Source organism: Anser anser (genome assembly GCF_964211835.1).
Source record: "Anser anser genome assembly, chromosome: 1".
Classification (NCBI taxonomy): domain Eukaryota; kingdom Metazoa; phylum Chordata; class Aves; order Anseriformes; family Anatidae; genus Anser; species Anser anser.
Window position 1 is genome coordinate 58,704,671 of NC_139720.1, and position 72,089 is coordinate 58,776,759.

Below are 72,089 nucleotides of genomic sequence, written 5' to 3' on the forward strand. Positions count from 1 at the left end.
GAGAACAAAAAGATGCATTTGGAAAATTCCCTCTTCCCCTTAGATGCTCAAATTGTCAAGTGACCAACTGATGAAATCCCTTGAATCTGCTTTGACAGTGAAGGCGACAAGTGATTCCCCATACAGCACAACCATGTGTCCTATTTCTCCAGCATGTTTGGCTGAGGACTTCTTGAGTCTTCTGATAACTTCCTAAAATGAATTATGACTGTGGTCTTAAAAAAAAAAAAGACCCTCTTGCATTGTACCACACAGGTATGTGGCACATAGTTGCCGACGAGCAATAACCCTTGTGTCATGGCAGGGGGGAAGAAACAAACTGATTTCCACTTAAATTAAATATCAGGGATGATAACAACAAATAATGTTGTACTTGAAGTGTAAGTCACATCTGTGTGTGATGTGAAAGATCTGCAGAGCTGCTTTCATTGGGAGTGTTTTCCTTAGGGCTCTGGGCACTTCAGTGTAACTTTTTTAACCTTTTGGTACAGACTGATAGCAGAAAAAAGCCAGTCACAGATGATACTTTGTAGGGTGGTGTGGAAGATGATATGATTTAGGTCAGAAGGGAAATTAATGCAGTCTTCTGGCTGTGTCACTCGATAGCTCTAAAGGCTTGTTTCTGAGGACAGGTTATGCCTGAGATGTCTATATGGAAACTGAAAAGTGAAAGCCTTTCAGCACAGTAAAGATTCACAGAGAAAGGTGATAGTTTTCTTATACCAGTTAATAATGTCCCTATCTACAAACTTTTCCATATTTATATACATATTTATATACATCATGGCTCCAACATCATTACTACCATATCAAAATATTTAAATATTTCAAGATATAGAAACCATCTCTGTACTTCAAATAAGGTAACACACTAGAAAAATAGTGTCCCAAATGAATGCATCTGCTGGATCTGAGGGATTCCCGCATGGATTTCAGGGAACCTGACAGAAGGAAGTGGTTTTAACCTTCTTTGTCCAAAAGGAGCATAAAAATTATTTCTTGACTTATTCAGAGCATTTTCATGAGTACCAGTGAATGGAAAGTTCTCCAGCAGGCATGTTTTTCCTAACCAGGTTTTCAGATGATTTTGCATATGTCTGTGAGATTTATTGCTGACTGATTCATTAAGCATCCTTGGACACATCACTTCAGACCTCTCTGATCTTGTTTCATACAAAACCATACTCACAGTTACAGGAGGCCGGCATTTTTCCTCCCGTGATCTACCCTTACCTCAGACCAACACCTCTTTGAAATGGCCACTGCCAGTCCTTGATACAGAGCCAGTACTTTGAAAAGAGATATTGTAGATATTTTCTGGTTATTTCCTGCTCCTTACTGTTTGGCTGGTTTAATCTGGCAGGGTGAGAATGGACTTGGTTAAACATCTTGTCCTGTAGTTATATTCACCCTGGTCCATTTTTTCCTTTCACTTTGTTTTTATGCTGTTGTAGGACAACTGCCTTCTACTAACTGTTTCCTGGCTAGTAATGTTGTGAATTAATCTAGCAAACTGTCAAAGTCTAGTAGTTTCCTCTGTGTGCCAAGGACACCAAACCAGATTGTGTCCAGTTGTCCCTCTGCAGGAATATTCATGATGTATACAACCTCCTCCACAGGAGCAGCTGAGCTATCTTGAAGCTCTCCTTCTGCCCTGCTTCACAATTGCATTTTTCATAGAAGAAAAATGAAATTATCTGGTAACTGAATAAGGAGCTTGTGTTGAAAGCTCTGATACAAAATACCAGCCAGGAGAGTGAGGCTGGCCTGGACACCATATGCAGGTAGCTACTTATACTCACCCCCAGCCCATGGATCCTACTGTAGCTGCATGTTTACACACTGTACAGCAATGCCCCCAGGCATTATTGGGACAAAGCACAAAGTTTCTGTAGAAGCTTAAATTAAAAAAAAAAAATCTTATTTTTTACTTGCATCGGTGCAATCCAAAGGTAACTAGTAAATCTTATTGACTACAATTCCAAACTCACATCAGGGAGAGAAGTTAGTTCTCATTTTTGTGTCTGTTTCAGACTAATGCGGCAGTGTAATTCAAAGAAATATTCAACCCATAGCTGCTTTTAAATAGTTTACAGAGGACTGTATCATTTGCAATGACAAGGTTAAACCACTGGCACATGCAGTCACTGCTTTATCACTAACATGGGTCCTTTTTTTAGCACATTCCGGCCCACAGCCCTAGGGGAGCATATAGTAACTTGTGGCACTGTTTTAAAAAAAAAAGTTTTTGTAAATGCCAACCACAATAACCTTAAGGCCTGCAGTAACTATTCTGAGAAAAAACACCTTGTTATGTCAGAGACATCTCATAATACTTCAGCCAGGAAAGACTGGCCTGAGCAGGCTGTCCTGTCACGGCTGTCCTGTTTTGAATTTTCCTCAAAATTCCTCTGCTGACAAATAGGCTTAGCTAGTTCATCTTTTTTAAAGGTACACTCAATAGGGAAAAACTATATGAACCTACACCCTACTTTCTGAAGTTCTGAATCCAAGGCGAGACTTCCCTTCCGTGGTAAAATGTTCAGAAACACCTATGATTTCAATTCTAAAGCAGTAATATAAGTGTTCTAAGATGCCTTCTTCATACTACCAATTTACCAAATTTTTATTTAACTGGTTTTGTAATTGAAACACAGGATCAATAGCAAGGTTGGATGTACCAGTTGTGATTGTGAAGTTTCCTTAAAAGTGTATTTTGAAAAATAATTTCTGCAAAATAAAATGCAGTAAACATGCAACATTTCCATGTCATTACTAGGGTAAAGCTGGAGCTAAGGATGTACTAAAATGGAGATTAATGTAACAGTTGCACTGACTGCCAAATACAGCCAAGCTACCGATTACTGGCGACAACTCAGCAAGCTAGAAGTTATCTTTATCTCTTTTGGCTTGACAGAAGGATTAAGCTTTAACTGTTTTGAGAGCTGGGAAGGGTGTAAAGGAGGTGTCTGTCTTCCATAAATCATGATGAAATAGGACATATGATCAGTATGAAAGAGCACCTAAAAGCAAAGATATTATATTTATTTATATTTAATTGGTGATATTGTATCTGATTGTGAATATTTCAGTCCTCTGCCTCCTATAAATGCTACGTTGTTTTTATGTTGTCTTGAATTTGTTTGGAACCAACTCAACTTTTTTTTTTTTTTTCAGAATTCCTTATATACACAAAACGCTCTAGTGACCTGGAGTTACTTACTGTTTATCCATAGACTGCACTAGATGAGCCAGATCAGGAGCAGGACTGAAACAGATGCAGCCGTCCCACTGACAGTCATCACAGCTGGACTTAGGTTAAATCATTATTTAACTATTGCAGAGGATGTTCTTGATACAAACTGGAGAAAGTAGCACTCACAGGTGGACTCCGCCAGTGCTGAACAGGGGGTGTAGGATTGAAGTTCCAGTGTGGACAGCCTTACCACTAGATACCAGGGCGACGCTGGTCTCACCAGCTTTAGATTGATGCCTACCTCGCTACTTCTAATATATGTTAGTGGTCTGGTCAGTGTAGATATTTGTCCTGCATTAAGGACATTGTCAACATCTTAGGCACTCAAATTCCTTTTAAAATCTGACCCAGTCATCAATAGTGTGTGTGCTTATGAACATATATGAACAAGTGTGTGTTGATATTTATGGCCTTTTACAAGGTGTTATACATTCTAACAAAGAGGATAGCCATAATTATGTAATAAATTGAGTTTAGTTAAGGCCTCTTAGTCACTATGTTGTCCATGCAAATTGCAGACTTCTAAAAAAAACCATCTAAAAAATTAAGTACGGCCTACAAGTTACTAACCCCAATAAACTCTTTAAATGACCACAAATTATTTTCTGCCAAGCATTAGCAATTACACATTAATCTTCCAACCTCTTCCCCGCTCCTATAATTTCTTGTGCTCAGACATTATTTAATTCAGTTATTTCTTTTGTTTCATCATTTCCTTCACATATTACCATGTTTTTATGATTGTTATCCTACCTGCATAAATATTTGTAGGCTACAATTAGCACCTTTTATGACACTGTAGTTGTTATAAACAATGAACTTGGTCTTTTCCATTATGCTGTCATGATACACAAAGGTAAGCAGAAGAGTATATTAAAAATGTTTAGAAATGTTCAAAAACTCTCTTGCTTGTTCAGCTCAGCAAGAAAGATAGCTACTATTGGACTCTTCCCTACCGAATTTAGAAAAATAGAAGAAAAAATGTTTATTTCTGAATACAATATTCCTAACTGTAATTCCAAAAATTCATAGAATAATAAAGCTTTAATCAAGTTCAGCATTAGGAAGGCATTTTCCCTTCTCAGCTATTTCTTCTCTAAGTGAGTCTAACCCTCCCAGCATACACATGAGATGACTAATAAACCATTTGGTGTGAGCACAGAGCTGTACAAGGGAAGGGTAAGCCATAACACAAAGAAACTGAGTGAACTGCTCAAACTGAAATGCTCCCGGTGTCAGATGAATGACTAGAGGCCAAGAGGTCTTGGCTGCCAACTCCTATGTTGAGACTGCTAGACAAAACTTATTAATCACTCACTTGCACAACCAAACTAGGAAAAAAAAAAAAAAAAGAAAAAAAAAGGAAAAGAAAAGAAAAAAAAATCACGGGAAAGGACAATAAATTGAGCTGATGAATAGTGGAGCACAGACATCTCTTCTAGGTGACTAGTTCTGATCTGATGATGGCAGCTAGCAGGCATCCCTTTCTAACAAGGGTCTGATTGCTATTCAACAAAGTTCAGTAGGAGATTTCAGGGTATTTTGAGCTTGCATCACTAAAGTAATGCTAGAGGTAATATACTCATTACCAGGAAAATCAAATAACTTCACACTCTTACTGGATACAGAAACTGAACTTCTCAGAATATTTCCATCCAAACTCACCGATCATGGTGGCACTCCCAAGCCAGTTGAAGTAGTAGAGCTGTCTTTACTTCCATAAATCTCAACTCCAGAACTAGAAGTAGTACTTCAAACATGATTTCACATAAATTTTTCATAGATAATGCTACATCTGTAAGCAGACTGAATGGAAGCTGCTTCAAATTCAATTTAGAGATGATACTCCAAATGTAAACAACAGAATAATTATGTGTGAGAATCAAATATTCCTTAAAAATATGATCACAACTTCTAGGATCTATTCAAATAATCCTAGAAAAAGTCTGAATGCTGTAAAAAACAATGCACACATGAATATAAGCAGCAACCAAACAACAGCCAATATAAAGAGCATGGCCACCAGAGATCAGTGAAAGTAAAGAAGGATTAATCACCTGAGACTCTTTCAGGTGGATGACAACTTTTATCAAACTTTTTATCTGAGTAGCAGGTTAAACTGACTTCTCAAATAGGGTAACATTAATAATCCATTCAAAGATATGCTAATGGTTTTTGAATAAAAATTCAATCCAGAACCCCAAAAGAGCTTTGCCTTTGAAAGTCTTCCCTGTGATTTTTTGATTATTTTTTTTTCCAACAGACCTGTATTTTCTGACACAAGTATACAGGCTGGAGACAACAACTCAACAACTTGCTTTGTAAAGCACTGCAAAAAGAGCGCATAGAGCAGGGCTACAGCCTGACTGGACTCAGTGAATGATCTCTGTTCTCCCTGAGTGCCCCAGGCAGTCTGATGGATGCTCATAGCAATATATCCAGCCAGAAAACAGAATGCATTAAATTCAGAAGCCGACTCCACACACGTGTATGAGTGCATGACTCCCTGTCAACTTGCAAAACCAGGGCTGTATAAGCAAGAACTGCATTCCTCAAGACAGGGAGTCATTTTTATGCCTTCTGCCAAAGGAAAAATCTACAAAATGTGTGTGGAACCCACCTAACCAATGTTATTGCCTTTTTCCAACAAGCCTGACTTCTCAACCCACAGCCTATTCTAGAGACAGAGCACTACACACAATGCTGAAGGAACCAATTCTGTGTTCTTATGACCACAATCCAAAGCCTAGCCAGGCTGCAGAGGTGCCCTAGGAGATTAAATTGATCTCGAAGGCATGCCAGACCTGTGATATCTGTGAGCTGGTTATCTGCATAGACTTCTCCCTAGAATTCAATGTGGAATACTCTAAACTGTGTGAAACTCCATACTCTAAACTGTGTGAAACATGCACCAGTTGAAGAGATCTGTCAAGGATTTTTTGACTTGCTAGGTTTGAACATCCTTGCTATTTCACTTATTTTTACTGGAGACAAATGAAAAAGCTAGATTAATTATACCATGCAGTGAAAGTAGACAATGTAAAGGGCCATCAAAGGGTAGAAATCCTATAAATCTTTATGATGTACTGAAAGTATGCAAGGCACAATATGACAGCATTTCACTGGTGGTAACAGAGGTACTTTGATGGAAACTTTTCTCTCAAAGGGAGGGTTTTCCAAGGCTCATTAATTTAATGCACTCTGATCTTTCAGGTACGCAGCACTGGACAAGAGGAGAGTTGGAAAAGAAGGCATCTTTTGGACAAAGAAAAGTTGGCTCCTTTTTTCTTTATCTTTCGTGATCCCAGTAACCCGTTCATGGCATCACCTTTTCTAAACATCTGGAGGTTAAGATAAACCAGTTATTTTCTCCAAAAGTATAGCTTTCCAAACCCAGCAGGTATTATCTCACAGTTTTTAGCTCAGTGTTTACTGGGGTAAAGCAGGACACTGCTCAAACTAGGCACACTGCCCATAGCCCACCCACCGTTAACTTTCACCTCTCAGGAGCAATGCTTGAGCCATGCTTCTCTCCACAGGCAACAGACTCTGCCTAAAGAACTGCAAACAAATGACAGCCCCAAATCTTCCATGCAAGGCATGGGACTGTCTCTATGTGTGCAATATATTTCAAACCCACTCTTCCTAAACTCTAAAGTGGAACAGGACTGATGCATATGTTTACTACACAGGCAGGCTGCTCACCAGGAGGCTGTGAGATTGCTTGTGGATCAAAGGAGCATTCCCTTGGCTCCAGAAGCCCCAGGTTGCTCTGGGCAGTGCAGCGATGTGCGTTGCAGCAGCTTCCTAGCCCCAGCTAGAGCAAGTGAGACCTTAATCTGCAGCTCCCAGAGCTCATCCTAAACTCTACAACCATACTGACTTTATCCCCTCTCACGTTGGATGTAGAGTTACATAAAACTGATGAAGAGAAAAAAGATTAGGAAAATGTGTGAGGTGGAAGAGAAAATACCCCAGTATGCTAATGCCCTGCTTCATCCTCAACAGCCAGATTTTGCCTTAAACTTCAGTCTATGAAATGAGTGCCACCAGACTGTTCCTCTCCCCTTGCAGCCACCTGAACTCTGCCAAGAGGGGAGACTGACAGCCCTTATATAAAAACAAGAGTGAATCCCTGTTTCTGGGAAAGTAATAGAAGACATCCCTTGAATATGAATGCTTGTGAGTTTTTTCTACGCACTAGTGCATTCCCATGGAGGCTATCTCCCCCAGTTTCTGCTATAAGTTTATGCTGTTTGAACTGCTCCGGATTTCCCATGCCAAAGTGGCAAGATCAGGGAGAGTTTTCTCTAAAGACCCACTATATCAACTCTCCTAAGTTCCTCATTATTATGGTTATATAAACTCTTGAAAAATATAAATTAATCTCTTCGGCAACTCACAGCCACTCAGAATTTGACAGAAGTGGGAAATCACGGTTAGAAAAACTAAATCCTGCCTTTGTTTCCTGAACTTTAAACTACAGATTAATTTGACAGATGTCTGAGCCTCATTAATATTGCTATTGTCTGTCTCTGAATAATAACTCTGATTATCATTATGCTGTTCTGAGACATACATATTTTAATAGTATGCTCATTACTATAAAAAATGTAAACCACATTAACTGGATTTTTTTTCACACTGTCATGAAAAACGCATTTGAAAGGGGGGGTTGTAGTGTTTCCAATTCTATGAAAAACTGTAGAAAGAATTAGAAAACACTTGAAATTTGTTGGTATGGAACTGCCATCACTGAGAACATTTTCACCTTATTCTACAGGCTCTCTGCATAGCAAAGCTGGTTCAACTTCACAAGGGCCCACTGACACTGAGACTATACCAGGATGGCTGAGCAAGAGGAATTCCTGGAGGAACGTGACCACAGCCAGCTCAATTCCATGTTCTGGTGATATCTGGCTCCTACAATGGCTTTGCAATACCACAAGCTCTTAGGCACAATCTCAAGCATCCCTAAGACCTCTCTTAAATGCTCTGAGAGCCTTGCTGGTCCTATGGCACTTTTTTCTTGGAAGAGCTATCATTTTGGCCCTACAGTTCAAGTGCAGCCTAATTCAGACCCAGAGTTCTGGCCTGCATAGGGTCACTTTCAGAAGCAGTTGAGCAAATCGTCTCCTCTTCGCAAAATGTATTTGTACATCACATAAGGCAGCATTTCACCTTGAGAAATTTATACTTATTTGTGTCTTGAATCCAAATGATCCATAGCTTGGGGAGGAGGCAAAAATGAAGCTCTTCAGGTAGGCCTTTCAGGATGAAAAATGAACTGTAGAATTCCATCCAGATTCACTGTCTAAGTCTAACCTTCAAACATATGCCATTAGCTCTACGTGCAATATATTTGCATCCCAGACTGGGATGGCAGTCCTCTCTTCAAATCCAGCCCTTTGTACAGAATGGCACCTGTCTCCCTGATCTGGGCATAGAGACCAACATCACCCACCCTCCTACATCTTCCTGCACACAACCCTCTACTTTCTATTCATCCCAGATAGACAGAATCAGAAGTGTGTCTGGATCTAGTAGATCTTTAGTCTCCTTCATTTGGCTGAAACTCAACAGTTTTGACTTTCTAATCTCACAGCGTGGGAAATGAAAAAAAATATATATTTTTTTTTTTAATGCAAGAGGTAAAGGAGACCTGGCTGGAAGAAATATGGGAGAATTAATGTACCCACGTTTATATGCAATCTTTTCAGAGACTCCATTTTGGTTTGGGAATATGTGCAGTTCACTTAGTCTACTTCAAATCCCTAAAAGATCTCAGGAGGACAAATAAAAGATGACAGATTTAAGGCTTTCAAGGTTTTCTGTGTGGAAGGAAAGATTCCAAGGGACAGCCTCTGCTTTCCCAGCATTACCTTTTCCTCCATGTTTGGAGGAGGTGACAAGAATCGTTCTAAGAAATGTATGAGCAAGAAAAAAAAGAAATCATCTCTCAGGCCCAATTAAATATGTTTGTCTAGTTTTTCATTCCAATCAAGTCTTATAGGAATTTGCTGGGATGAGATTACTACTCCTACCACCCAAGCTAACCATGAGCATTACTGACTGACGTTCCTTTATTCAGATTTGCCAAAATTCTCACTCTGATTAAGTTTTCTCCATTTTTGTCCTGAAGAGGATTAGAGGGTTCTATTAATACCTCCCCCCTCTTTTTTTTTTTTTTTCTTTTTTTGGCAGTCTGTTCTAAAATGCTAAATCCTTATTTCCTCAGCAGGGGTATAATATCTTCTCTTATTAAAAATACTGAAACACAAGCTTACCCAGAGGTGTGTTTTATTTGACATGAAGAGATTCAGTAAAAATGCTTCCCTGGGAGAGCTAGTGTTTCAGCCATCCTGCAAGGATTTGGCAAGTGTTTCAAATGTTCTGCTGGACTCTCTGTTTGAGATTTTATTAACCCCTTTCAAAAATGGTAATTTCCACCATTTCCAAGTGCAGATGGATGGAAATTTCCAAGTCTATTGTCTGGAACTATGGCACAGGCAAAGAGAAAGACTGAATTGCTTGATTAATCACTGGGGAATGGAATAGAATATGGATGATAAAAAAAATCTTTCTAAAACTGGCTACAGCAGCATTTTACAAACAGGCAGTGAATTTGGCCTCCTAAGACAGTGACCACCAAAGTGTTCCCATCATCAGCCTGTAATACTGCAGTGTCTCACTGTGAAGGGGCAGGAGAGAGCTGGGAGTCCCTCTGTAAGAGGTCAAGAGGGTAAGAAAGGAACAGTCAAGGGACAAATTTCAGTAAAGTGACAACAGAGCCCCTAAAGTTCTCACACTTAGCAAGTATAAGGTCATGTGTACAGAAGGACAAAGGAATAAGGAGATCTCCCACACTGTGTGACAGAAGAGATCTCTGCACCACAACGTGGATATCCCAAAGGGCAGATGTTAGCAATGTGCTAGAGAAGTCAGCCCCAAAGCCAAGGTTATCCGTTGAGAGCCCTTGATCATGCTTAAATAGTTTGGACACTTGCCATCTCTCAGCAAAGGCAATGCAAGTCTTTCAATTGACTTAAATGGAAATTGGAATGAATCTCTAGGCCTAATCTCTTTCAGTTACTTTCTGTTTATATCATTTCAGATCTCTGTGACAGTTGTCTCTCAGATGTATTTCATTAGGTATTTAGCATTCTACTGAGAAGTTTCCCAATACATGCTTCTTCTCAAATCTTCCTTTGCAAATCCCAATGAACAAAAATCTTCTCACTTTCCATCTCTGGTTGATTTTTCATTCATCCATCTCTTCCTGCCAGAATCCTGGCTGATGCACTGTCTTTGGATTGTTTAATCAAACTGATAGCTAATAAAATGGATGTCTCATCATCAAATAAATTCTTCCAACCCAACTTTAAAGCCCCAAAGTGTTCTAGATTCTCATCTGGAGTAAATCAATTTTTGCTGATATCAGCAAAGCCTTGCTGGCTTACAGCATTTGAGAATCTAATCTTCTAATCTTGATCAAAGTAGAAAGTGTCTTACTATGATTGCCTACATTTTGTACTAAATGATCACTCTTTTGGCAAGCAAAAAAACCATCAGAATGTGTGTTCAAACTCTTCCCCAAAGGCATAAATCCCCCTGCTGCTTTTCATCTCAGCCTCCAGAATAGAACACACTCCTGTCATTTATCAAGAAGACAGAAGTAGTATCGCATATGCTAACACAATGAACATGCCTTTTTTCCCATACTATTGCAACTACCTTAACTGTTCATGCATGGTTTCCTGAAGTTATTTTATTGCTGAATATACAGATACACCATGAAGAAAACAGTTACTCTAAAAGTATTGTAGTTATAACTCAATTCAATGTCATATGATAGATCGTCTACGACTGCGTTCATGTGATCTTTTTTTTGTAACATGGTATTGAGCTATAACTCAATAACCAATACCTACAGTACTTTCAACCAGTGGCCAACCATACCAACACATACGGAATGAACCAACTGCACAGACAAAAATTCATTCCTATGACACCAATGGAGATTTAATGTTTTAAAATTCAGTCCTTTGAAAAACAAATATTGTTTCTCTAAACTACATGATACACAGACTAGAAAGCCAAACTGTAGCCAGTTTTGCCTATGGTACAAGAAAAAATGCTTCTTCCAGTTAATAGAACTGTACCTCCACTCTGTGGTGAAATTCGGTCTTCTCATGAAATGCACATTTTACCACATTCACCAAACAAGGAGAAAGAGCAGAATTTAACCAGTGGATTGAACTTAACTTCTCTAAATCCATCTCAGAAATCTTCCCTTCACTGTAGATTACTGAAGGCTACAGAGATGTAGCAGTCCAGAAGGGCTGAATATAAGTATCATATGAATACCGTTTTATTTCAAGGGTAAGAATCTGCCTTGAAGAACTAGTTGTGCTTCCTTTTAGTTGATCCAACAGATTCAAATAAAGGTGATATTTATGCAAACACTTTATTATAACTTCTTTTTTTTCCTTCGGCAAATGGCAAGGTACTCTAAATCCCTGCATCAATGCATTATTAGTAGACCTAAATTCTAATAATCTCAGTTCGTACTTTTCCAGACAACTGAGCTTGAATATTTCTATTGCACAACCTGCTCCAGCTGCTTGCTGATCAGTTGTTTGGATACTTACCTCTTCCATTGTGCTAATAAAGACTGTCCCTCTAGCTGAAGACTAACCAATAGGTTATCTCTTGCTGCCATACAGTTTATCCCGCAAAAGAAACGGGGAAAAGGCCCTACAGCCTGAAAGCAAAGACAGAATAAGAGCACCATGCCATAATCACTCTGATTTTTGACCTGCTAGGAACACTCCACACTGACCATGCTGAAATCTGTTTTAAATCCATTTAGGTTGTTTTGAGAGAAAGGCCAAGGGGCCATGCCTGCTGCTTCAGGAGACAGAGGAAATGACAAGAACTCCAAGGATATGGCCTCTCCTAGCATGCCTGATTGACAGATCTGTTTTCTGCATTTAATACACTGTAAAAACATTGTAGCAGACTTGGGACTTATTCTTACAGAGAAAAATAATTATGAACAGCATACTATTTGTGTGGATTTTAAAAGGCACAACTGGGACCCTATTAGCTGCGCTAGACTCTCTTTATCTTTACAGAAATGTTCAGTAATTAAATCTTAAAAATAGGGATCAGAGCAAACACAGTCGAAAATCTAAACACAATCTGAAATGCTGATTTGAGTTGGTCAAGTAATTTTCTAAATCCATGGCAACTTCATTAGCTTGTTTTGACTGGAGAAAAACAGTAGGAAAACATTCTACTTCTTTTAAAAACAACATACTGTACTACTTTGAAACAGTGTGTCATTGCTAAATTAATTTGAATTTGGCAAATAAAGGCAAAAGTACCAAAAATGAAATAAAACACTTCTCTTGGGCCAAGGTAAGATTTTTTATCTTTTTTTTTTATCCTCCCCCCCTCCTTTTTTTTTTCTTTTTATGATGAAAATGACATAGGATTTACCCCACAACTCCTCTTAAGCCTCCTACTGCAGTTAGAATATTTTGCAAGTCTCCATTCTGCATTGTGGGAGAATGAATCACTGACGGATTTTGACCTTTTATAGCCTGGATGGCTGCAAAGGACCCTACAGGAAAGGCCTCATGTCCCATCAAGGGGAGAGGCCACCCTCAACAGGATGCTCAAAACATCTCTTGTCCTACTTAATTCTGATCAAAAGACATAGCTGAAATACTCCTGTGTTCCCCTGTCAATACCACCAACAAAATATTCTCCAATGGCATAAAGTTTTGTAAAGTCATGTAAAGTTTGTAAAGGTCATGAAGAAGTGAGGAAAAGAGTTGCTGAAACTGTAGAGAAGCTGAGGAATACAGTCTAATGAGAAAACACATAATGCTTTACTGCAGAAATTATAGCTGAACCTGTAAAGAAATGACCCCACATGCCCACAATCACAGAAGTGACCATACAAAAGTAAAGCTGAAAAAACTCCCATTCCTGGACATTTTGGTATTATGGTATACGCTGCTCAAACTGATCTCACAGGATCTCTAACCTGCAAATACAGTGTATTTTCTCACCCACTCACATTCTTATACTTCTTATTATCATGGAATAAAGTTGTGCTTTCCTTCTCAAGCCTGGGTTGATCAAGAGCACATACAAAGAAGTATTGAAAATGAGAAATACCTTGTAATGTGAATTTACAAAGTTGTAGCAGCAAACAGGCTTGCAAATGAATGAAGGTAGCGATTACTCCAGGGCTGCATTAAATAACAGGTGGCCAAGTAAAGAGCAGCAGGCTGAGGTAATGGGTTGTCTTAACTGGTGGAGAGGATTAACAGTCCCAGGACACACGAAGCCATGATCTCCATCTGTGATCCTTGTGCTGCTCACATCTTTGGAAGGCTGACCACCCTTGAGCTACCTTAAGACTGCACTGGTGTTTGCATGCGGTCCTCTGGGCACGTCACTGGACTTATAAAGTCAGAACACATAATTATAAAGCACGATGAAAGACAGTTTACTTAGGGCTTGTCTCCTTAGCTTGAGTATGATTTTCTTTCATAAGTAAACAAACTGTAAATTAAGAACTCGTATAAAATGCTCTGGTATCAAAAACTTCACAAGCTCATTATCTGCAATTTGAACACGCAGAGACTGAGAGCCAAAGGGAGCTGTCTGAAGTCAAAGAAGACATTGGCTGAAGCCAATTTCCTCTCTCAAATCCATGCTCTACCCGCTGGACCATTAAATCAAAGCTTGGGCTTTTCAGTGCTTGAACACATTAGATTTGTATTTAACACCCTTGGCAAATGGGAAAATTACGTTAAAACATAAAACAGTAAACGGCCTTCTGAAGAGAACTTCTGCAAGTAAAAGACGGTTTTAGCTGGATTATTAGCACTTGTGCAGTGTTACATACACGTTATGTGGAAGCATATTCAAAACACAGAGTATTTCCACATGTACATGTCTAAGAAAACAAGTTGTGGTTGGCTAGAGCTGACAAAAATACATTAATAAATGAATAAAGGCTTTCCTTTTAGCAGTAATTCAGCCTCCCCGCTGTGAAGATAGAAGGTGCTCCAAGCCTCACTTCTATCATTCGCACTCTTGCCAGATATAACATACCGCAGAGAACACTGCAATTGTGTTATACCAAAGAAAGCAATCTCCTGCTAGACTCAAAGAACAAGAACAAAAATCCCACTGCAGCTCATAATTGTTTAGCCATAACATAAATGGTGAGTTTTTCACTTCAGGTTCACAAGATCACAGGTCCCAGCACATACCTGCCTGTCACTGGGAAAGTTTTCCATGTTTTTTGTTTTGTTTTGGTTTGGTTTTTAGTAGCAGATCTGCCACAGCAAAACCAAGCCCAAGCCCTGTCACATCCACCCATGGCAGGGCTGCAGTGGCACCACACTGGGAAGGCAGGAGCAGATGAGGAAGGTGAGCCCACAAAGCAGTTCATCATCTGTCACTGGAAAGAAGACACATTCACTGAGCTGCCAACAGTTACAGCCACCAAAAGATTTCCCTTTTTGCAGAAGGGATAGTCCTTTATGAATAGGCTTTAAAGACCAACCAGTAAACCCTGCCCCAATGAAGTCAACAAGAGCTTTTTTCACGAGCCTGGAGAATGATGATGCAGGATTCAGTCCTACAGGGGACACTTCCCAAATCAACTTGGAAAGCTCCCAGATTAGCCCTTGGGGGGAGGAAGAAAAGGGGACTTAAGGCAAGTGCAGCACATTTATTTCCAGGCATTGTCTTCGATAACATTAGCTAATACTTCTCTGCCCACTCAACCATTTTAAAGTTGGTTCTGCAAGATACTAAACAAATGGGCCCCAGGCCAACAGGACACTTAAACATGTGCTCGACTTTAAGGATACAAGTAAATCCTCCTGAATGCTTAATGTTACGCTTTCCTGAACCAGAGCCAAAGTGCTCCATCCCCTGCCAGCTCTTAAGGCCAGTATCAAACAAATCTCTCCTGGTAATGTTAAACAAAGTCCTTCATACAAGTATGCAAATAGTTCCACAAACTATATATATATTATCTCATTCTTCTACATATACATGCATGGGTCAGTTCAGGATATTCTGTTTCAAACTTCTATTTTATGCCTACACTTTATGACTTTGATCCAAGCACTTCATTGCTCAGAGAAGACAGGGATTAAAAATGAACAGCATTCAGAATTCATTACCCCTAGTAATAGTATTAACCCTGTAGCAATAGTATATTGGCTTTAATATTATCCATATTGTGTTCTCTGGCTGGCATTTTCTCTGATATGTTTTGGTTTTCAGCTTTCAATCAATTCTCTCATCCAACTGGAATAGTTTCTCTCATCCAACTGGAATAGATGCCAAAATGACTTAGAAAACACTGTTCAGGTTCCATATAATAAAGCAAACCACAGGAATGGTCTATTAGCATTAAAATTACAGAATCATTGAAACACATTAAAGATAAACATGCCATCAATGTGAGTCGAGCAAGCATGCCACTCCAACAACACTTTTTAATAGCCCACGTTTGTACATTATATATAAACCTTTGACTATGTGCACCATGCAACACACCTTATTATGTTATTTATTCAGTACAATTCCCTTTTCTCTATTCAATTCTATTTTATCCCTAAGGATGCACAGTACATTCCAGCAGGACAAAGCAATTCAAACTTGTATCCCCAGGCTAAAAGACAGACCAATAGCTCTCTGTCTACTTCGATCTACCAAAACAGAAGAGTATTCCATTAATCCTCCAAGTTGGCCCCGCTGTGATTTCACCAATTAACCAGCCATTTCTGTATTTTATAGGATTTCTGTATTTAACTAAAGCAACTTTTCTAAACACATTTATTTCTTTGAGATCAAAGCCAAAATTCCATCTTTTTATAGGTTTCAAGAAGTTTCCAAAAGCAATTGACAAAGATCCAGTTGCTGAAATTCTCCAATGCATTTTAAAAATTATATTGCCAGGTTCCTGTATTCTTGATTGCCATTCAAGTATCACAGCCAATATCACTAAAACTCAGAAGTTCAGGTGCCCAACTCCTGATGAACACACTCACTACCTCTGTATCCTCAAACTGTTGATGAGCCTACAGGTCTACAGTAGGCTTGGGGATCTATCTTAAGAGCATTTTTGTCCATAGTGTCAATATCTCCCTGCCCTAACAGCTGCCTTTTGTCTGTGTGTCAAACATCTAACAATGTGTCAGGGGATCTGTGTAGAGAAACTGTGAAAAGGTTGATGTACCAGCATGGAAACTGAGAGTAAGAATTGTATGAGCTCACAGATTCTGTGAGAGAAGGGATGCTACCGTTTTAATAAACAATGATATTCACGCACTTCCAGAGAAATTAGCTGGGAAACAACTTGTACAGATCATATGGATACTGAGCAAAACCTGCTGAGATCAATAACTACCTTTCCATCTATTCTAGTTGAGTTTTGAATCATACCCTTGGTGAAAGAGGAAATCATGTATGAAAGGCATGGATGTTTAGGAGGGTTGGTTTTTTGTTGTTGATTGTTCTGGTTTTGTTTTTTTGATTGTCGGGTTTTTTGTTGTTGTTTTATTTTTTTGGCTATTAGCAGAGGTATTCCCAGCTTTTTTGTATTTTCTTTCATTCCTTGGACCAGGACATTTATATGCTGCTGGCAGTCTGAGAAGAATTTCCCCTAGTTACATCAGATTTAGCATAGCTAACAGGATATATCACTTTTCCACATAAGGAGCAGCTGCAGTTGCTGCAGGGAGGTTGTAAATACACGGTATTTGGCCACACATTTTGCAATGTTTTGCATATTCTCTACATTTACATATTCTATACATTGAAAATTGGGGGAGGGGAAGGAAGGGTACCTACATGCAAAGGCCAGCCTTACCAAGGAGAAAAAGTGACAGTGATGCCAAAAGCCTCTAAAAGGCTTACTTGAACTCATTTCTGTCCTCCTGTATCAACTCAGGCTCCTTTCCTGGGGCACAGTTTAGCCTGTGTTTGATCTGCTGCTAAGGCTGCACTGCCAAGACTAGAGTCTGTCCTACAAAGGACATCATTTAAGATACTACTTGCTCTGCCTGGTCCCCTTGGAGAAATTATCTGCTTGCCACAAATCTTTTTAAACCAGTGATACTACACCAGACAGCTCTGCCAAGCAAGACACATGAAACTGAAGGGAATTTCCTTTCTCCTTTCCACAGTGGATACCCTTTCAAATGAAATGGGGTTGTTCCAGAAAGAAGTCACAACACATCTTTCTCTTGTTCTAAAACGTATTAATAATTCAATTTAAATAATTCAAGACTCAATTTATTTTTATGGTTAAGAATTTAGAACAGCTAGATGTTGAAGTCCATTTCTGCACACATCATTAACCTAAGTTTCATCAGTTCACAGGATTTGCTCCACGCTTTATTTGCCATCTGAGGAGTCTAAATGTGAGTCAGACAATCCAGGCTTTCTCCTTCCTTTGTCAGAAAATGTTTATGGACAGTCAGGCCTGTCTTCTCACGGCATATCCAGCAAGCCAGTAAACGTCATACAGAGTATTGGTAGAAGGATCTTTTTTTCAACATAAAGATGTTTCAAGACTCATCAGGATGAGTGATTGCTGTCATCCATAACCCCTCAATTCCAATGCACACAGCTTTCCACATAGCTTTTCAGTGAAACCAAAAACCATCCGCTATTTTCAGCGACACCATAAGTACATGGGGTTGTTTGCCATTTAATGTACTTTCCAGAAAGCCTTCCACAGAAGCATTAGAGCTGGAAGGAAACCTCTCTGCAGTTTTATTCCACACCCCTGCAGAGCAGCATGTTTACCCATATTAAACCCAGCCCCAAACCTTAGAGATGAGTATCTCCAGTGGTAACAATGTCCCAATCTTACTCAACAGACTGTCCCCTTGACCAATGCTGTGGTTGGTTTGGCTTTTTTTTTTTTTTTTTTTTTTTTAAGTTATGCAACCACAGAAACATGCATGCATAAATACACGTGTACCAGTCATCTCTCTCCTGCTTGAGCAAGGGCACAGCTTCTACTACATGTTCCTGAAATGTAAGAATGAATGCAGGCAATTTCGTAAATTCAAGGTCCTGAAAAACAGCATTTTCAAAATTCTGTAAGACAGTAGTTAGCTTTATTTTTGATGGTGGAGATGTGTATATATGAAAATATAATTCAATATAATATTCACATGTGTGTATATGTGTGTATGAAGAGCAAACACTTCCTATGTTAATGATGTGTTGGAAAGGGCACTGGGCAGTTCAGACATCTCTAGACAACTTCCAGGTTGCTCAACCCTAGAAGCTGAATCCAATGGAGTACGAAAACATTGCTTGAAAAGCACAATTAAACTCAGTGTCTACACCAGGCAAAACAGAAGGAAGCTGGCTGTGGTTCAGCTGACATTTATGCTCCTACGCACTTTTTAGGATATCTGTGATTTCAAAAAGCAAACCTAACCTACCCTTTGTGAAGGTGAATCCTTCAAAAGAATTCAAAGTACCCACAGAGAGTAATTTTAAGCACTGGCCAGCCAAGCTGCTCCTTCTCTATTGTTTCCCAAACCTGGTGAGGCTCTGAGCTTTGGCAGTGAAGCGTGCAGGAGCTGACTGCATAATGAAGCATTTTAAAAAAGGAGAAAGCAGTGTGCAACAACTAACTTTCAGCATTCAGCTCGATGCTTAACAGACTTGTTGCCATCTTCAAATAAGGCAAGTTCCTCTGAGACACAGCTGCAGTACAGGAACCGTTCAGGTGCTTCAGCTCTCCCTCTCTAGAGACCACTTTGTCCCTAATACTTTAAGAACCCAGAGGGATTAGCTTGCTCACTTCATGCTTGAAGACAATGTGTGTTTTTTGCTCTTTATAACCCCAAGATACGCAGTCTGTCAAAGGGTTGTAGAGTTAGGATTATATTGAGGCAATCTTTACACTTTTTATAACATATCTATATTTATATATTTCAGACATGTATTTCTTGCTTTGGGTGTCTTATCAATAGGGGAATATTCCCAACTCTCTTTACCTCAAACCTACTGGTTTTAATTCTAAAAGATTTTATTTTTACTGCTCTCCTCTGCATTCTCTCCCAATTTGTCAGCTTTGCTTTCGTAACGTTTGTGGTTGCAAATGACCAGCATCACAATAATCCCTGCTTGCAGTTTCTTTAAAACAACAAAAAAAAAAAGCCAGAGATCTGAATAAGTTGAATGTACTCTGACACATATCTGTTTGCACAATTCCCAGCTTCACGAAGGCCAAAGTCGTCATGAGCACGTTGCCACAGCTATGTGGACCAACTGTTCGAAGATCAATTCTCTGTATGTCACAGTCTTTTGGGCAGCCTTCCAGTCTGACAGCTTGAGAGGATCCATTTCAAAACAAACAACAAAGGGAAGATGTAGCTGTGAATTAAAGGCTTTGAAATAAAACCCATGCAGCAACCAGTGGGTCACAGGATTTGTGAGCTATTTTACCTCTAAACTTTTGCCAGCGGTGGAACATACATATATGTTTGTACCTTGTGTACTGGAAGCCTGAAGACACAGCATACGCCTTGCAGTTACACAAATACAACAACTTCAGGAAAGATCAATCCAAACATGAGATAAATAAAGAAATCCTACAATCACATTCCAGGTACAGCTGAAAAACTATTGCTTGAAAATCCTTATATTCTTGCTTGAAAAGCAGGAAGAGAATTTGAAAGAAAAAGTACACCTTTATTGTGGCTTTGGTGTTTCTAATATCTAGACAGGGAAATGTTCAAATGGGCATACCATGGCTGATTAGCTGTGCCACATCATGAGGATGCATCAACATATAAATCTGCCCTATCTGTGCCTCAAGTCAGGAGTCTATGCCTCTTCCCAAATCTATGACAGTAGAACACCACAGAAGAAAAACAGCCTCACCAGTGCTCTTTTGCACCTTTGCAGGGTGATGCACAGCCCAGATGTGCACCTCTGGGAACTGGGGAGCATTAAGAAAGGTGCCAGCAATAACTAGCAAATTAGCCAGCTAGAAAATCAAGGTAAATAGGAGAATCAGTAGGGATGAAAGAGGCAGCTGGTGACTTATTTGGCTGCAGATGAGAGTTCTGGGGAGGTATTTGGGTTTATTTTTATTCTAGCCCTCTCTTCCTCTCCCTTCTTTCCAAAACTGGAAACATCAGACTACAGAGTAAAACTTATGGCTTCTACCTGACTGCCTGCAATGCCAACCCTAGCACCCCATGTGCTTCTCTGGGCTCTCACATACCTGATGTCCACAGTGGAACTGAGGAGTGTCCATTTCTAATAGCTTTAACAGACCTAGGCCCGCTTTAGGTGCTTTATTTTCAGCACACATCTGTGCAGGTCCTGGGCCACCTTCTGAGAGTCACTCTGTCACACCAGTTTGGGGAATACAGGTGGTATAACCACTGCTGAACTCATCAGGTGCATGCATGGGGCCGGAGACATGCACACGAACCGATCCCTCTCTCAACACACACAGGTGGGGAAGAGGAAGAGCAGTGACAAGCAAGTCCAGTCCACTGGCAGAAATTCTGTGTAATGCAATGTTCTTGTTACACTGCTGCTCTGGCCTCACCTTGGACATGTCTGAAATCTAGCTTTTTAGGGCAACGCAGAGCTGTAGCAATGAGCAGGTCCAGAGAGAACAAGTGGTCTTGAGCTCTCACAGCAGATCACTTGCTGCCTTCCTTCATCCCTACAAGCCTTCTTAGCAGATCTGATAACTTACATATTTAAGCAGTACCACAACCACAGATGCCAGGGAAACAAAAACAAGTCTGTGATGCCAAGTGGGTCCCTTTGGATCCAGAAGTTAATGTAGAAAGAAAAGGAAGTGTCCTGTGCAATTCCACATTACCATCAAAGAATATCTTCTTGAGAGAAGTCTGCACAAAGACCTGTTACCACACCAGCTTTGTACTAGGAATAGAGAATTGACATTTTAGACACTCTCATCTAACACTGCATAGAGCTGGCTTTGTAAACACAGCCAACTCTGAATGGAGAGACCTTCAGGGAGCAACCCACCGCATGTTTGGAATGGGTCCCATACCAACACTGTGTAGGCTGAAGAAGTGCCAGTAGATGTAGGAATTTCTTCCAAAGAATTCTTAGTTCTTTCTGGACTGGTTATAACTAAGAATGTTGTGCAAAGACCTGGTCTAACACAGCAACAATGTTCAGCTACATCTAGGTTCAAACTAAAAAGCCATGACAGTAAAAGCTTTTTAGTGATACCTGTACCTGTGCAAAGTTTAACACACAATTGAAGTCTTTGACTTGAGGACATCTACCACCTGCAGGAACTCACATGATGGAGGTAAATGCCTCTGCTTGCATAGGCTGAGTAAATTCTATGCCATGCAACACAGCGCTATCTAGGCATGCCAACCTGGGCTTACAATGCTGCTTTCCAGGAGCAGAAATCTCTGTAGCATGTTCCTCAGCATGGCTGATCTGCAATTAAACTGTGCAGACCTTGCCCAGAGAACTTGGCAGTGCAATCCCTGGTTCTGATAACCAGCTGAAACAGTTCTGCTCTTGCAATGTAGCGTACAAAACCTCAGGATGCCTCTGTCACCATGCAGATAGGTCATAGGATATTTTCAAAGGTATGATGGGACTCCATCCTCCTGTACTATATAGGGGCCAAATACTGAAATATTAGGAGTGACATTTCAGAGCACCAATATCTTGTCACATTTTGTCCTACTCATCATAGGCAAAAACAGCAAGATTCACAAGCTTCAAATATCGCTTAAGTACATGCAAATGGCTAAGTCATACATGTGGTTACATTAATTGGGACCCAAATTCAGACACATCTGGGGACTTGTTAACATTTAACTTGTGTCAGAGCACGAATAGTGTCATGGTTCCCCCTGTGGCATCAAATTAGGCCCATTAATTAGTCTCTATTAATACACAATCTCTGGGTGTCATTAGCACATTTCTATTGGCAATTTTTTCACAGCAAAGTTTCACTCATTCTAATTGCTCAAGTTGTCTTTTTCAGAAATCTAACAGTTGCTTTTGGATAGAAACAGTAGTAGAAACACAAGCAAATAAAATAAAACATACACCAGCTTTAGCACAGAGCTCGGAGTGTGATCCAAAGGTCACTGAAGTCAGTGGAACAACTACAATTGTCTTCCATGGGCTTGGGATCAGGCTTCTTACGAACAAACTTTTACTAAAGTTTCAGCCTCTTTGAGAGCTTGCCTAGTTATTTCACGTCCACTCTAATTTAGCATAAATAGAAAGCAATTCTCCAGCCCTTTCTTGCATGAAACAACTTGGTCCCATTAATTGGAATGGTTCTCACAAGCAAGTGCTCTTTCATACATACCAAAGTCAGCAGTGTCTAAATAATAGCCCAGGAGTAGGTAAGATGTAAATTCTAGTAAGAGCCAGTTAGACCACATTAGTGCCAGTATTTCATATTCCATTATCATCTACATCTCTCTTTCTTCTACATCTTTTAAAACTGCTTGCCTGTGTTTGATTCCTTGCAGGTTCCTGCAAGAATGAGGGGAGGGACCGTGACCCTGATTATTTTATTACATTTTTTAAAAGTTTTACTCTCCAAAGGTTAAATACCACAAGATTTCCGAACTAAGAGATCATGGTGGCAACACACTCTCACATAAGGAGGAAAAGGAAGATTTCTCTTATGTTCCTTTGGCTCAGTATCACAGCAGCATCAAAAAAAATGGCTCTACAGACAGAGCCAAAGTCACACTTCACACAACTTTCCTGCTTTCTGCAAAGTAGCTGTTCATTTCATGAGGATTGAATCTGGTCTGCAGATTGTAAAATACTGCAGTAGCTTAATTTGCAAAAATCATGGCAAAGACCAGTCCAACTTGAAATATAGGCAGCAAATACAAAAGGCATGATTGCACCTCCACAAACACAGGCAAATTTTTCCCCCACCTCCTTCTCCCCACCCACCCCCCAAAAAAGAAGCGCAATTATTCAGAAAAAGGCTGGGCCTATTAATCAAGCCTTAATTTAATATCAGCAAAATTACATCACTCACTAGCATGCTAATGAATTAATCTCCCAAGGTTTTATGCTAAATGCTCTTTCATGATCCTGAGTCTCTCCTGTTTGGTATACTGCAGATTTTTAAAGACCTCTTTGTAAAAATATAACATATTTTTCAATTGAAAGAGACTGAGAGCATTTTCTTTACTGAAAGAATAGCACAAAGCCAAACAGCAGCCAAGGAGCTTTTAAAAAGCCAATATTTTATTCAAAGTTGTTACTAAAATTCAGGGTGGTCCCTCTTTACCAAATTTCTGGCATTTTATCGTGCTCATAATATTCTGCAGATCAACACAAACACAGAAACAGCTATACAAAGTCACACTGCTGCTTCAGGATCCCATCTGTGAAGGAGACGGGTAACAGCTGCTTTCAGAAAAATAATATATAGCTTCTAATGACTGCTTTATTCAAAGGCCATTTAGCACAAGTTTCAAAGTAATTTAGAAGTGTACTTGTCAGCGACTCCTGAGAAGAGCACACCAAAGCACAACTACTAAAGCTGCCATGGCTGAGGCAGGAGGCAGTCTATTTCCTTCTGCAGGAGCTTCAGACCTCTCAGAAGTATAGGCAGCATCCAGCTTCTTTACCGTAAGGATGGGGACAGGCCACTTTTTTTCCACAGCAGCACTGAACACAACCAGGGAAGGGCAAAGGAGCAGTGCTATGGAAAATCAGAGGGACTGGAGGGCATGAAGGCAGGATCTCCTACTGTGAACATCACCCATCTCCCTGCCAAGCAGCACTGCTTTAGTTATTTCGATCTCTCCCTTAGCATCAGGCTTGGCTCTCCACAAGTCTGGAATTAACATACGACGCCATGGGGTATCTTCTGCTCTTGGCAACTCCCTTGCCTATGCATAAAGTTGAGCTGGGTTTTGCCACAAGCTGAAAGCCTCTCTCTTTCAGAGCTGAAATTTGGCATTCATTCATGAACTTTAGTGTAAAGCTGACATACTCATATAAACTTAGATATATATTTCACCAAAGTCAAACCAAGCCTGAGGTTGTTTGGATAAAACTTTTTAAAATAAAGTTTAATTTTTTTCCTCACCCTCTCGCACCTTATCTTGTCCTTCAAGTAGTTATTGTCAGCCTGTAGAATATTAGCCTGGCTTGTTTACCCAAGGTTGCTTCCAATTTTCACATTAAGCAAGAGCAATGTTGCCGAGGACTTGAGCCAAACCTAGTGAAATCCATAAAAGAAAGCTGCATCAATTTTAACGGGCTTTGCAACAGGTCTCAAACATTTCAAGAGTAAAAGCGCTCCATTCCTGCAACCACAGCGTTGGCAGAAGCAGGACAGCACATTGGCCAAATGGCAGGAAGATAATAGGGACCTAAAAAGCAGGGTATGACCAGTAGATCTCAGCAGGAATCCCTAACTCCAGTAGTTAAAGCTGAGCTACTGCTGCAGCATACAGCTTGTCAGCAGAGGAATTATCACTGTCATGACACTAGACCTATTATCTAAGAGAGATTTTAAAGACAGAGTGGAGTGGCTTACATGGGATGGGCTCAGTCACTAGGCACAGAGCCTTTGCTATTTCCCTCAAGACTGTTGAGGAACAAATGCATTTAATTTCCACACTTCTTTACTGGAGGAAAAAAAAAAAAAAAAAACATAGCCTTTTAAGTCTAGGAATTGAGTCTTTGGTAATATCATATGTTAGCAGAAGGGAAAGACCTTCTTAATCCTTCTTTCCCGTTGTCCTTCTGAAGCTGTAGTAGAAGCCTTTCCTTCATTAGGGAGAGACATGGGATACAGCCATTACTCATGTCCCAGGCACAAGAAAAGCTCAAAGCAAGTTTTTCAGCTTATTAGAACAACCCCTGTGCCCCCACACCCCACAAAAAAATAAAATAAAATAAAATAAAATAAAATAAAATAAAATAAAATAAAATAAAATAAAATAAAATAAAATAAACACCTATGGAGGTATGGAGGCACAAACTCAAATGAGACTGAGTATCCCCTGCACTATGCAGCATCCCCCACAAGATAAACCTGACCACTTGTGTGCATGGCAAACACAGCCCCAGGTCACCTCTTGTACTCAGGTGCCTCTGTCATCATCCCAGCCATTCCAATGGGACTGCTTACATGTGAAACAGGTCTTAGGGTGTCTACTTTTCAGCAAACAATAAATCTTTTTTTTTCTGCTAGTCTTGGCCTTTAATAAGGGTTACCACATTTCACCTACTGTTCTTCAGAAAAAGGTCTTGTTTATTCATCTGCTGGGTAATATTGTCATCCTGCACAGGTATGTGCACTCAAAGGTATTTAAACATCCTCCAACACATCACTGGGCAACACAGCTACCATCTGTTATTCTCTCTGTCTCAGGCCTGCACAGTAAATGATAAATGAATCTGTATATTCTTCTTCCAGGTTTGTTTTTGTTGCGCTTCTGGGTTTATTGATGCATTGAAAATGCACTTTAGGCCAAGTCCTGCACAGCATGACAGCTGATGGAACGATGTGAATAACTGCAATTCTTTAAAGTGCCCTGGGATGTGTAGCACTCTGTATGCATAAGTCACTCCTAAGAGCAACCAGAATAAAACCTGTGACTGGCAGTGCGTGCAGGATTCTGAAATATAACTAAAGTGGTTGGAAAGGCTTTGCAGCGACACAGCTCTTCATGCACTGAAATACATGCACTGAAGCTCCATAAGCCTGGTCATCCATTCCCTTTGATAGATTTAAAATAGACCAAGACAAATGAAATGTTTAATCTGTGCTGATGCAGAAGGAATCATTTTCTGGAATTCTTTGTTATTGCTATGGAAGTATCACCCCAAGTATTTATGTTCATTCTTTTTCTGTTTCAGAGTGTGGAATTCTCCTGCTGGCATATTTATTTTCCCTAATACCACTAAATGCATACTGCAAACTGACTGAAATAGCCTGGCTTCTTTAAGAGATTAGATGTCAGAGGTGATGGGAAGCGTTTGAAGGAGGTACAACCCTTCAGCTACCAAGGAGAGCTGTGTGGGTCAAGGAATCATGGCTGTCATTTTCTTGCTTCAAGATGCCACTTCAAATCTAGCCCAAATGAAGAATGAGCCTTAAGTACCTGCTCACGAGAAATGAACCAGCAGCATGTGTTAGTTAATTATGGAGAAGTGTCTACAGCACAAAGCACATGATGCTTTACAATGATTTTGTAACCTCTTAGTCTTCCAGCAGGCAAAAATGGGTCTGCATCAAAGACCCAATGATCACAAGTTTTCTGGGTGCTCTGCTACCTTGCTGCTGGCCTGCTAAGTGAACCCGCTGGTTCTGACATGCCAGTACGTTTCCTAACGAAGTGTTACTATAAGGTAAGACAGAGCAATGAAAATAGTAGCTCCCGTCCAAAACACTACAGCCTGACTCATCACTTGGTTGTATCCTATTACTGCAAAGCTCAAAAAAAAGGAAAGTAGCACTTTGTTATAGGACCCATTTCTAAATAGTGTTTGGATCCATGCACAACAGAAGGACAACGGCCTTATTTTTATCCCTTCCCCATTGGCAGAAGGCTCATATTTCAGCAAGTATATTTAGTGCAGAGATTTCAGAGCTGAAAAAGCCAGGGAAATGTCAGCATAGAAGGCCCCACAAGCTAAAGGGGAGACACACCATGCAGACATCAATTGGACAAAGGTAGGACAAAACCCGCACTCTGCCAGTGAGATATGCAGGGCTGCCACACAGGACAGGGGACAAGCCAGGTGTCAATGTTGGCCCTGCACAGACAGGCATTCACCACGGGTTGCAGCCCCACAGGGCTGGGCACGGAGAGCAAGGCTGGTAATGGGCTGTTTTGATAGCACAGCAAGGGGCAAGCCAGTACCAGGGTATCCAACCAGGAGCAAACAGGCCAGGCCCACAATACAGCACTGAGAAGGTCCAGCCTGTAGCCCAGAGACAGGGCTAGAGACAGACCCACCAACAACCCAGCTCAAGGACAAGCCACAAGCCTTGGGCCTGCTGAAGTAGGCCCATGGTGTGGGTGGAGTTTCAGATGAAACCAGTCAGGGCTGTTAAGGCCCACTAGTGCCTTCAGGGTCTCCCTAATGTCTTTTTTGCCTTTTTTTTTCCTCTTTTTGTTATTGCTAGTGACTGTGGTGGATAACTGGGCCCTAGTACAGGTCTGAGCAATGGGCTATGCAATAGTAATGCAGTTTCACAGCCCTTCAGGCTGACCACCCTCTGAAGTAGCGGGGCTGCTTCAAAGGGAGCCATCCTGCACTAGGAGACAGCTCTTGCTTTTCTCTCTGCAGAAAAATGGCATCTCTCCCTGACATTTCAACCCCTGGAGGAGAGGGAAACATAGACTGTAAAGGAAACATTGACTGTACACTGAACATACTTCACCGGCCCCTTGGGAAAAGCAACTTTGCCAGTTCACAGCATGTGGGATCAGCAGCTGGCTACAATCAGGTCCAGTTCAGACTCATCCCCAACTAACCACATGGTCTCAAATACTTTTGTTAGCCAGACTTTTAAGTAGCGCTCCCTTTTGCTGGGATACCTCCGTTCAGGGCCATAATTAGAGACAGCAGATCGTGTTGATTTCAATGGCCCAGACCTCAGCTGAGCTCAATTACACTTGGGTGACCTGCACCTCCGATGGTCAGGCCCAAGTGCCTTACATTAGACATTGAAATTAGTACACTGCACTGCTTGCAGGACTAATAGTTTTAAATCTTATGATAGAAACTGTACGATGTAATGAACTCTAATTTTCTCATGCTATGGGTGAGCCTTGAATATATATAGATAGACGACCTTCACAAATAAGTTAACTCTACATTCCACCTCCCTTGCACACAGTTTCCATTTAAAATACTTTTTTTTTCTCTCACATTACTCTCTCTCTCTCTTTTTTTTTTTTTTTTTTTTTTTAACCGAATTTTGCCATTCCTCAGCTACAAGGAGAAAATCGAGGCTCTATATGGTCATTTTTCCTCTGTGAGCAACCCCATTGCTCCCTTGTCCAAGCAGAACCGGAGAGCTGCAGGAGCCGTGTCCAGCAGCAGGAAAGCAAACCCACCATTGCTGGAGCAAGGCTGCTCTCTGGTGGGGAATCCTACACAGGTGCATGCTGATGCCTTTCCAAGTGAGGTTTTTTTGCAGCATGAAGCTTCCACTTGCCCATGTCTGGTTCCCTTTCCCTGTCCAGAAAGCCGCCCTGCCACTTTAACCGCAGTCAAGCCAACAGCCTGTATATCCTCTGCTCCATATACCTGAAATGTGTCCGCTGTAGAAACAGTCCAGGATTTTTCTGGCAATAGTAGATGTCAAAGGAAGAAGTTTCAGAGCCTGCAAATATTCTGAGGTGACTGCTGCTGAATTCATTTTTTCCATAATGTCTGTCCCACATCCCTTCCCTGGCACCTGCACCTGAAATCCTACCACAGATCTATAGTGCCTTTTACAAACTCAGATGGCCATGGTATGCCCCTGATTTTCCCATTTTCCCTCACAGACCATGAACTCAGCCACGTACTTTGAACCTCCTGATGTTCTCCAGCATTTCTTTGCTGCCTTTCTCCCTCAATGTGTTCTCTGCATGCTCATGTGATGCTTTTCCCTCACACCATAATACCTTTCCTACTGGGGCTTCTCTGGAGAGGAGATAACCCTTGTCTCTCCAACGTTCACTTTGTGCCACCTGCTGGCCCCAAGTCTTCGGTCTTCAGAGAACACCACAAGATCCTCCCCTTCAAAGTACCTCAGGAAAGGAAAAAAGAAAATCTTTCCAGAAAGTAAGGGCCTTGGCAAGGCTGATCACCATGGGAGACTTCATGAAAAGGCCTTGGCTCCTACTGCTCAGCTGGCATTCAACACGTCATGGTCCCTCGCTGGAGTCTGATGGGTCTGATAACAAGCACAGAGCATGGAAGCGTGCTGGGATCTCTCCTATTTTTGCCATCTCTGTGAATGGCTTTTCCTGTCCAAGGCTGCAGCTGCCTGCAATAGTGAAGTTAAGGCCCTGGAAAGACAACTGCTGCTGTGCCCTGCGGAAGCCCAGCCACATCCCTGTGTTCAAGCCCCCAGCCCAGCAAGAGCTGGTTGCTCCCTTGTAGCAGTACAAGTTTATCAGCTAGAGGGTGTGAATGCAAGAAGAAAAACATCTGATGCTAAAACAAGGACCTAAGAGATCCATGGTCAGACATACGGGAGACACCAGTATCTTACTTACCTCTGTCATTGATCCTTTTTGCAGTCACAAAGGGGAATGAACAAGCCTTTTGTCCAAATTAAACCTTTCCTTCTCAGCAAAGCTTGATCACAAAATTCACACATTTTCTTGGGCAAAACAAGGTTAAATATGGATTTTTGTGACACTGGAGGTTTTGGGTTTCTTTGCTTGTTTTTGTTTGTTTGTTTGTTTTCTCAGGCTGGGCCTCTGCACAGCCTGGTCTGAACAGTTTGGGAGCAGTGACAAGCAGAGTGACTTGACTCAGTTGCCCATAGAGTCAAAAGAGATTGATCTGCTCAAACACATATGTCACCAGGAAGTGCATCTACTACGGGGAAAAGAGACAGTCTCAAATGAGATCAAGCAAGCTTTTTATTTAGTCATATCTCACTGTGTGAAAAACTCACTCTGTGTCCTTGCAACACTTGGAATTTTGCTAAAAAAAATCAAAAAAACATGCAAGTGTGCTGGTGCCAGGGCCTTCTGCACAGGTGCACTGGCAGCTGTTCAACCCAGAAAGTGGGCACGGTTGGTGTTAACTCTGGCAAATTAAAAGAGACGCACTCTGAGTCAAAAAAGCATTGCCTGCAACATGCAGAGCTGTGGGTCAGCTTGCATGGTTCTCTGTGCCTGCTGCTCTGTCCTCAGCTGGGCTATGAACATGGTGGGGGAATTCATGAAAGGAGTCCTACAGTTGCGTTTGAGCAGGGAATGAAATCATGGATTATTTATTTTTCCTCAAAGAAAAAACAAAAACAAAAAAAAAACACCACAACTTATTTCCAAACTATTACTGGAAGCAGTCACAGGTTCTGAGGCTTTTAACAAGGGGAAAAAAAAAAAAAGAACAAAAAGCTGTTTTGCTAACATGAGTAATGCTTCTCAGTGTTTCTCAGCATTCATAATGAAGCCAAGCTACTGATTCTTTCTCCATCTAGAAAAGAGTAATTTTCACTGAAGAAGTGCAGGGAACAGCACTTCAACAAACAGCAATTAATCAACATCACTGTAACATGCTCTTGCTTTTCTGCTCACCTCCAAAATCCCCCTCCTTCACCTTCTTTCATCACTACATCCCTGTTCTCCAGCTGATGCACAACCCCTTGGGGCTGCATTTCTTGGGCATGGTCACAGACATAAGGAGGAGACAGTAAGGAGGGAGAGGGCTGAGACGTAGACTCAGGCCCTTGCTAGAACCACTCAGGCAGTGTGCAGGCAACCCCACCTCGCTGGTGGTACCAAGAGCCTCAGGAACATGCTCACCACTACAAGCTCTTGCCTTTTGTTGGGGAAGGAGTGCTGAGATGTTATCAGAACAAAGGCTATCTGCTTGGGCACTCAAATTTGAAAACTGTTTTTGAAGGCTTCAGCCCGAGTGATTTAGCCAAGAGTAACAAGCCTGTGGCATAGTCAAGACTGGAGTTTCTGATTCCCAGTCTCTCATGTCTATTTTTAGTTCTGAAATCAGATAAACAATAAAAATCAAAAGCAACCAGAGAACCTGCTGAAAAATAGCAGTTGCGTACTTTTGGCTTTCTTCCACAAGTAGCTAGGCTTTAAGTAACAATAACAAAAACAATAACAAAAAAGACAGAGAAAATAACTCTCTAAATTAACTGTTTTTACAGGCTCCTTATTTTGCTGGTTAGGAAAACTTTAGATTTTTACATCATGCTCCCAAGCAGTTCCTGTCTATCCAAAGGCAGGTACCGTGTTTCTTTTCGGATGCCTCATCTCTCTTGATGTACCTATGCTTGTTTTTGAGAAGCAGTAAGGGTATCCGCCTCCATGTACACTATTTTAACCCATTTTAACCCATAGCAGCATGATGAAAACTTTTTAGTTTCTAGTAAATTACAATAAAGACTAAGCAGAATAACTTGAGATTGATCAAACTGGATGTTTGACCTTTTTATTCTGAACTTTAGACAGCAATTGATAATCCCAGTGCCCTCAGTTATAAGACCACCTTTGGGTGACCAAGAACCAGCTTTTAGTAGTTCAAAGATAAGTGTTTACCTCGGAAGAGATTAAAAAAATGACATTTTTATTGTCTAACTTGTGTAGGCATTACAAGAAAGTTTATTCCTGGGAAACAAACTGGTCCAAAGCAATGATACAATGAACAAACAAAGATTTGCCAAATTTTGATGGAAAATATTCGTACATATCTACTTAGGTTAGTCTATTTTAGCATGTATCCTGTGAAAAAAAAATAGAATGTGATTTTTTTTTTAATTTTTTTTAACGTATCATGATGCATCAGGATGTATCAGGAAGCTTAATTTTGGCATTCTTTAATTTTTTGAATGTTTGTTGAGGGAGAGGATGAACAAGATTGAGTGAATCTTTTGATCTTATTTATAGTTTAGAAGTGCCCAGAGTGCACTAAAAACACACCAGGATGCAAACATTTATTTTAAACTCTCTTGCTTTAAAGACTTTACAGAGCACCCAGAAATGGCTGATTGCCTCTTTTATTGCAGAATCACAGTAGCATCTGTAGAGAGGCTAGAACAGGGCTATAACGAGTCACCTTGAAACTGGACAATAGCACAGATTTCATCATAGAAAAAAAAAAAAAACAAAAAAAACTGAGAGACATGTTTTATGGCTTTCATGAGAATCTGAAGTAGCCCAGAGCCAGTATTTTTATAGGCTCTAGTGTCTTTCAGATTTGACCTACAAGCTCCATAAGAAGCAAAGTTATTTAAAATTATTTGATTTTTAAACAATGTCCATGAATTATAACTTTGCCACAAGCAGTGACAAAGTGACAAGCAGTACAGTTTACACTGTCATTGCTCAATATTTTGCAGAATGTGACAACTTGCCATTTTAATACCAGCATCTGAGTCCATACATTAAAACTAAACCTTATAGTGAAAAATAAACAACCACAAGCTGTGGAAGTGATTAATTAATTACAGCAATTTCCCAGAAATCAGAATAATATACATTGAGTAACTCTTTTCAAAATTTTAAATAAGTATTTTGGAACAGGTAAACTTTAGCTGCTACAATTATATGTATGGGTACTGTAAAATTAAAATTTAAGACGTATCTTTTAAGGAAAGAAACAATTGAACGTTACAGAAATGAGGACAACAGAGGTGTAGCAAGACTCTTTCGAAAGGATTCCTCCCTCATGCATTTTTAGGACTTTTGAATAAGCCTTTGGTATTCTCTTTGTTCAGAACATTTTTTCTGTACAGTTCTGCCAGAGGGTTCAGACTCCAGGGACTCAGCGTTTCCATACAGGTCTGTAGGATTCTTTCCCACGAAAGACATTTGAAGAAACTGATCTCCAGCAAGACCAACAAATTTGCTGTCTTTGAACAAAGGTGTTTCTCGAGGCCAGGCACAGTTTGCTGACCTACTTTGGACAAGGATTTATTCTGACATCCCAGGCTACAGCCTGCCCCCTCTGACGCTGCCAGGATAGCTCGAAGCTCAGCTGCCGATGGGGCTGTGATTAATTTGATTGTCACCAGCACAGCTCTGAACGTAAGGCTTGCTCAGGAGGCACATAAAAGGAAACTCAGTGCAGTCACTTGGGCTTTGCTGCTAAGAGAGCAAGGAAAGCAGACAAACAAATGCCAACGCTATTTAAGACTTGAGCCAGCTGACGACAAGGCCAGCCCCTCCAGCGCAGCAGGGTTCTTTGCACTGGTCTTCTGTCACTGGGGGGATATGGCCTGGTACAGCCCACCTGGGGATAGTATACAGTTCGTCCTTCAGTGGGTGTGACACCACCATATCTTAGCCATAGTGCAAAGAAGACAGTAGGATCACCAGGAGTATGTCATGGAGGTGTCCTCCTGCCCCACGAACCTAACAGCTGGCTATTTCAAACTACTTCGACTATTTATACTGGTAGACTCCACAAAGGTGCACTGCAGAGCCACGTAACAAAACCAGCATGATGAAAAGTGGAAGTTTTCAGACTGTGGTGAGCTATACTCTGTGCACATCAGACATACCCTGTGATCTAGGCCAAAAATAAATAAATCTCTGGGGGTCAAATGGTCAGCCACAGTCAACTGGAAGTAATTTCCGTTACAAGCTGCGGAGGTCTGCAGGTGAAATTATGTGAGACTGCAACTACTTGGAGGCAACTGCAATGACAGTAAAAGAGAGCCCACTATAATTTGCAATGTCTGATACAGGTCTTTATGATAGTGAATCACAGGACCTGATTCTTATCATCTTGCACTTTCTGTCAACGTGTCAAGCCTCTTCAAAGAGATTATGCAATGTTGCAAAGTCATCTTCTCACCTAATTTCCTACTACTGTTTATTCTTGTTTTGCACATCACTGCTCAAACTGGAATGCGATGGAAATACTTTCCCATCATTTTGTGCATTCCAACTTTGCAGCACAAAACTGCTTGTCCAAAGACACAGCTTAAGGAGATATGCTGGGGGTAAGATGAAGTTTCAAGACCCTGTACTGAGGAACAAATGACTCCTAAAACCATGGCAGTCCAAATCCCAAGATGATATATGTGCAGTAAAAGCTCCACTTAGAGAACAACCAAACATTATCCATGTTTTACCTAAAGCTGAAAAAAATAGTTGAGTAGTGAAGTGTTCAGGGTAAAATGTTCTCCAGTGGCACCTACTTGCAGTGCTCATCTGAGTAAAGGTGCAAATCCAGCTGTTCAGGTAAAACTTGGTCTGTGGCAGAGTTTTATGCCAGAGGCTGTGTTCAAGATTACAAAATAAATAAATAAATAAATAAATAAATAAATAAATAAATAAATAAATAAATAAGGGGGGGGGGTTGAGGATAGTGCAAGAGCCTTGGAAAATTACTACAGATTAGAAATGCTTATAACAAAGATATCATAAATATTTTTTAACATGGATTATTTCAGCCAAAGTGAAAAAAGAAGAAAAAAAAGATTAAAAAAAAAAAAAAAGATAAAAATGGAGGAATAAGATCATGCTTTAATAAAATACATGAAAAATACCTGAAAGTAGGAGATATGATTAGACTAGTCTAATCTAGTCTAATTCGTTGAGGGGGGGGGGTATATTCATTTGAAGTGTAGAAACGTATATGTCTCTATGATAGAATTAGTCGATACCATTTACATTTTTTTCCTGTATCTCTGAATGAGGATTGTCTGCAGTTGTGAAGGATGAGTTGCTTGTGTACCTTACTGGTTCAGATGAGAAATTGGCTTCCTCTTCAAATTTGAAGGAAAAAATATAATGCTGCTCTTGGCAAGTTACTGTCATAAATCAAAAATTATTTTCCAATTAGAGTTTTTCAAGGTTCTTTTCACTGGAAATCTTGGGTTTCTCAATAAGTAATTGTTATGCAAACAATGATGTTTTGAACAAAGACTCTAACAGTGCTGGGCAAGTACTCCAACTCTTATTCATTCTATTAAACAGAATTTAGAATTTATACAAGATCCATCTCCCCTGGCTGGCACAGTTTCCTTACTACAAATTAATTTCCTGCCAAAAATGGTTTCCTTTTATCTGATGATCCAAAGCAGTTCCTTTGATAGAACAGTAAAAGAATTTAATCATTTATTTATTAAACTAACCCACAATTTGGAAGAGGAAGAAGAAGTAAGCAACTGGTTTCTTGCAAGTGTTCGAAGATGAAGTACATCATTATGATAACCAGATACTTGGAGTTTGCTCAAGTTAATACCATTTAAACATTAAGATCTAATTAAATCTTCTAATTTTATAAAAATTTTTTGGCTGATTTCCCAAAAGCATGTAAGGCTCCTATGGAAAACCAGGTAGTGGGAATCCTTCCAAATTTTTTTCTTACTGCAATAACATTTTGGGAACACAAACCTAGCTGGCAGAAGATATTCACAGCTCAAAGTCGTGGTCAGTGTCCAGTAATACATAACCATAAATATGATAATAGATTGAAGCTGAAAGGTGTGCGTTACCTCTCAGATTTTATTTATTTATGAATGTGGTGCTATGTTTGTGTTCTGTCAAGTAGAGTTTGGTAGTGACACAACATGGACTCTCTCCAAAACTTGAATACCTCTTTAGCTCCAATAAAGTCTTACATTTTCCTCCAGTCTGGCATCCCCCACAAAACAGTTATTGAAAATGACCTGTCTCCAATTAACATGTTGCTCTGAATCATAGTCTCACAGTAAGAACCCAATGAGCTTAGCTTTTATAGAGCTGAAGCCATTCTGCAGCCAACACTGAGATTTGGCAAATAAAACATGGGCAATGATGGCTAAGGGTGGAATTTAGGTTTTCACATTACTGCCCTCTCCTTTAACACTGGAATCAAAGACCAGAAACAGAACTCTGTAAGTGGGCTGCTAATTCCCAGAACATTGATAAGGGTGCTGTGATCCAAACTAATCACTTGCATAGTGATCCATTGGTTATGAGACATGTAAAATACGTCATAACTAAGCCAAAGCTTTGTTTCTAACTCTGCTTTGTTTTCCAGATTAAGCTCTTGTTTCTTTTCTGCATGTTCTATAATCTATTATTGTACTGTACCTGTTAATGATTTTTACATCTTGTGTATTTTCTCAGCCTACTAAGTTGTTTTTCAAACATGGTGTAAACTTCCAAAGCAACTAGAAGCTCAGGTCTGCATAGAGAGATGTAAGCAAACGGAACACAGTTTGAAAGAGAAGGTAGGATATTTATATATCCTAGTACCACACAAAAGGACATATAAGGTTCATGGACTTATTACGTTGGGCATAAAAAAAAAAAAAAGAGGTCTACTTCTTGCTATATTTTCAACAGATGAGAATCACAGAGAAACGGAGCAGATACTTAATTAAACTATTTCCTTTTTTACGTCATTTTCAGTTCCTAACCTCCTTCTGCATCTATCTTTACTGCATAATAATATAATCCTCTTCCTCCCATGGACTTCTTCCTTTCTGGCACACTAAATCCATTTCATGCATGCTCCACCCCATGGTATCTTTCTCATTCTTTTCTCAGTACAGTTAAGCTAATGAGGCTTGGTTTAAGAAGTTTCACTGTGCTTCATGGAATGATCAGTTTCACAGGCAGGGTCCTATCTTCACCTATAGGCACTTGCTCACGATCAGGTTAAGTGCTCATGTATACATGAGTTCCTACAGCGTGGGTAACAGCCATTCTAAACACTCACAGGCAGGTTTCTGCTGTCTGGTAAATATTCCTATGTTTGAAAACTCTAACATTACAGCAAAAATTGCCAGATCACGTAAAATGAAATTGCTCTTATTATGATTAATCTAAGTTATCTGCACGTTTGGTGTTAAAATAAAAGTTGAATCATTTAGCCCAGCCTCAAAAGATTTCCTGCAATACTGGCACACCATTGCTTTGTGGAAAGTTTACAGAGCCATTATTTTCTTGGTATGTTTCTAAATGCATTGCAAAACAAAAATACTCCACAAATCACCCTCCTCCAGCATGTTCTCCACAAAGCCAATTCACCTGAAGTGCTCAAATTGCTGTCAATAGGAAGTGATGATGCTGTACTGCAAAACTCCAAGGAACTATAAGCAGATAAGAGCTTCTTTAGTGGGAACAGGCAATAGAGGAACTGTAGTAGCAGTCTGTAATAATTGTCACTTCTGATCACCATGGGAACAAAACAGAGGGCTACTTTGCAGAAAACAGATCTGTAGTGACTCACCAACTGCTTAGGAAGCATGATTATTGAGAATCACTAGACTTGTGTGGGTGAAAGAGAACAATATGCTAGTGAGTTACTAAAAAAACTAATGCCATTTCAACCATAACCTGATACAGCACAGACTCCTTTGCTAGAGATGTAGGATGAAATCAAGTAAATTAGTACTTCGTGTTTGCGTCCATTAGAGACAAACTTCAACTTTACGTTCTTCTGCAGCTTCAGCCTTGTGTTGACTCTGTTATGAGAGGATTTCACTCCTAGTGAATAAATCCTAACTGAGTTCTATGTAATGTTTTACACTGGGTTTTACCAGGTTGTCTGCAACCCTCTTAGTGATGGATCTAATGCTTGAGCAACACAGAAGTTTAAAGCCATGCCACATCCTCTGAACTACACTGCAACATGGATGGCACACACAGGATGGACAGCATCTCCACCTGGACCACCCAGATACTGAGAAGCTGAGTCCTTACAGCTAAGCCCCGGGTTCTGCATTAAGAAAAAACCAAAATAAATAAACTGTCTCATCAGTGTAATTCAAAGGAACAGATGTCTTCTAGGTGGAATAGTTTGCACAACAAGACCAAAATTTCCATCCAGTAAGAATCTGAACTGTTTTTAAGCTAATCACAAACTAGTTTCAATCCTATGCTTTAGTGGCATAGAATTTTTCAAGATTCAATTGTCTGAGCTGAGCTATGTGACTTCAAGCATAATATTTCCGAGCTGTCAAATAATCCCAAACTGGAGCATATGAGATTGTAAAGCCTGAATCCACTGTCTTTGCTAAAGTATTTCCAGAGTGAAAAGATACTTTCTCAGCTTTGGCTGGAGAAAGAGTGACAACTGCAAAGGAAATAGTATCACAGCCCCAACATTTAAATGTCCCTTCTTAACAAATGGCAATTCAAGACACTTTGACAAAAAACAAAGTATATTCCTCAATAATAGCTCTGCCATTCAATGGCTTCTTGTGTTCTGTTTGCATTCTCACATTGAACCATCACTGAGTGCCTAAATATCTTCCAAGGATGCCATCAAATACACAGCTGTCAGCTGGCATATAGGGTTTCTTTTATGTTCCTCCTCCTAACAGAAATATCCATAGATCGTACGTTTTGAAAGAGTTTACTCATTTCTCCATGAAATGTCATGTGCTCTTATTAGTAAAGGCTTAAGAAATGCTAGAGGCTCACCATAGAGGAATTTTGATGAACAGAAAATCAGTTCCCTAAGTGGAGTTTGGCCAAGACAGAATACATTGTCTTGTCATACAGTTTCTACAACTCCAGGTCCTTGAGAAAACAAAAGACAAGAGCCTGGAAATTTAAGACAAGGCCATGGCCCTAGCTCTTCAGTTTGATGAGTACAGCCCTGCATGGCATAAATTAATGCATATCTATTGCAGAGGCTTCAGCCCATGATACTGAAACACTTGACAGTTGATCAGTAAGTTTTTGAGATGAAAAGATGCAGAGGAACAAAAATATTAAGAAAGAAACCACCATACCTCCCACACATTCAGGGGATGAATCATTAAGAAGCCAATTCTGTAATTTGCTCCTCATTTCTCTGCAACTCTGCACAGGAAAAATTAGGTGATGATGTAAAACAAGAAAAAGTACTTTGCAACTGTCCCAACACCAACTCCTAGGAGCTATTCATTAAAGATCACCACTTACTTTCCTCAGCCCACACATGGGGTTCAGATGTCAACAGTAGAACAAGTGCTATTTGAATTTAGCCCAGTCCCTCTTTTTGATGATTCTTCCCAGCAAGCAAAGGATAGAAGTGGACATAACTGGGGAGATTAGTAGTGTCTATCATCATCATTTTGAGCACTAGCTGAACTATGATGTATCTATCTTAGGACAACTGCTTTTTCGTGTTTTGCTTTTTCTTTTGGGAAAGGCAAACATGGTTAGGTCAGACATGGGCCTTACTGATTTCTGCTAAATAAATTTGTGCTGTTCAAACCATTTGTGGAACATGTAATGTGGAAACTATATCCTTATGCTATCGTAAGCAGGTGGGAAGCAAACCTACGTGTTTATTACCCAGTGCTATTTGAGTTCTCATTAATTTGGCTTGTAAGAACAAGAGTCTTCAAGTGTAATTTACAGACATTCATTCATACTGAGATATTTAATCTTCAAGTTAATTTCATCTTGGTTCTAGGTTGAACGGGTCAAGTATGAGCTGCGTATTTGTCTTTCGGAGCTGGAGACTTGAAAGTGTTGATAGGCAAGAAGCAGTGTTCTGGAGAACAGCAGTAAATATTGCCACAAACACTTAAAAAGAGGGCAAGCATGGAGTACTTTTAAGTACTTCTTTTTACAGACCTCACACCATATAAACTACCACATATTTTAAAGCTAGATGTGCAAGATACTGGAAATCACAGCCATTTGTTGTTTGTCTTAATAGATACTGGTGAAATGGGCAGGAATTTTAGGGTTCTCAGTGTTTCACTGCTTTATGTCTAAATTTTGCTTTTTCTTTTAATTTTAAGAGTGGTCACTGATCTACTGTAAAACATGAATATGGATTTTTTTTTAAGTGTATAACATCATGGCCTATTAAAAAGTTTGACTAAAGAATTACGTAAAATGCTTTAACAGTTTAAATACTTGTTCAGCTATATGGAAATGTACAATCTGTTTTATGTTTAGTGAGGAACCTGCAGTTGTTATAAATGTAACAAATTTTAAAGTGTCCCATCCATTACTTAATACAACAATTTGCTGAAGTAATAACCACACTCATTCTGTTACAATTTTCCATATTTGAGATGCTAGGAGATAAGTCAGGAACACAAAACTCAAATAGAGATCAAAACTCCCCTACATTTCAAGAGGACACCACACTGGAGTTTAGTTCAGTTATCTCTGACAATACCATCACTTCATCCTTATGCAAGGAAATGTTTCTGTAATATCACATAGAACGGAAGACAACATAATAGTTTGTTTCATTAGTATTTTTTTCCACGTAATGCTTTATAAAAGAGATAAAGCTGAAGAAAATAAAAACAGACATACATATTATGATGAAATACACTGTCCTTATTTAAATAAATTTCCTTGAGCATTATCTTTTTAAAAGGTGAAAATTAAACACTAATATTAATTTCACTGTATAAAAGTGATGGTAGCAATTATAAAGAGCCCAATGGTCTTACACTTATTTCATTCTAAAGTTTTCACAGCAAAAATAGTAAAATTTGCAATATTACCAAAAAGATGCAAACCTGTCAAATATATTACTCTGAAGTAAATTAACAATAAATTTATAGGAACCTACCATAGGAACTATTAAGTGGACAGGAGTAATGATTTTCTATATAAAATCTATCAAAAATTGCTGGAGAAAATATACGAAGCGTAGCTGATAGCTGATGAAATCTGCAATATGGCCACAGAGAAATAAGTTGCAGATCATCAAAGTTAGCTCTTGTGCAGAAACATCCACCATGAGTTCCTTAATTTCATTTTCACTGGAGAACAGCAGGAGGTTTCCATAATGCAACCATCATAGCAAACTGATTCAATGTTGTACTTTAAGCTTTACCCGTAGTTGGAACTTGCAACAGTTTAGATTTTTTGGTGCTCTGATCTGTTTTGCTCTCTGGAAGGCTATGTAAATATAAAAATCTTCAGCAGAAAGACAACTCTCGCTAAAGCACTGGCAAATGGTCTTTGCAGAAGACTGCTAAAAAAAAAAAAAAAAGAAAAAGAAAAAGAAAAAGGGATGAACAGATTTAACTGAACTGGTAAAGCTATACAGTAACTCTATACATAAAGCATGAAATAGGTTTGTGGTAGAAGCTGATATTTGTGGCATATGCCCTCCAGACACACAAGCACATAAACTCTTGGAGTTCACAAGCCCCTTTGCAGGTTTAAAGGTGTTCATCTGTGCAAAGCTTTTGCAGCCTGAATCAGCAGCCACTCCCTGATCTTACAGCAATGAAGCCAAAATGCACTTTCAACTATTTTGAATAGAAAGAAAGAAAAAAAAAGTCAAGAGATCAATTCCACCCAACCTCAGGCATTCAATTAAAGCACCTAAACAATTAATTCAGACTCCAGTCATCGACCATGAATGGAAAGCTTCAACCCCAAGAAAGTGCCTCGGCCTTGCTCAGATCAAGGGTGTCAATGTTCCCAGCTCAGACATCTCAGCTGGGTTACTGAAATTACGTGTGATGACCAACTGCATGTCTCCCTGTATATGAATGCTCCTAGCAGAGCCCAGGGAGCTTTCACCATTCCCATGACTAAAAGCAACAAGTATAGCCATGTTCTGCTCTGCTGGCCCTGCATCCAGCACCGAGACCAGCCAGAACTGCTTCTGGTTCTTCATCTAAATTAGGAAACGTTTTTTCTTTCTATGGAAAGCGTTGGCAGCTTTATAATTCCCCCTCCCTACCAGCTAAACACTTGCCAATGTTTGTTCAGTTCACATTCTGAATGGAAGATTAGATTGTTTTGTTTTTCTTCAGGCACGAAGAAAAGAAAAAAAAACTTCTTTTAATTAATTAGTTGAAACTTTTATTCAGAAATAGAGCCTATCAATTTTCCCTGTCTTGTCGTAGCCAGCAGAGAATGGAGCACTACAGATTCTCTCATAACTGGAAGAAAGCTCCAGTGTGTGACTTTGTGGGTGCCTCTCTTTGTTCATCAGAGTGGCCCCAAAATGGAGTATTCTGACTGCAAACTCTTTATTCTTGGGAAAAGTTTTGTCTCGGTACTGCTGCAGGACCAGCTGTGGTGTGGTTGAAGGTGAGCACAAGGACATCTGATTTTTATTCATTCCCAAATGAGGTTATATGGGGCTCCCTTGCTTCACACTTCTCATCGAGAAGGTGACTTTACCCACTGTCTGATTTCTGTCTGCAGCACTGACACCCTGGTTTGGCCTTCAGAAGAGTTACGTTGCCGCTGAGAACGCCACCAGGCGATTCCCAGACCACCCCATATCTCAGGGAGTATCACCACCTGGTTTCTTTCCAACTAATACATCCCAAAGACATAATGTTAATTAAGCCATACCATACCTCCAGCTGTTTGGATCTTGCTGTGTTTATTTCCTTCTAATCTTAATCAGAAAACAAAAGGTAAAGATGGTTAAAACATTGTAACAGATAACCAATTTAGAACATGGTTTAACAAAGCATGCGACAGAGGTACTACTGTTCCAAAGACAAATACTATTATTATGGTAACTAGTGTTATTTTTCTTCATTTTTTTGTTTTGCAGCACATTTTGGAAGCTCCAGTCAGTGACTTAGCTCTGTGGTGTACGTAAGTGACAGCAGCATTTTGTTGTATTAAATCTGAAAAATATTACACGATTTCATAAATATGTTTATGACTTGTCTTTAAGTACCTATAAAATGAATGTTTTTCCCACTGTTTAAAAACATAACATGGAAAAGAAACAGTTTGCACTGGGTTTCGTATAAGAACAGAAATAAACCTGAAAGCAAGCACTTACTAACTGTTATTACTGGAATTCACCTCAATGCAAGTAAACACCTTCAAATCTAAAAATACTGCCAAGGCCCTGCAAGTGCATGTATCATAACCTCTTAATCCTAACAAGGTTTTGTTTTCTTTGAATTCTCACACCACTCAGAGCATGAAGAAGCTGTTCAGAAGACAATGTACTACTCTGGCAGCATCTGCTCTATGATCCTTCGACAAAAGTAGGTATGTTAGAACTTAAATAAATGGGAGCAATCACTTTGACGATTATAAATAGCCTCACAGCCTCAAGAGGGACCAAGGCTGGTTGGTCTGTCTGAAGTAATCATTGATTTTTAAAGGATAAATACATCTTGCTAGATAAAATTAAACTGAGAAAGCAGGAGAAATACAATACACAACCTTCCGATACCTTTCGGTGCAGCTTTCGTCTGACTGGAAACCATGGCAGCCGCATCTGATGGCAGACCAACATACACACCACCGTAGTTCCTGATTTGAGGGAAAAAAATTAAGAAACAACACAGCTTAATTGGAACACTTCTTCCTATAACATCAGTGTCACGCAATGACATTACAAAAACCATGCACGGTCAGAGAGGATGCACCTCTGCACAAGCATCTTTAGAAGAGCCCTCCTTTCCCACAGCTATGGGGGGAAAAAAACTCCTGAGGCTGGCTGTTACTTACAAGTGGGACCTAAGGCTGTGAAATGAGTATTTCATTCAAGTTCCCATTATTTTTCATTAAATTCCACCCGTCTTGTGACAATAAACCCCACCTGCACAGTTTTTCCTAGACACCAATTCCAGCAGACAGTCAGTCTGATAGCAGTGCCCCAATACTGAGACCGCTGAAGCAAGTCTCTTCAGACAATGCACACCAATTAAACAACACTTCCACCTCTCCTCATTAATAAACAGGATCTGCATCTCCCTCCTTAGAGCCACATGTGGAGAAGACTGTTAGTAGAAAGAAACATAATAGTATTTGGTATTTTCATGGCCCAACCTTCTCCCTCTCATACCCTTACAGAGTGTACTTTCTGGCTCTAAGACCTGTATGAAAAGCAGGGACTGACACAAGGCGGTGGAAAATGGGGGACTTAAAAATTTCTGCCATGCCTGGAGGTAGCTGCTCTGACCCATTAAGGAATAAACGAATCACATCCCTGGGGATCTGAGTTGATTTCTTGTGTGTTTGATGATGGAGTCACACTTCCTTCAATTTCTAGCCCAGCGGAGAACTCCCACAGGTGCTAATGCCATCTGTGGCAGGGCCGGTGGGAAGGCAGAGGTCACTGGACATTATGGACCAGATCACCTACAACTGTGAGATAATGTGTTCGTCTTATTGCAAAGCTCCCTCCCCCAGCACACTAACAGGGTGGAGCACTATCATCTATTTTGGGGTTCTACCTGAGATTTCCTACTCTTTTCTTTGCTCTGATAACATTGGTGGGGCTTAGGAGGAAAAGAAGGATGTACAGCCAGCAGCAAAACTTAGTGCAATCAATTCCAAATTAAGCCAGTACAGGACCTACCTCCTTTTGTCATCATCTGATACAGATTCTTCTGCTCTGTAACACCAAAAGATATAGAGCACATTAGCATACAGCTTCTTTCAGATATTCTGTCACCATCTGGGTAGATTCAGGGGCAAAGGAAGAAGGGGATTATTAGTGATCCCAGTTTAATTCAGATCATCCACATTTCAATAAAGCACTCACAAAGGAAAAAAAAAATAGTGACAATTTTCCAATCTATTGTATGGAAGAAAGAAAAGGATTGAGAACAGATGCAGCTTACTTCCCACAGCCCCCTCCAGTGATGCCTGAAAGTAGGCTTGGGAGCTGAAAGCTGGTAGATTAGCATCTTTCCTGAGTGAAAGGATGTTGTTCCCAACATTGTTCCACGTATAACAGGAACATAAAGGCTCCATGCATAACAGAAACAAGCCTTGGCTGTTCTTCCACCAATAGAGGACTGGAAGGGACTGGCCATCCATGCTGGCATGGGAATGAGGATGAAGAAAGAGAAACTTTCACAGCAGCTGTGCCAAAATGTGCTACAGAACCTCTATGTTAAGTGAGGTACTGCTACTACTGAAGTCAGAGTTGTTTGCAAATCAAACAACTGTTACTAATCCTTCGTAATGGACTTCTCTTCTACCCTTAGATTAAAATGAATAGGGAGTCACTAAGGTTTGACTTCCCCTGCTTGAAATACTGTCCAGTGTAGCTGAACCAGCACAGGGCATAAAGTAGTCAGCACTGATATGAAGGCACATGTGGTAAAAAGATAAAAATGGTATTGTTACTACCCATGGGTATAGTGCCTGTGCTGTGCTCTCGGTCTGTGCCCCAGCATCAGCCTTCACCCAAACCACCCACCCGCCTTTGATTAAATATTTGGACTTTGAGCTCTGCTGCATGAATGGCTGGGTATGGATCAGGGCAGCTGCTGCTCTTTAGCTTGACTTGCAACCTATCAACCTAGCAATAAAAATAGAGGCAAAGCAACTTGAGTGCTGTCAAATCCACGGACATCCTGCACTCCTTCCCTACAGCGGGGGGTAATGGTGACACCTGCCCAACCTTACCACAGCTGCGGCCGCAGCAGGGGAAGGCTGCAAACAGGGAAGGGAGCACCATGACACAAGGAGGGCTCTGCTGTGCAAATGCTCGTGCATGGGTTGTTCACCTGGATACTGTCACCTGGATATCCCCAGCTAGGGACCAATTGCCTGAACTATGTGGGCAATGAAAAGATGCTCCCCACCATCAGCTGAGCCATGAATTTCTGGTTTGCTCCCCATGCAACAAAACTGAGAGCTGGCCTTTACCCAGCCTTAGGGTTAAATCTATACTGTAGCTGTGAAAGGTTTTTCTGAACTATGACATTGAACAATAACGTATGACATTTCTTATAGTAATTTATTTGTTCTGAAAGGTACGTGTGCCTACTGTTTAATAATCGGGACTGTATGCCATTACTGACCCCCGAAGTCAAGGGGGCTTTTCTGACCCCTGAAGTCAAGGGGGCTTTTGCCCAAAGTGTCGAGAGCTGGCAGCAAGACACAACCTTAAATGCAGGGAGATGGCTCTTAGACCTCAGTCAGCACTCTCCTGGGCAGATAGCAAGCACCTTAAAAATACTGCTACAAATTGGAGATAATTTCACACATCTTCTTTCTAGGCAGTAGAACATTATAAACTATCCTTTATGCATCAGCACAGCAGATATGGTTTTACCAGTCCTTTAACAGCAGAGGTTTGCGGTAAATCTAAGAACACTGCGTTTTCCTAAAAGATATTCACACAGGGCATACCACTGCCTGGGGTGAGCCTCCTTGTCTGCTGTCTTTGCTTGTGTCTTATCACTCAAGAGGCACTGAGCAATAAACTCCTTATTCTCTGGTCTTCCTGCCACTCCTGTTTGGAGGAGCAAGTGCCACCTCAGAAGGCATTGCCCATCCCCTCTGCCACCATGTGGCCTCAGTCACTCAGCCATCTTGTATGCAGCAGGAGAGAAAAAATGTACAGACCCCTTTCCTTGAGGGCTGCGAAGATGCTTTATCCTAGTATGGGCCAGTTGCAGCAGAAGAAATAGAAAAGAATGTGTATATCAATGGGTAGGAATGAGATGTATATTTTTAGTAAAAAAAATAATAAAAAAATGACAGCACTTTAAGAAAGGGACCTTGGGTGACAGAAGATCACAAACAATCATTTCTGTTGAACCAAGCAAACATGTCACAGGATTGATTTTCTCATACAACTGGAAACATTTTCTATAATCCAGATTAACCATTATCCAGAGAAAAGAATCCTTTAAAAGCACTGACAACTTCATGAACAGTTCAAAGCCACTAAAATGGAGTTGTAAGAATAATAATCAATATTGTCCAACAGGAAATTAATGTCAATGTTTAAAAAAAGCCTCTACTAGGCAACAGGACTATTTTGTTCTGTTCTAGCAGTGTTCTGTAACGGGGCATCACTGGGCCATTACTGTCATTCTCTCACCAAAACAAATTATCCAGGTCTATCATTAGGCAGGCTAGGTTTTTTTTAAACATTTTGCTTTCCTCCTTTCCTCTTAATAGCTACAAATCAAAGTCTAATTTTACAATCCCTTTTCCCTTAAATGCTCAATAGCAAATAGTCTGGGATTGAGCAGGCCACAGCTCTTGGGCTGAGTTACGACTGGGTGCAATCGGTCGTATTGCTGCTGGGAGAGAAGGAGGGAACAGAGAGGAGGAATGTGGAAGCGTGAGAGGAAAAGAACAAAAAATTCTGGTGGTGACGTTGAAGGAAGAAGCCATTTTCCATCTTTCTGAGGACTCATTTCTAAGTAGCAGGGGAAAGAGAGCTGCTCCAATGTATACATTACACATTTTTGTGCATCTCTTGCCTTCACACACTGTGGTCTGTAGTTTAAGGCACCATTTCAAGAAGTGCCCACTGATTTCACATGTTCAAATTTCGAGGTGCCAGCTGAGGCAGATGGACCACTGCTGCTTCTGTGCTCACACTTCATGAACAGAGGTGGCCCCGGGGAGCTGCACTGCAACGGTGACACTTGACTGTGTGGAAATGAGAATGGAAGGAAGATCCTTTGGTTTGGGCAGTGCTCTGATCGCCACGTCTCCCAGACTCACGGAGGATGCAGGAGTTCAGCACAACCTCTCTTTCTCTCTCCCACGACCTGTCCCTCTAATGAGTCTCTAGTTTCCTCTTATCTTAGGGAAGAAAGCACAAAATATAAATTTTAAATATCTCTCTTTGCATCAAAGAGCCTCCACTTACAGTGTTCTCCAGGAACAGCAAGCTATGATAAGCCTTTCTGCCCCAGGAATGGATGGCAAAAGGAACTAAACAGGCTGGACCAGACAGCCTGATGCGCTTTGCACTGATCTGCTGCAGTGTCACTGCATCTGCTCTCAGATGCCGTTGACATCTACTGCAAAGGAACTGAGATCACATTTTTCAGCAGGTGGCGTAGGTGGAGTCCTGTAGCTGGTAGGCAGATTTAACAGCAAATCCCTATAACAGCATCTATTTTCGGCTAGAAGAAATGTTTCTTTTGGTAAGGATTTGTCTGTCCCAGGAGGGTTCCAGTCACCCTCTTAAGTCTGAAAAATATTCTTAGTTCTCCAGCTGTCAGTTTTTACATCCAACAGTCCTATGCCCATTTGATGGCAAAAAAGCTGCCATTTTTCACATAATCTTTTAAATATCAAATGACAGGCATTCACATTAATTCACTCCATCCACATTTTTCTTATCTCAGTTTTTATGACTTTGTTCGTGTTGAACTCTGGCATTATACAGGCTCCTTCTAGCAGTACTCAGTAGTCCCGCCAGAAATAATTCATTAAACTTTGCACAAGCAACAGATTTCGTCACCTTAGTTTCACAGTCTTTCTTGGGACCAAGGGACTGTCATTTGTATTTGATGGATTTCTTCCCAATATTTTGAAACAGTTTTGAATTGTGTCCTTTCCTTCCTACTGCTATTAATCTTCTTCTGAACCCAGGCACATTCTGAATACAATAGGCATTGCATTAGTCTGTAGTACATACTTTACCCCTCTTATATCCAAACTTTCCCAGTTACCACAGTGTACTTGTTTTAGTATGTCAGTTGGCTGAAGCTGGGTGACAGGTTTTTGAGGGCTGGAGTATACAGGAAGAGATCACATTCCCAGATCATACGCCCTTTTTGTCGTTGCGCAGACCTCAACCTCAGAGCACTTTGCATAGGAAGACCGTACCACCGTTGCCAGTTTACTAGTGGAGCAACTCAAGTCTCAGAGGGCAAAAAAGCTTCTCTGTGGTTACCTGGGAGGGCTCTGAGCAGGATCCAGTCCTCCCTCAATCCACCTGGCTCCTGGAGTTGCAATGAATCGCCATCAGGAAACAAGAAATCCTTTGAATTAAAATAACTGGATCCTGTACTGAAGAGTATGATGCAAGTGAGCATACGATCGCTTTTCTCAACCACAGCCAATATGACTAAAATAGCTTTTTTCTGGTATTTTACTTCCTTTGAAAAAATCTGCTGCTAAATATTAGGATGATTGATCTAGGGCTTTTCTGGTCATCGCTGCTGTTTCTCCCTCATTAGAAACACAGATCTGTTAATGTCTGACTAGAAGGCTCAATCATGCTATTACTCACACGGGTTGTTCGGCTGGCTCCACTGTACTTATCAGAATGAGTAACGGTTCCGGGACTGACCCCTTCCCCTTGTTGAAGTCTGCACTAGTAATTAGTTTTTTCGATGCTATCTTGATACTTTTCTGAAACATGACAGAGGATCTATCGCTAATAAGTAGTATTTTCCCAGCATAAGGCTTGAAGTCCCAGCCCTACAAGCATTTCTGCACACAAAAACACAGATCTACACGTGCTGACACATTCAGGCACAGAAACATGCCTACTACATTCTTAATTGAACGGTGCTTGTGATTTTGAAGTTTAAAATTACCAAAGAGCAAAGAAACAAATGCAGTTCTAAGTCAGTCACTTAAATTATCTCAATTGCCTGGACAATATAAGACGACCCTAATATAAATTGAAAATGGTGGTTTTGTTTATCTAAGAGTACTGAGGGCATGGGTGCTGCAGGCTATATCAAGAGGAGGTTCCTCATAAGCTTGCCTTCTGTAATTTATTTATTGTCTGAGACTGTAAATCCAGAAAACAGATTACATGGGTAATAGATCTCAAGAGTATCTGTGACAACAGGACTCATCCGCCAAGCAAGACCTGTCTTTAGTTCTCAGCCACGCTCTGTAATAGCAAGGACAAGCCTGTTGTTACGCTCTTCTCTCCCCACATTTATCTGACTTGACAGCCCTTATTTCTGCTCCAGGTTTCTTCCGACTAATTAAGAGTAGTTGTTTTAAATGAAGTAAATAAAACTGAAGAACATCCTTATTGCATAATATGAAAATATTTACCCGGTCCCTAAGGCTCAAACTCTAGTGGCAAATAACAATTATATGAAAAAGAAGGCAAGACCTCGGGATGACTTCTTTAATGTTTCCTTTGATAGGGAAATAGATTTATAGCTGAATAAAGCTGCTCCTGCAAATTTTTGCATCAGCAAATGAAAAATGGGTTGACAAAGGCTGATCTTTTGTTGCTGTTTTTCTGTAAACCAGAAGTTGGTGAGAGGCAGCAGGACAACAGAGGTTCAGGCCTTCCACGTTTGGAGAAAAACAGGATGGGTAGGGCTGCCCACTGCTCCTCAACATCAAAGATAAGGGACAGAAAAAGGAGCTGATAGATATTATCTTCAATGTGGAAAAGGTAAGGGTCATAACCTTCACTAGCTAAAGATCTCATCTGCAGCTAAAAAAGGAAGGTCGGTGTTTTCTAAAGGAAGTCTGGATGGATTACCAGGTCTCTGGCAAAGAGGGGAGTTTTGCTTGAGTGGCTCATTAAATCTCTCACAGGGCATGGTGGAAATTTATGTGGTCACTTCATACAATAGCATGCCCTTTGGAGAAAGCTGTACTGGTATATGACAGGGAAGAATAGTCTGAAGTAAACATGACCACCTCTGGAAGACAACTCTCTCAACAGAGGCTAAGAAAAGAGATTTCTGCTAGAGAAATAAAAGGGGAAGGAATCTGCAGAATAATAAACAAGACGTGAGGTTGTTTTGAGGAGATGGAAGCTGTCACTAAAGACAATAAGCATCTGGTGCTGTTGATTGCATATCAGGAGCCAGATGAATCATTACAATGACTAAATCCAGTATAAGGCTAGTAGGACTGAAGATAAGTCCATGGTTACATGTTTGAAAAGGTAGCGCAAGTACTTACACATCTTTAGTAGTCCCTGCGGCACCTAGAATGGAAAAAAAAAGTGTATGTTTACAAGATAATGGCATAATCCTGAAACAAACTGATAGTACAGTAAACGTTTTTCTGCCTTTCTGTCCTAAACAACTTCTTTACATGTGCTGTAAAAGAGGCAGATATAGCAACAGGCATCTTCTATTGTCAGAGAACAGATTTCTCATGATTATCTAGTTTATCCTTAATGATTATCTGTATTAGCCCTTAAGTCTGTCATACTTACACCTGGGCCAGATTCTCAGAGGGTGAAATGATGGTGCAGTGGACTAGTGCCCAGCTGCAGTCACTCAGGATGAGAGCAACATAACATTCATCTTCCTGATTTTTTTTATGCTTCACTTTGCTCAGTCCTCTGGTGGTTTTGTCTGTTACAAACTGGCCGCAGCTAACCAAGCAGTTACTCCCAAATGCCTGTTAATTTTGTGCACATGCCATTTGATCCAGTTGTAGATTTGGCACTACGTGTGTAAACGCTGCTCCATTCTTCTTGTCAGATAAACAATGTTTTATAAAACAACTAGACAGAAATAATATAAACATTGGGACACCATCCATCCAAAGCCCCAGACATCTAAATAGATCAACCACCCCTTAATTCATCTTGCTATTTAACAAAAAAAGCAAAAAGACAAAAGCTACATCTAGGCTGCCTGATTTCAGTGATTGATTTTTTGGTGACTCAGATGCTTCTTGCTGGGAGAGGAACATGCACTCAAGTACGAACTCCTTCCTGTTCCTCCCAAGTTATTAATGACACGTTGCTATTGCTGGTATGTCGTTCAGCTGAGTAACCAGCAAATTATCCCTTCTATTAATTACACAGGCTAGGGTAGACAGAGAACCTTTCACTTCTCTTCTTCCCTTTCCTCTCAGTATTTAGGTGGAAGAGACTATCCGAGCTCACTCTGAAGAAACCACAGTTGCCAATCTAGAAGATTTTTATGGGTTTAGAGGTATTTTTTTTTCCAGCCATGGCGTTTCATTTCTTGGAAAACTTTATTTTTGCTGCTGAAAAATATCCTTGAAGAGCAAACATCCTTCATTGCACTCTGATGTATGAGAGTATGCCTTCCCTGACCTGATTTTAAACCCAGGGAGGAAGAGACAGTCCTGCAAGGCCTTTCAGCAGTACCTACCTGAATGGACAGCTTGAATTGCAGGAAACTTCTCTTTATAGCTAACTCTTGAGCATAATTTCATTCCCGGTTCCTATTACTTGACCATCCCTCCTTTTCCCAGCAACAACAGACTCATCTTGTATGACCATACACATTTCTTTTGTTGGCATTGATTCCAGAGTCAGCAAAATCTCAGTAGAGCTATATGTATCAAAGGTACTCTTCATTAAGCTGGAAGCACTATGCATGATAAGCTCAGGCCTGAGCTCTCACACTTCATTCTACCAGACAGCCTTCTGAGAATTTTTGGCTCTAGAAGCACATCTACATGGTACTATCTGTAAACCCTCCAAATTAATTGTGACCAGATGGGCAGTTTGCATTGCAAACCTCAATCTCAGCTGAGGTGGGAAGATGTCTTCTGCTACCCAGACTAGTTCGTTCAGAGTTAGCTCAGCTATGTATCTTCAGGGCACCACCCTGGGCATCCAGACAGAGCCCAGCCATCAGCAGCAGCTCACATGTTGAAAAGTCTAGACCCATTGCTATAGCTAGCAGGATTTATTTTTTTTTCAGAAGAAACCATTCTTGTGTTCTGCATCAGAACCACAACTTTCTCATTTTCTCACCTCAACCTAAGCTCACTACAAACAAACCCGATTTCTCCAAAAAGGTTCAGAGCCCTTTGTGAAGCCTCTGCTGAGCCTTTGTTGAGTCTGAGCCAGGGCTCTCAGCACTTTGGGTCTTGGTTTAAAAATTTTATAACACCTTCTGTGCAGGAAGTATACCAAAAGTGTTTGATAAGCAAACTGAAACCTTAACTGGGCGGAAAGAACTGCATGTCTACAGGACAGCTGCAATTCTGTATGGAGACAGTCAGGTTTCAGTCAACTGCCAAACACACTTCAATGCCATGCCCTTTTTTGATGCCATGCTCACGTTCAGTGCAGTACCCATGTGCTAAGTGTGCTGCCCACAGCAAACTGCAGTACTCTGCACAGGAACAAGCTCTGGACACAGGGCTGCACTCATCCTAAGACATCTACCTGGCAGGCAGACCTTACGAGCATGCTGGGACAGGAGCTGTCTCTCAGACTGATCAGCTTGGTCTTCATGTAGAGCCACGTGGCTGTGAATGTGTTTGAGAACAGAGGTGTGCCCCTAGCACTCCCACTTTGCAGCACTCGTTTCCTTTGACATTAGGGGGGTGTACCACAGCAGAAATTCATTGCAACTTTTTGAAATGCACCTCACACAGAAACACAATGAACTAAGCATGATGAAAACAAAATCACTTTTTAAAAGATCATTTTATTGACTTGTTTCCTATTGTTTTTAAACGCACAAAGAATTAGGTTATCCTCACTACCATTGATGGGATTCCATCACGCTTTCAGTAGGGTTATTTCTCACTTTCACTAGCAAAAGTGAAACAAGAACTTAGTCAAAATTCAGTTGGGTTCCACTGAAGTATCTGATATAGATAGACCTGAAAGTGGTTCCAGTTCACAAAGCCGTTTTCTTGCTGGAAGTGCTATGTGCTTGGGAATGAACATTAACTCAGCCCATAACTATCTCTACGTAAAAACTAATAAGATTTCTTCATTAGGGAGAATACCCCTTACATACAGCTTTTTATTTTGTAATGGATCCAATAACATCACAGTTTATACAGACTTGTGTTTGTTTTTAAAGTCCAGCCCACTCACCCTCACTGCTGTTACTTCACTGATATGTTTCTCTAACTCTTCCATGTTTAGTAACCAAGACATTATTTTATAGCTTCTCAAGTTCCTCCTGCCAGAAGTTCAGCAAAAGTACCTTGCTTACTATCAGTTCCCAAACAGTGCATAGCTATTTCACAGCTGCAAAACTTAGTGCTCTTGTAGTCATGATGTTATAAAAATACAACTTGAAAAAGCCTTTTTTGAAAGGCTATTCATTTTTCCAACTACATCAGTTTGGTCTAAAAAAAGGTAGCACTTGACCCCACAAACCTTGTCTAATAGACTACTGCTGGTTTGGGCCCCCCAAGGCTGTTTTTGCAACGTGGCTAATGGGTAAGCTCTAAGTAGAGGCAATAGCAGTGAAGAGAGCTGAACCCTCTCTGGTATCCTGCTGGGAAGACTTGGAACCTGAGGAATTGCAACAGGCACCACATTTCTTCCCTGGCAGAACACTAAATGATATAGCTGAACTCTGTAGACTGCCTAGCCTTATTCCACCCACTTCTCTAGGAACTTCCCAAGCCTGTCTAATCACAGATATAGACTGGGGGTAGCCAGAATAATAACAAATAAAGAAGTACTGAGTTGACCCCTCTGCTTATACATCTACCAGTAAGACCATGGGTGCATTTTAGCACTTCACAGCTGCAGGAAGAGGAGGAGGAATGCAGCCTGCAGAATAAACGAGGCACATTCAGACATTCATCACTCTCAACACGAGTGATTACAGGAGAAAAACATTTTGTCTAGAATGTTGGAGCTGGGATCCCTCACAAAACATAACGTTAAAACAGTCACAAAAGAAGAAGGACAAATACATATCATCGCAAAGCATCTTCCATTCAGTGAGAGGGGGTCTGCACTTTCAAAACAAAAGCAGCTTGTTACTTGTATCCCTGCAGAATTTCAGTAATTGCAGGACAAATGCAAAAATGTTTGAGAGAAACTGATAGTCACAAAGTATGTTGCTCTATACTGAGGCATGCATCATGACCAAATGTGGAAGACAAAAAAAAAATAAATCAGAAAAACAGAAGAAGGATGAGAGGCAACCACTTACATGAATAAAAACATGGATGCAAAAAATGCCAACATCTAGCTTTAGAGCAGACTATGAATGATTTTCCTATTAATTTCTAATCAACATTTTCATACAATATTTTCTTGCAAATACTCCAAATGGTAATAAGAATCAAATTTAAAAAAAAATAAAATTACATGTACACGTATACAACACAAGGTTACATATGAGTTTTCTATTGTTTTTTCCCTTCTCATTGGCTCTAAAAACCACAAACATGGAACCAAATCCTAACTTCAATGGAGTTATGCTAGATCTAACTCAGTGTAACTGAGAGTAGAATTAAATCAATGTACCTGAAATCAATTACTTCAACTCATCAGTTGGCAATTTGGTACACAGACATGACCTGATCAAACATTAATTTCAAAAATTGCTTTAAATAGAATGGCAGAGGGGTTTCCTGGGTATTCCACCAATCTGAAGTTAGTAAGTCTGTATAAACTTGGTGTGAAAGTTCTCCTTCATTGTAATTTGGCAGTATTTTAAGCTTCCCACAGAGTAACAGCTTGTCTGTATATTTAAATCAAGGCTAGACTGCCAGCCTCCACTGAGTACCATAATTTAAGGCGCTGTCATTGCTACTACAATTGATATAGAAAGAAGGAGGCAGTTAAAAAATTGTTAGTGAAGCAACACTAGAATGAAGGGAAATGCCTTAGCCCAGAAAAGAAGGAAATTAATGTGTAAGGGCATGGGTTTTTTTTAAAGACCAAAAAAGAAGAGCTCCTTTGGAGTTTCTGAAACATCAGGAAATAACATGAAAGAAGGATATATGAGACAACAAAACATCAGGAAAATAGCAATTTGCTAACAAAATTGTTATGTGCTAATAAAAACTTTAATGGGATTTTTTCAAATAAATGTAATCCATAGCTAACATTTAAAACAGCTGGTGGTTATAAGAAGGATATGTTTGCATCAGTTTGCTCAGATAACACAAGTCACCGTTTCTCAGCTGAGGAGCCTTTAGGCCTCAAATCCTTTTGTCTGATGCTCTGGAAGGAAAAGCTGGGCTCTGTCAATTATATTGGTATTCTGGAGTGCTGCACCACAGACAGAAATGCTATTCTAGATCATGTCTATTAGTTTAGGTCTTGCAGACCATAGGGCTGATAGCTCCTCTGATGTCAGTCCAGCCATGCAACAGAAGATAATATCATTAGCTGAACTATCATTATATACGTGTCTGTTTAGGAAAAATCTCGTCAGGCTAAAACAGAAATTTTACCAGAGGAAGAAAATGGGGAGTAGCATAACCCATGTCTACTCTGTTCTGTGAAGTATGCTATAATATTATCCTTAGTCATATAATATGACAGTGTTACAGGTTAATTATATGTTATGCACCTCCAGCTTTGACATTACTGACTGTAGAATAGTCATAACTTCACCATTGAAGACGTAGTCATGCTGTGCAAGCCACAAAACTAATTTGTATTCATGCTGTACTCATGTCTTTTGGTAAGACGTTGAGAACTAGACTTTTCTTAAAAGCTCTAGAATTTGGATTAAAAATGATACATCTTCTCCTTCCCCTACATAAAATTACTTTAGTTTTACAGACACGCTATGTAAGGACTGCTAAACTGAAGAAAAAATTAACTAGTAGATGGTGAACTTAATTCTACTACCAGATGTTGGTGACCGTAACACCACAGACTGCGTAGCCATTCCTGACTTACCCTGGTGAAACTGGGAGCAGACCTGGACCTCTCAGACCTATACTTGCTTTGGAAAGGTCTATCAGTGTAACAGTAAAAATTACAGTATACTGAATGTGGATTTTACACGGCATTGTTATTTTAGCCTATGCTAAACTACTGGAGACCTATGGACTATTTCTAAAGAGTATGCGAGAGGTTGCCATGAAATACAAGCTGAAGTATTTTGTGAGTAACAGCACAGGCAAGAAAAATTACCAAAGGGGCTGTACTTTCACTGAAAATCTTTTAAGAAGCCAACACCTGTTGAAAATAGCTGCCTTTAAAGCAACTGTAGACATGTTTATTTAAACCAACAAACTTTTAGCTCAGAGTAACTCACTAAACACCACCACGGTCAGAGTTAGCCTATTCAGCATTCACCTGTTGGTGCCCTGTTAGGAGCGTTATGCGGTGGCCAGGCCAACGGTGCCGGAGATGCTATCACAAAGTGACTAATAACCAGCCCCAAATGAGTATTTTCCTCTGAGCTGCTCTGACAGTTGATCTGGTGCTTTTACCCAGCAAACAAATGCGGGATGTGAACAAGGATCATCCCTGCTATGAAGCTACAGTGGACGAGCTGGGAAACAACTTCCAGTCATGGCAATGCAGGAACCAACTAGCAGGAGAGAAGTAACACGTTTGCAAACGTGACAGCCCTGACAAGAGTGCTGGAAGGTCATGCCTCAAGAGAGGCTTCCGATACATACATGATACCTCATTTATAAGCATTTAACAGCAACCAAGTAAACAATAACAGCAGAAAAGCCTCCCTCTGTGAGCACAAAGTGCGGGGTTCAGGGAGAACAGCAGCACACCACACAAGCCTACAACTTGCAGGAGTCACTGCCGCTCACGCTCAGAGACGTGTCGGTGCCACACATCGGCCCTACCATCACCCAAGGCACACCACAGCTCTGTCAGAGCAAGTCAACGCGGCAAGAGGCTGAGACCCAGCAGGTCTCCCTGGCCTGGCCGCTATTTGGCTGTGCATTGTCAGGAGGTTACGGATTTAATAAATACAGCTGAGAGACTTAAGGCAGGAATTTAATTAGGCAGCACTGTTTGCCAGGTGCAGTCAGGATGAAAAACGAGTTATAAATGCTCGTATTTGTAATTATACGGCGTATGCCCACTATTATTTCCATACATTTTCCCTTCTGCGGGGGCAGGACGAAGAGCCGCGCCGCCTGCCCAGCTCTCCCCTCCCTTTTAGACGGGGGGGAAGGAGCGGGGTCGACCGGAGGGCCCGGCCAGGGGCACCCACACCCCGACGGGCACAAAACCTCGGGCTCGCCACGTCCCCGGCCCCTCGGGCGGGCAAAGGGGGCACGAAACCACTTCCCAAGGGGCACAAGTGGCCTCACAGGGAACCAAAGGGGGACAGGGCTGGCAGCCCCGGACCCTCACGGTCGCGGCGCTGACCCTAAAACCCGCTGTGCCCTCGGCGGGGCACACCGCCCCCATCCCCGGGGGGAGGCGGATGGCGGCCGGCAGCGCAGGATGCTCCCGGCCGGGGCAGCCCCCACCCCACAGCCGGCTTGGGGGGCGCCTTCCCCGCCCGTCCCCGGCCCCCCGACCCCCGCGCCGCCCCCCTACCTCGCCCGCCCGCGCCGCCGGCCGTGGAGTTGCCGCAGCCCATGGGCGCCGCCCGGAGCGGAGCGGAGCGGAGCGGAGCGGTGCGGAGCTGAGCGGCGACGGGAGGCAGCCGGCGGCGGGCGGAGCCGGGGGGGAGATAAAGCCGCGGGAGATAAACCCCTCCTCCTCCTCCTCCTCTTCTCCTCCTCCTCCTCCTCCTCCTCCTCCTCCTCCTCCTACTCTCCCCACCCATCGCCCGGGAAACAGCCGGCCCCTGCGCCGCGCATCCCCGAGGAAATCCCTCTCGCACCTCGCCGGCTGGCCCCGCGTCCCCCCGAGGCTCCTAAGCCCCGGTGCGGTTCCCCACAAGGGTGCGGGGACCCCGAGGGCTCCCCCCCACGCGTGCCCCGAGCGGGGGGGCTCAGCGACGGCCGCCCCTGGGACCCCCGGGTGGGCCCGGTGCAGCCACGGGCCGGGGGGGGCCGAGACCCCACTGCCCTCGGGGGGCAACTTCACGCCGGCGTCCGCCGGTTCCTCTCGGTGCTCCTTGTGGAATCACAGAATCATTGAGGTTGGAAGAGACCTTCAAGATCATCTGGTCTTCCTGCAGGAACGCCCCACTGACCCCGGAGACCCACCGGGTTGGTAGAGCTACGGATTCACGTTTACCGATTCCTGCCAAGAGCACTGAGAAGATGAGTTTGCAAAGTCTGCAAGCAAGCTTTTTTATTTAAAATGTACACTGTTCCTCCCAAAGAATTGGAAGTTTCTTCTAATCCGGACCTTTCTTCCGCACAGAGCACTAAAGTATCTCCAAGCCTTGCTTAGGTACTCTTGCTCAGGATTTCCAAATGACCAGAGAGCCAAAACCCAATGGAGACAACCACAAATACTCTAGCTAGATAGACATGACTGCTGCAATAAATGTGTTTAAGGACATAGAAAAGAAAACCTCTTAGGAGTGCCATATCAACGCCACAAGCATCACAAATTTCTAATGACTGATAACTGTCTTTGCTACAAGAGAATCAGATAGCAAACATTGTTGCTTTATCTTTCAGTCTGTTCAGAGCAGAGAAAGAAAGACATCACAATTTTCTTTTGTATTTCCCAACAAGCACATTAAGAACAAGCAGCTCCATACACAGCAGAGTCAATAATGTCGAGTCTCCTACAGATTTATGCCCTGGGGTCTCTTCATGAGGTCCCTCATGTCTACCCAGCAGTGAGCACACCTTGGAGCAGGGTGGGCATTTTTAAGTTCTCCCTCCCCTGGCTGGCCACCTATTTCCATCACATCTGCAGAAACTCAGCATCTTCAAGGTCTTTGCCTGTCCCTCCTGATAAAATGAAAGTGAACAATCAGTTCCAAATTTAATAAAGCAGAGCTAATGGGCACATGTGCACAGCCATAGAACTCCTTCACCACCAGGAGCCCCAGGCACACAGGCATAGATCTTGCTTCAGCAAGAATCTCCCATAGGCACATGCTTTTGATGGCCAATTTTCTGAAAATCACATAGAAATACAAATTCTCAGGCTGAGTTTTCAAGTGCCAAGCATCAGCCCAAAGTGCATTTTTATGGCAGAGTTAAGAAGGAAGAAAGGGTCCTATGAAAAGCAGGGCTGAAAGACATGCTACTTAAGATCCTGTATGGTTTTCTAACATGAAAACAAAAGATCTCAGCAACCCACACTGACCATAAACTTGCCACTGTGGACTAAGCTATGAGCATGGTTTTAATACTTAATTTTACCTGAGGGGAAGCAGTTGTGGTGAGCACAGCAGCCAAGCCGTCTCCTCACATATGAGAAGAGGTGGCTGGGAGGCAGAAATCTCCCGGAGATGCCTTCACACTGAGCCATTGCCATAGCCACAACAAGAAGATATGAGTCTGGTTCAGAAACCCGTGGTTCAAAGAGAACGGACACTGCATCATCCTTCTAAGCGCTTCCACTTGTCTTACAAGTTCAGTCTACCAAACAGAAGCTGAGGGACCTATGTGCACAAATTAAGGGGTGCGCATTGAGTCCAATAGGGCAAGGCACTTCCAGCATACCCACCCAAAGCCGGAGCTAACAGCATTTCCAGGAGACTTAGGAGAAAGGCAGTGTGATACGTTCCTGTATGTACTGTCCGGAACTGCTAGGAGCCAGCCCTTCCTGAACCTCTTAAAAGAAGGGCCCTCAGGCAAACTTTGTCTCTTGGCAGCTGCATTGTAGGCGTCTCCTCTTTCAACTGAGAAGACACACTTTAGTTTCAACTTCACCCGTGCTCTGCACAAGCTGAGTATTTCACATTATTTCTGAAAATCGGAATGCTTTCTGAAAAGCAAAGTGCAGTCACATAAGCAAGTTTATCAAGCAAATGCTTTGCGTTAAAGACCGGTGCCTTCCCTCCATCAGCGAGCTCCTGGCACCTGCCATCACTCACCCTGTGTACTCCATTGCCTCTGAGGAAGACTGGGAGGAGTATGGATATGAACTTCTGTGAGAAAGGACTGTGTTATTCTTTCCTTAAATCAACCTAAAATTTACGCAGTTGGAAGAGCAGGTTAGTTAACAGGGATTATCCAGATCTGAACTTCTGGTGATTTTCTCTTTTTGAACACTTTTGTTAGTCTGAGTGTTGACATCCAAACCATCTATTTCTGTCTGTCAGGCTGGTATGCAGGTCTATGGAGAATGTTTTCAAATCCTTTAGTTACTTCTGGGTGTTAGGAAACAGCCCTTATTTGTATGAGAATGTATATTTTGCTGAATTATTTTTTATCTAATAATCCATATAAAACCTTATTCATCCATGATTTTTTTTTTCTAACAAAACACATGCTTCCAAAGGTTCGTATCTCAGCTCACGCAAGTAGAGAAAAATGATGGTGCCAATACCATCTTTTAGGTATTTTCTTCTGAATAATATCTTTTAGATATAGATGCTCTAAAAACCACAAGTGTCCTGAAAAAAAATAAAAAATCACCATTAGTTACCATCCTGAATTTTTTTTCCAAAACAAATTTACAACAGGAATTTAATTTAGACAAAACTTTCCCACTTCAAGAGTTGCACTACAAAACATTTATCAGAGTTAAATAATGGAAAAATTCTGGTGGATTCTCACTTCCAGTGTTTTCAGGTTGAATGAAATTCCAGTGCTTTCATGCTACTGTGTATTATGTTTCTTCCTGGACAGTTTTATAGTCTTGCTACAGCGCTGCTGTTTTATAGCTAGCAACCTTGGTTAATAGTTTTCACTGCCTTGTTCAAATATCGTGGTGCTGCATAGATGGCGACTGTGATCATTTAGTCATGGAAGGTCAGCCAGTTACAGCCCATTTTCCCAGTAAACCTACAGGGATGATTCTGTTTTAAAAAATCATTAGCCCAAGCCTACCATGAACAAAAGCTTTCTTGGGTCAGCTTGGGGTTTGCTTTTACATGTCAGTGAACAAAGCTCAGTGCATCAATACTTTCAAATTCAAAAAAAAAATTAAATTAAAAAAATCAATTATTATCACTGATATAAATAAAAAGATCTAATAATTAAAAAAGAAAAGATCACAACTTTATTAGTAAAAGCTATCATGATTCCACAACCATTCAGAGTGTCTATTAAATGGCAGAGGGAAATGGTTCAGAATTTTGTATATAGAGATCTCTACATTGCTGTGAACATTTTCAGAAAACCTCTTCTCTTCTCCCCTTCCCTCCCCTTTCCTTCCCTCCCCTCTTCTTCCCTCTCCTCCCCTTTCTTCTCTTCTCTTCTTAACAAGTGTTAACAACTTTGTTCTGGAGAACAGAAGCCAAATGACATAACAAAATCCGTAAGTTACCAAAAGGAAAATTCTCAGTTCCCCAAAGATCAACCTTGCTCAGGACTCTCTCTCTGATAGTGGCTGAAAGAACAGAAAAAACTCATATGATACATCCCCCCTCAAAAAACTCTCCCATTTAACAGCATTTGCAGTTCACAGCCTTCCTGAAGCAAATGTGTTTTCTATATATTTAGCAACCCTTAACAGATTTTTCTTCTGTGAACCTGTCCCACCTGCCCTTAAGCCCACATAAGCCCTTGGCAGCCAAATCATCCTGCGTTCCACTTCTCAGCTGCATCTGGTCTGAAGAACCTCCTTCTGTTTGCCTCAAGCACAACTCTTGTCCACTTCAACTGTTGATTGTTCCTTGTATCAGGATAAACACTGATGAAGCAGTCCTGCTGCCCAAGCCATTCAAGATTTTTGTTCTTCGCAGCAGAATAAACAGCAAGGAAACAATCCGCCATTCACCGATGCCACTCATAACTTGTCACATCCCCTATTCTAAACTGTAGTTAGCAGCAGTGATGCTAAGCTGTCATTTCCTGGCAGCTGTGTCAATAGGTAGTGAAAGTACTTTGAAAGAGCTTATCTGTGAAAGGGTTTTAAAAAGCCATTCTAGTGATTAAATCGTGCCAGTAATATCAAGCTTATATAGGAAGCAGCGGGGGGGACTCTGCTTGGAGGCAGCAGCCAAACTGCTGTGCCCACCATAGACTTATTTTATCTGTTCAGTGAGTCCTTCCTTGCAGTCTGTGTTAGGAAGAAGAAAATGTGGACAAAGAGCTCCCTCTCAACTCACCACACCTTGCTTTTTCTGCCTGCCCAGGAGCCCCACACTTGGTCTGTGGAAGCTGACTGCAGGAAAAAATCATTTAAACTCTTCACTTTAAACAAAAAAGAGCATGTGACAGGAACGAGGATATTTTTCTCCATAAGGCAAGATTTTCACTCATCTATCTGTCCCAGCTTTCCTGGAAGTGACAAATAAAATTCTCATTATTAGGCCAAAGCAGACACGGATTGGGACAGAATCAAAAAAATCAATGAAAGTGTAGCGTTCTCTAAAACCTGGCAGAATTGAACAAAAATCCACTGGTCAGCCATGGAGAAGCACAAACATATCACTAAGTGAACAGTAAGTGTGGAAGAAATGTGAATACTCCATTAGCTAATACAGTGGCTTAAAAGAAAAAGAAAAAAAAAAAAAAGAAACAACAACAAACTAGATCTGATAGAATCAATGTAATTAATTTCGTAATAATACTTATTGAAAGTTATTATTGTGAATAGTCATGAAAATCTGCTTGTTTTTTAAAGCTAACAGTCCAGGGCATATGACTCTTAGCTGATTCACAAGGTAGAAATGGAGTTCAAGAGTCAAATTTTCAAAGGCAACTTCATGAAGAAGAAGTAAGTCGTAATTCAACACCAGTATCTTCACATGAGTGCCACATCTTTTCCTTAAAATGTCTTGATTTTAGCACACAGACTTGCAGAGAGCCTTTGAAGAATTTGCTCCCAAGCTCAACTGTTACCCACTCCCTGCAAGATTTCTCTTTTAGAGTCATAGGGATGATTCAGTTTTGGGCCCCATACCCAAGTTTTCTCCAAGCTCATGGGAACTCTGTCGGAGTAAGGATCACTGTATCAACCACAAAGGTGATTTAGAAGGTATGTTTTATCAGTCTCCATAAACAGCTGCATTCATATTAGTGGCAGTGAAATGCAGTTCTAACATCTGCAGCACGTTCAGGCCTAGGAGAGGGAATTAGCAGATTTCAAAACACAGCCACATTTCAGCCATCAGAGTCCTCTCTGCAAAAGACAGAGGGAAAAAGAAAATGTCCACCACAGGGATCTTTACTGGAATGCAATTCTGATTGCCCATGTCTTACTTCTTCAGAGTCACGGTTTGGTAACAACCCCGCCTTTTCCCTTTGCAGAAACAAATAGAGGGCCCCCGTGACTTTCAGTTAATACACTTCTAAATTCGTGGAAACATTTTCCTTAATTCCTTTCCTTCCCATATGAAAAAGATGCTTGGTTTAGTGCTGGTGCAGTTGTTGCTACAATCCAAGGTAGGTGCCCTTGAAAATAACAGATGGACAAATGCTTACATTGTGTATTCAGAAACAGTTTGGCATTCTTTCTGTGCCCAAAAGGTTGATATACATGCTATATTAGATCCTCCTATTAAAAGTCTTATAAAAAAACAGTAGATGCATAACAGTGCTTCTTACTTCCGAGGTCACTCAACTTTCATTTTACTGTCTCCGATAACAACCAGACTCCCAAAGCTCTATTCTGGAGGAGAAAAGCATCTTACTCTGTTCTTTTAATATGATATGCAGACAGAGTGATCTCTTTCTTCTGTCTCTCACTACATAAATTAATTTGCAAGATGCATCTAAATCAGCTTTTACAAACAAAGAAGGGATCAAAAAAATGAAAAGATTAAAAAATGGAAAAAGGCTAGAGAAAAGAACATTATACTGACATGTCATTGAGATGCCAATGCAGCAGAGCATCCTTTTTAAATTCCCTGTCTCAAAAATGTATATGAAAAAAGGCATGCTTCTCAGGAGATGCTCCCCTGCACAATATACTGGCCTGTCTTACAGAGTCCCAAACTTTCTTTTCAGGAAAGACCCCTTTGCACACAAGGCTCTTATTTCCTCAGTATTATGGGAAAACGGTATCCCCATTTTTATTTTATTTTCATTTTCAGGCATTTTTTCAGATGCAAATTCTTCCCCTGAAGAACTGTTGATATAGATTTCCATTACAGATTCCCACCTGCAGTAATTGGTTTTGCCATATATTGCTAACGAAGCCAAATAGCACAGTTGCTGCCTCTTTTTTTGTGTGCAGTGTACCTGGAGATTGTAGAAATGGGAGACACATCCTCAGGATGAAAAACGTCGTTATCAAATTCACATATTTATGTCCCTCTGATTATTTAACATATTACATTTTGAAGACTTAGGCTAAAATTTGCCAGTATTTTTACAATGAATATATATAATTCATAGTGGCTATATATAATTCACACTGGGAGGACTTTTGTAAATTGTCTGTGCCATTTTACTGAAAAAAATGAAATTTGCTTCAGCAAATAGTTGCCACCTTAAAAAAGAGAGAACTATATTCCTATCAAAACTGCACCTCTTTCTATAAGTATGCATTTAGTACTAAAGGATGCTAATTATTTTGATTAGTTGAAGTTGCTGTCATATTAGGCATATGGGAAACAGAAGTTATTCATACAATTAGCAACATGGAAGCAGCGTGTTAGCTTATTCAAAAAAGACACCCACATAGGGCAATTATATTATTTTGCATTGACTGACAAAGAGCAAAAGTATGTTTTTAACACTGAATTTTAATCAGAATGTGATTTTTGACAGACAAAATATGAATAATTTTTAAGCATTTAGAGGTTTTTGAATATATAATTTGAAATATTTATAAGAGCAGGGTATTTGTGCACACAAAATAAAACAAACTGTAGACAATCAGTGTGCAGATACATGATGTTATCACAGAAGAGATCCTTTTAGCACCTACAAAAGGGGACAATGTCCTCTCATTTATAATAATAAAGATGAAGAAATTCACTCTTGTTCTGAGATGGTGTCAGCTTCTGGACCCACAAGCAGAGGTGAAGAGTAGAGAGAGAGACAGAAAAAAACAGAGATAGGGAATCTCTCCATTAAACGTTTTATCTAGTTTCATTAATTTCAGGTTTAACAGCATAAGGAGGCAACACACCAAAACCCAAGACTAGCTGTTCCTCAAAATATTAAAACACTATATATCACTAAATATCAAATAACACTATATATCAATAAATATCAAAAACACTAGTATTTTGTTTACTACTACTTGTATGTGTAAATCTGTTTAAAAAATCATGACTTAGGGCTCTGAAAATGCATGGGATTGCATAAAAGTTATAAACTGAGCTTCAGATAATTGCTGTGGAGATTTACTTCTTTGATTTCTGATTAGTGAGCATTTAGGTTTTGTGGCCTTACCTTTGCTCTTTCCTCCACGATAAGGAGGTGCAAAAAAATGCTTTTTGAGCAAAAATGAAATCTTGCTCGCCTCTTAAGAAGCAGCTCTCACTGCTTGGGGAATTACAGGCCTGGTAGCCCCACGCAGCAAGCCTGCCCAGAACACTGCAAGAGTGAAACCACGCGTGCCAGCAGCACCAAACCAAACACACAGCAGTGTCACGAGATCTGGGCTCCAACCTAACGATAAACAGACGGCTTCTTTGAAACTAAGCCACTCGGTCTTGATTTAGCTTTCAAGGTACTGAACATTGCTCCTTTTGGCAGCGCTGTGACACAGTGTAAATCAAACATAACATGACCTCGGGAGCTGTATGCACAAGCAGTTCCATCAGGCGAGGGCTGACAAACTCTGCAGACTTCGTCATAGATTTCTTTCAAAGCCATTAAGTTCATTTAAATGCTGATAAGAACATTTTCCATGACATTATTATTCCTGTTCTCCCAGTCATAGATTTGCATTGCTGTTCTGCTTGGGGCTTTTTTATTTTTGCTATTTCATACAGGTTTGATTTCAGAGGGTGAAAAACTAATTAGGAACCATGAGTCCCTTCTAAGAAAACCTCATGTATATAATTAGGTCCTATTGACTCTGTCTGCTGTACATGTTGTCCACATGCTTCATGGTTTTCACAAAGAGAGATGCTTGCTGACCTAGGACCTTGTCAGCACTTGTGTTTACAGAATATTTAAAGATAATGACTTATGTGACTGTCGTACTAAATGTTCTGGTGTTGTTTTTTTTCCCTAAAAAAAAAAAAAAAAAAAAAAAGGAAAGAAAAGAAAGAAAAACAAGGATAAGTAATGTGTTACCATAAATGAATTTGAAAGAGCTGGAAAACTATTTACTGATCTGGCCAACATTAATATGCCCGGTTAATCTCCAGGAATTTGACAGGCCAAACACAAGTTTCTGCATTTGAAGAATTGGATCTATATAGCCAAGTGCACAGGTAATATAAAGCATTACTATAGGTGTTGCAAAACACCTACCGTGCGCAAATCATACAGTAGAAAGAAAAAGGAAGGGCAGCTTCTCTGCTGCAAGGCAAATCCTGGAGTTGGTGTGAGGTGCTCAAGCAGCGGCGCACAGTGGACAGTTCACAGCCAGCAAGCTGCACGCGGCCTGGTGGGTTATCATCTTGGTTGGAGCTTGCTCACAGTGGCCTTTCACCTGGAAAAACTCTCTTAGTGCACTGCGAGCGGTCTGCCAACAGAAGAATTACTTTGCTAATAGCAGCAGCCTGGCCCTGCTGCCACCCTTTCTAGAGGCCACACTCTTACCCAAGGTGTAAGGCCCATGAATCTCTAACAAGAGCATCTAAGAGCTACAACACTAGGAAAGGTAGCAACAATACACGACTTGCAACTCTCTGCTCCCCTTGTACTGGCCCCCTAGAAAGAAGGCCATCAGCATGCCAGCACGATGCTCCTGCAACCGGTGGCAATGCTGGAGAGCCTCAGCACACGCTGCACAACTCTTGCTTTCTGGCAAGCACTCCATTTACAACTGGCGGTCCACGCATATGAGGGGAAAGGGTTTCTGGTATTTGGCTTTCTCCAGACAGCAGAAGAGCTTCTAAAGGGCTGTCACAGGAAGAAAAACTGGGAAGTCTAATCTAGCAAAGCTGGCAGCACCTGAGCACTTTGGAAGAATACAGAGCTTGGTGAGATGATTCCTGTTGTGCTAGACTGGGGGTGTCCAAACCCTCTGCCTGGGCAGCAAGGCAGCAATGCCTTTTCCTGCTATCTCTGCACTTGCTTGTGTACACGTGTTCATGACACTGCCTTGGCAGCCTGCCTGAAAGAGTCACTCCCCTTCAGGAAATAAACAGATTGTGGTAACACTGCCCATTCAGGCGTTGCCTAGAGCTTCCTTATTGCTTTCTGTCTCATCTTCTGTTTTTCTGCAAACACAAAATGACACCCTGTTGCACCACCATGCCACTGAATCACAGGATGGCTGTGGTCAGAAGGGACCTCTGGAGGCCATCTGGTCCAACCCCCTGCCCCTGCTCCAGCAGGGCCACCCAGAGCAGGCTGTCCAGGACCACGTCCAGGTGGCTTTTGAAGATCTCCAAGCAGGGAGACTCCACAGCCTCTCTGGGCAGCCTGTGCAGGTACTCTGTCACCATCACAGTGCTTCCTGATGCTCAGACACAACCTCCTGTGCTTGTCTGCACCCACTGCCTCTTGACCTGGCACAAGGCACTGACGAGAAGAGCCTGGCCCCGGCCTCTCTACGCCCTCCCCTCAGGGATCTGCACACACAGACGAGATCCCCGGAGCCTCCTCTTCTCCAGGCTGACCAGTCCCAGCTCTCTCAGCCCCTCACAGGAGAGGTGCTCTGGTCCCTTCATCATCTTCCTGGCCCTTCGCTGTCACCTCTCCCCAGTACATCCCTGGGAGCCCAGAGCTGGGCCCTGCGCTCCCAGTGCGGCCTCACCAGCCTAAAGCAGCCTGGGCTACCACGAGCCTTTGTGGCATGGCACGTTGCTGGTTCAAGTCCAAAGCTGCCTTTGCCTTGGGCAGCACAAGCAGGCTCCACTCAAGAGGGAAGCAGCCAGGAGAGCTGTTTGGGGCCTCTGTATTTTCTTTAGTACCCCCAGTTATCAGGTTCGGGACGCTTTGTGCTACACTACGTAAACAGAACAAAAAGGCCCTAAGTAGCAAGCAAGGCGGCCTAAAGGGATCTAATAATGCCAGTAGACTTTTGTGGATTTCCAATAGTGTCCAAACTTAGGATATTTTCTAATACTTATACCTTAATATTCAACTCTAAGTAAAACTAAAAGTTTTAACTTTAACTAAATCTGAATGTTAACTCTTGTCATTCAGGTTTTTTAGCTTAAGCAGAAAGAGAGAGATGCCAAGGAAAGGTAAATTAAAGAGAGCGATGAAAGTTAAGACAACATGAAAGTTTCAGTTCTCTTGTTCAAAACAAAACACTGAGTGCAGGGCCTGGATGGTTCAGGTGGTCTCAAGATTTAAAAAAAAATAGCCTGAAAGCTGGTTTTAGACACAGTGACATTAGGTACATTTGCATGTGCTACTTATATTAATGTATTTTAAAGATGATAAAAGAAGGGCTCTGAGTCAGTGATTCCTCCAACACCCAGGTGACAGTCCTTCCTGTGGAGCCAACCTGCATTCGCAACATGGTATTTTGGCCTTTAGTAACCTTTATAGCTAACAGATTAATCATTAGCATTTCATAAAACACTTATATGCCAGGCATCAGATTTCTCTTGCTTTAAACTCATACCACATGCACATTTCTTTGATGAAACACTTATATTATTCTTTTTTTATGGTACTTGTCTTTCACAGTAAGATTTTTCCTCAGGTACCCACAAACTCTAGGATTATCGTCTGAAAAAGGGGAGCTCTCTGCTAGGCTAGGAAGTTAGGGAGCAGTGCACTTAACAGGTGAAAAGTTCCTGTACCCTAGCATCTGCCCAAGCACTGCAAAAGGTGCATACAAAAGGTAATACTAGATTATAATATTTCAATACTTCTCCCCACCGATGAGCTACCTGTTCCCTGTTTGACCCTGTTCCTTACAAAGCAAATGCAAAATGGTAAACCAGATCCCCTTTACCAGGCAGGCTCCAGACAAAGGGCTGTGTGGACACCAGTAGGAGCCATGCAGCGCAGAGCAGGCACGGGCTTAGTCCTGGCAATACCTCTAGCTGATACGGTTATCAGAGACTTGGGCTTTCTAAACCGTGTTCTTATTCAGGATCTAGATGGAGGCTGCTGCTGTTTCAAGTACCCTTATGGTTACATAATGGAACTTAATTGTACTTAAATTACATGAAATTAAAGATGGCAGTTACACCCTTCACCTTCAAAGAGGTTTTAATTTGATCCATCCCACTATCAAGTACATCTGTACATACCCATTCTGGCATATTACTAATGTGTTTAATGGAAATAAACAAAGCCATGTGTTTTACATTAAAGCAAAAAGCATGAGGTCTTGGTTACATGACAATAATTTCAATGGAATTTTATTTCAGCATGGTATTATCTTGTGGGTCATACACAAATTCACAAGATACTCTTTCTGTCTATGCCTGAGTTCTCATGTACATTAGATGCCCTATTATTAATCTAACCAGTAAGGTATTCCGATACTATTAAAAATTGTTTGGGGATGCTTCTGGCAGTGAGAGTAGCAAGACTCTTTTTCAGATCCTTCATTTGTAAATAAATAAAGAAATAAAATTTGAAGTGATTTATTACAACTGTCATTTAACATACCTTCAATATTTATTCAAGACAGTTATTACATGTTATTACACCTCTAAAAGTCATCTGTAGTTCAAAGATTTCTTTGTCATTGTCTTAAATGCATAAATAGACTCAGCTGACTTAGCAAACATGTGACTAGCACACTACTGCTCAGAAATTTCTTGTAGTATAAGATATTAAGCCAAAAAGGAAGTATAATGCAATACATTCTTTAAAGTTATAATGGAACATATGAAAAAGAAAACACAACGCAATATGACTTACTCCTGTAACTAGTCTAACCGGAAAAAGTAATTATAGTCAGCTCTCCATTAACTCTGGGTGGATTATCAAATTTGGAAATAAATTATGCTAAGGATGCAGAACAGCCGCCTTGTTTCCAAACCGGCCAATTAAGGCTGGCAGGGCTTATTAACTCACACGCAGCACCATCCATTTTCAGCATTACAGCTCCCAGCCCTGAGCAGGCGCTGGGCAGTTAGGTGGCAATGTACTTGGGCAAATAAGCCCTCCTGTGGAAGGCAAACCTGGAAGCCTGGCTCCAGGAGACTTAAGTCCTGCCTAGGAGGCACAGCCCCCAGCTGCCATCTCACGCCGCGGTTCCTTCTGCCACATGAGAAAAGGCAGTCTGGGGAGGAACACACTTGACTGGCTTGCTACCAAGGGACATTCCTGGCTGCCCTCAAGCAAGAACAAGACTATCACATGTAAAACCCCAAATCCGAGTTTGAAGATGCACTAATTTCTGCAAATCTGCAGTAGTACTGTAAGTTTTTACAGCAGTTTACCAAGAAGTGCATATAGCAGACAAATCTCAAGCTCACGGATCAATCCAAACTTTCTTCTTTCCTTTAAAATTGTTAATTCTCTCAGTTATGAAATCTTTGGGCTACATTCAGGCTTTTGCTGGAAGGAAGATTTAGAAATTTTTCCATCTCTATTTAGAAACAGTACAACTAGTTCATTTGATGAATTACTTCATCCTCAAAAATAAATTATTTATTGATTTTATTTGATGTTATTAAGCCTTATTAGCATCGTAAGCAGTATGTATCAAGTATTTTGGCCAACGCAAGGATTTTACCTTAAGTTTTCATATTCTAAGAAGCATTTATCTTAACCTAATCAAGTCAGCTGTAGCTTACAGAATACACATATAAAAATTAGTTGGACTGCTTACTGGAATTGTTCTCCAGCTCAGCTCATACTTCTGAGATAGATTTATTGAACTAGAAGGTATGTTCAGGTGAATGATTCTAGGTACTGTGTCTGCTGCTTCCCTATTCTCTTTCTATATGTCCTTTTAAATATGTCTTCAAGGAATAACTAAGAAACTGCTTTTCAGTAGAAGGATTTCTGTTCTAACTTGAGCATTGCATTCAACACCTGGATTTAACAGACAGGAACCAGAGTGGGGTGAGTTCCCCACTACCGCTGCCCAGTGCAGTGAGCAGCTCTCTGATTACACAGCAACATAAACATCATGCAGCCCCTCTTCTGGAGGGGGATAAAATACTCTGCGACGGGAAGCTACCGAGCTCTGAAGAAGTCAGCCTGGGTACCAGGTGCAGCAGAGGCACTGCAGTGTGCCCCAAAGCACGCCAGCTAGAGCTGAGCTGGCCAGGCTGCTTCCTGTGCCCTGGCCAGACTGGGCAACCCAGCCTAGCAGTGCTGGTGCGGTGTGTGGAAACCCATAAAACCCAGAGATGGCGTCTTCTCATTTCAAAGGCATAGGCACCTGCTACGCCAAGGCTCTGCCTATACACAAACGTACCTAATTTCTGAATAATATCTCTACAGCTGTGAAAGTAGTTGACATCTTCAGTGGTAAGTGCTATATGGCTTATTTGTTTTAAAAACATAAGAGTTGCCAAGACTGAAAAATAATTCTTGAGACTAGTAATTCTTATTCTTAATAGGCAGAATATATATATATATTTTTTTTTCAGAAACACCTGGACTATGTTGGGGAACTTTAATAAAAATGTTCTGATACTATACATAAGAAATCAACAAGGTTTATAGCTGACATAAAAAAAGACATACAAAAGAATGAGAGATACTCACTAGCTACCTTCCAATGGTTACTGAAGTGCTTTTTGCTTTGTTTAAATAAAACTAGTAGAACCTGTTCTGGAAATAGCTAACCTCAA

At 41.0% G+C, this 72,089-nt stretch overlaps 1 protein-coding gene across 10 annotated transcripts; it reads right to left on the reverse strand.

Annotated features, from left to right (window-relative positions):
- Nucleotides 1–31,621: 31,621 nt before the first annotated feature.
- Nucleotides 31,622–57,951, reverse strand: LOC310888730 (overexpressed in colon carcinoma 1 protein homolog). Of its 10 annotated transcripts, XM_083815711.1 has the most exons (7): nt 57,809–57,951; nt 50,542–50,566; nt 48,548–48,663; nt 44,246–44,344; nt 43,115–43,194; nt 42,273–42,308; nt 31,622–40,924 (listed from the first exon to the last, which is right to left on the reverse strand). In XM_083815711.1, exons 1-7 carry the CDS (start codon nt 57,849–57,851, stop codon nt 40,760–40,762), a joined length of 564 nt encoding a protein of 187 aa, XP_083671837.1. In that variant the 5' UTR covers nt 57,852–57,951; the 3' UTR covers nt 31,622–40,759. The 10 variants fall into 10 exon arrangements, with proteins under 10 accessions (XP_083671837.1, XP_083671842.1, XP_083671840.1 ...); XM_083815716.1 differs by lacking the exon at nt 48,548–48,663 and having other exon boundaries at nt 44,246–44,281; XM_083815714.1 differs by lacking the exon at nt 48,548–48,663 and having other exon boundaries at nt 42,273–42,313; nt 43,105–43,194; nt 44,246–44,281.
- Nucleotides 57,952–72,089: the final 14,138 nt, after the last annotated feature.

Bases quoted from the DNA above. Each gene is read 5' to 3' on its own strand.
- LOC310888730 (XM_083815711.1), bottom strand. From the start codon at position 57,851: ATGGGCTGCGGCAACTCCACGGCCGGCGGCGCGGGCGGGCGAG. The intron at 43,195-44,245 runs GTAGGTCCTGTA...CCCTCAAATCAG, and splicing joins TCAGATGATGACAAAAGGAG to GAACTACGGTGGTGTGTATG. The intron at 42,309-43,114 runs GTATCGGAAGGT...GATTAAGATTAG, and splicing joins GACGAAAGCTGCACCGAAAG to AAGGAAATAAACACAGCAAG.